General features: G+C 51.4%; 3 protein-coding genes across 5 annotated transcripts; all 3 read left to right on the top strand.

The window, feature by feature from the left end:
- Positions 1–17998: 17998 nt before the first annotated feature.
- Positions 17999–18954, top strand: LOC113428884 (uncharacterized). The gene has a single exon (XM_087948200.1). It carries the CDS (start codon positions 18108–18110, stop codon positions 18804–18806), a length of 699 nt encoding a protein of 232 aa, XP_087804326.1. The 5' UTR covers positions 17999–18107; the 3' UTR covers positions 18807–18954.
- A 1059-nt stretch (positions 18955–20013) lies between these two features.
- On the top strand, positions 20014–25299 carry TMEM102 (transmembrane protein 102). Of its 3 annotated transcripts, none has more exons than XM_087948210.1 (3): positions 20014–20104; positions 21076–21291; positions 23904–25299. In XM_087948210.1, exons 2-3 carry the CDS (start codon positions 21102–21104, stop codon positions 24923–24925), a joined length of 1212 nt encoding a protein of 403 aa, XP_087804336.1. In that variant the 5' UTR covers positions 20014–20104; positions 21076–21101; the 3' UTR covers positions 24926–25299. The 3 variants fall into 3 exon arrangements, with proteins under 3 accessions (XP_087804336.1, XP_087804335.1, XP_087804337.1); XM_087948209.1 differs by having other exon boundaries at positions 20061–20104; positions 21080–21291; positions 23904–25289; XM_087948211.1 differs by lacking the exon at positions 20014–20104 and adding an exon at positions 20214–20377 and having other exon boundaries at positions 21080–21291; positions 23904–25289.
- A 7579-nt stretch (positions 25300–32878) lies between these two features.
- On the top strand, positions 32879–60413 carry FGF11 (fibroblast growth factor 11). Its single transcript, XM_087945176.1, has 5 exons — positions 32879–33174; positions 52848–52958; positions 54254–54357; positions 58728–58926; positions 60061–60413. The coding sequence occupies exons 1-5, from the start codon at positions 32982–32984 to the stop codon at positions 60165–60167; spliced, it is 714 nt and encodes a 237-aa protein (XP_087801302.1). The 5' UTR covers positions 32879–32981; the 3' UTR covers positions 60168–60413.
- The last annotated feature ends 8019 nt before the right edge of the window (positions 60414–68432 follow it).

Raw genomic sequence — 68432 nt, 5'->3', positions numbered from 1 at the left:
TCATCATCTTTGGTGAGATTCACATCATTATTATCATATACACAAAAATGACAGTGTACACAGCAAACAAGATAACTGGTGGGTTTCATATCACAAACCACTAGCCAAACACATTACTATTATTATTATTATTATTATTATTATTATTATTATTATTATTATTATTATTATTATTATTATTATTATTATTATTTTATTATTATTATTATTTTATTATTATTATTACTATTATTATTATTACTATTATTATTATTACTATTATTATTATTATTATTACTATTATTATTACTATTATTACTATTGGTGTAGGGTCCTCTGCTTGGGTGGGGGGGTTGGACTAGATGACCTATAAGGTCCCTTCCGACTCTGATTATCTGTTACCTGGTTCTCTATTATTATTCGCAAGCCTCACTTTTGGAACACGTGCTCCCATTAGACTTTTTGAGGCCTGGAAGAGGAGGAGGGGGAGGGAGGGAAGAAGAGAAGCCGAAGGCGCTGAAGCCCCCTCCCCCAGACAAGGAAGGGGCTCCCATCAGTGGGGTCTTTCAAGAAGAGAGTAGACATCCATTTGTCTGGAGTGCCATATAAAGGTGTCCGGCTTGAGCAGGGGGGTGGGCTAGAAGACCTCTGAGGTTCCTTTTAAACTTTTTTTATTTTATTCTGTAGATCTCCTGGGCAGCTCAGCCCCTCCTCACCAAACCAAGACTGTTGAGTTTGAGATAGAAAGCGGAGGGGAGAGGGGGGTTTTTCCCCCCTCCACATCCCACTTGGGTCTTTCTGCAGCCCTCCATCCTTCCCCACCCCTCCCCAAGCTAGAACCCACCCCCTCCTACAAGTGGGGTTGGACTAGATGACCTATAAGGCCCCTTCCCAACTCTTTTATTTATTTATTTTCTTTTGCCCAGAGGATTTGCACCCAATTCAGTCTAATGAACTGTCCTAGGCCTGGGAAAGAGGGGAGCCCCCTCCCCAGTGGCCTCATCAGGAGGGGAAGGGGGGGCGGAAGAGAGACCCCTTCTCTTCCTCTGACTGCCACCCCCAACTTCCCTCCCCACACCTGCGGCCTCCATCTTTCCAGGAATTAGAGAAGGGAGGGTGGTGGTGTTTCCAGAATTTCTCCCCTTCCTCCCCTCTTGTAGCATCCCCACAAACCCCCACTTGCACTTTTGAGGGTGGGGCTCCAGAAGACCCCAACACACACACACACACACACACACACACAAGCAGGCCTTCCTTCCTGACTGCCCCCCACCCCAAGCCAACCCTTCCCCTCCTCCGGCTCTGCTCGGCCTCCCTTCCCTCGGCCTCCCTGCCCCTCTGATCGCAGCTGCTCTTCCCCTACACCCCCCAGTTAGTCGTGTCTCCCCAACCCCCAGGAGTGAATTGGGGGCAGTTGTGGGGGGCGCTGACTGCCAGGCAGGTTGTTTGTATGTGTCAGCACCTGACTCAAAACCATGTTTCAGCCTCCAGGGAACCCGGGTGTGTGGGGGGAGACGAGGGGGTTGCAATGTGGGTGGGTGTTGGGGAGGGAGCCCCCTCCAAAGATGGGAGAGGGGCCCCTTGTAGCCTCCAGGTGCAGCAAAATGGTCAGGACACACATACACACACACACAGATCCGAAGAGGAGGGAGGAGGGAGCCATCCTTGCAGGAGCGAAAAGAAGTGGGGTGGGCTTCAGAAGACACCCCACGCCCAAGCGGGTGGCGGGCGGGGGGCGCGTAGAGAAGGGAAGCTGACCTTTCTCGGTGGAGAAGGATGAGGGGAGGCAGGAAGGCTACCCTGGGATTTTTGTGTGTGGGGGGGACACGCGTGGAAGGAGCCCTTTTTGGGCCTTGCTGTCCCCCTCCCTCCCCCAAATGGCTCCAGGCCAGGGGGGGGGAGGAGGGAGGGCGCTCCGGCCTACGAGAAGCAGGAGAGATGCAGATTTGCGGGCAGGGGGTGTTTGGGGGGGAGAGATAAGCAGAGAGGGAGGGGACCCAGCGCAGGGAAAGGAAGGCCGGGACTCGGGGTCTCTTGGCCCTCCACCCCTCCCTCATTCCCTCCATCCATCTATCCATGCATCCTTCCCTCCATCCATCCCTCCATCCTTCCTGCCTGCCGTCCCTGTCCTATCGTTTCTTTTTATTTTTATTTTCTTATTTCATGTATTCATAACTACGTTTATACTTTTACCTATTATCTTGCAAGCGATTGACAAATCAAATCGAATCCATAAAATCTTTCCCTCCATCCATCCATGCATCCTTCCCTCCCTCCCTCCATCCTTCCATCCCTCCATCCATTCTTCCATCCGGTCGTTCGGGGCTTACCGGCCTTAGCAGCGAGAGGAGGAGGAGGAAGAAGAAGAAGAGGAGGAGGAGGAGGAGGAGGAGGCGCCGCGCTGCCGCCGCGGCTGCCTCTGGGCTCCGCGCTCGCCGGCCGGGTCTCGGGGTGCAGCAGCCGCCGCTGCCGCCGCCGCGCGGGGCTCTCCGCCTCCGCCGCCCTCGACGCGCGGTGGCCGCATCCTGGGGCGGGGGAGGAGGAGGAGGAGGAGGCTCTTAGTCGAAAGGCCATGGGGGGAGGAAGGGGGTTGGAAGGGGATTGCGGGCCGCGCGCGGAGGATCGGAGCGGGAGGCACCAGCGGGGACCCCCCTCCCTCCCTCCACGACCCCCGCCGAGGCTGCTGCTCCAGCCCGCCCGTCCGCCGAGGCTTCTTACGCTCGCCTGCCTCGCCCACCTCCCGCATCAGCGGCTGCGTCAGGGGCTGTGGGGAGGGGCGGGAGGGGGACCCGGCCCTAGCGCGGAGGGAGGGAGGGCCGCCTCTGGAGACAGGTTGGGTGGGGGCGAAGAAGAGGAAAGAAGAACCCGGACCCCCGCCCCTCCCCTTCAAGGCTGGGGAGACCCCTGTGGAGCGATTGAGGAGTGGGGTGCGAGGCTAAGGGAAGCAGATCAGTCGCACAGGCTGGTGTCCGTCCCCCCCCACGTAGCAGGGTCCCCCTCAAGGCTGAGGGTGGGGGCAAAGGAGCAGCACCACCAACTGGCAGGGCCGGGAGACCCTTCTGGATGCGCCCCCGAAGGAATTAGAATGGAATAGAGTAGAAGAGAGGTGGAAGGGACCTTGGAGGTCATCTAGTCCAACCCCCTGCTTAGACAGGAAAGCCCAGACCATTTCAGATAAGTCTGTCTGTCCGTCCCTCCGTCCTTTTTCTTCTTTTTGTTTCCTTCCTTCCTTTAGGATAGAATAGAATAGAATAGAATAGAATAGAATGAGGAATGAGAATAGAATAGAATAGAATAGAATAGAATAAGGAATAGAATAGAATAGAATAGAATAAGGAATAGAATAGAATAGAATAGAATAGAATAAACAGAGTTGGAAGGGACCTTGGAGGTCATCTAGTCCAACCCCCCTGCCTAGGCAGGAACCCCTACACCACTTGAGGAGGGGGCGCCTCTGGAGAAGGGTGGGTGAGGGCGCGAGGTAGACCAATTGAGCAGTCCTCTGGACCCCCATGTGTTGTGTGGGGGCCCCCTAAAGGTGTGTAACCCTCCTTGACCAGGAGGGAGCCACTGAGGAGGGCCCCGGCTCCCAAAGGGGCATCTAGACCCTTCCCTAGGTTGGCAAACCGGGTTTCGGTATGGGGCAAGGGGGTTGACTGGATGCAGAATGACAGTTGGCTGGCAAGTGGGGCCAGGGAAGTGGGGTACGGCTGCCACTATATCCAGGTCCTAACCTTCTTCCCATCCAACCGGGCAACCTGAGCAGCGGGTTGGACTAGAAGACCTCAAGGGCCCCTTCCAACCCTGTTATTCTGTATTCTATCTATTTCTGATATAAATCCACCCGGCTGGATGAAGGGGCCACTTCTGGTAAGAAATCTGGCATCGCTTCCCCCCCTCCCAGACCTGGTACCCCCGCCGTATGGGGCTTCTGCTTCCAGAACGCAGCAGGGGGGATTCTGGGAGTTGTAGTCTCCAAAGCGTCGGGGTGGGTGGCCCTCCAGTCTTCTGAAAGAACGGAAGCCCACCTGCCTCCCAGGTGAAGATTGGGCTTGTAATCTAAAGTTATACTCCGGTTGGATGAATCGTGGCTTGTTTAATAGGCCGCCATTGTCCACCTGCGATTCTAAACCACCCATCATGGCTTACTACCTGGAACACAGTTAGCTCAACGGGTGAAATTCAAGTAGACATCAGGTGCTGGGGTGTGAGATCTAAGTAGGCCAAGATAGAATGCAGAATAAAAGGGCTGGGAGGGTCCTTTGAGATCTTCTAGTCCAACCCCTTGCTCAAGCAGCAGGTCCTGTGTTCATTCCAGACAAACGGTTGGCCAATCTCTTCTTGAAAACCTCCAAAGACTCTGGTGTTCTGGTTCCTGGCACGCACACAAGCGCCGCCCGGCCAGCTGGTCACGAAGGGCACCGGAGCACCGAAAAAGGCCCGAAAATCGCCCCCAAACAGGCTGTTTTTCAGCCCGTTTTTGGGGCCAGAAAATGGCCTGGAAAACGGCCCAAAAAACAGCCCCCCAAAGGCCTGAAAAATGGCCTGAAAAAAGGCCCGAAAAAAGGCAAGAAAAACGCCCCCAAAAGGTGTGAAAAAACAGTCCAAAAAAGACCGGATAAATTGTCCAAAAAGGCCTGAAAAACAGCCCCAAAAGGCCTGAAAAACAGTCCCAAAAAGGGCTGAAAAATGACCCCAAAATGGCCTGAAAAACGGCCCGAAAAAGGCCTGAAAAACAGCCCGAAAAAGACCTGGAAAATGACCCAAAGGTCCGAAACATGGCCCCAAAAGGCCTGAAAAGGACCCGAAAAAGTACTGAAAAATGGCCCGAAAAGGCCTGAGAAATGGTCCCCAGATGCCCCCAAAACGCCTGAAAATGGCCCTAAAATGGCTTGAAAATGGTCCAAAATGCCTGAGAAATGGCTCAAATGCCCCAAAAACGACCTGAAAAACAGCCCCCAAAGGCCCGAAAATGGCCTGAAAAAGGCACAAAAAATGGCCCCAAAAGGTGTGAAAAAACAGCCCAAAAAAGACCCGGAAATTGCCCAAAAAGGCCTGAAAAAGCGACCTGAAAAAGGCCTGAAAAACAGTCCCAAAAGGCCTGAAAAATGACCCGAAAATGGCCTGAAAAACGCCCAAAAAAGGCCTGAAAAACAGCCCGAAAAGACCTGGAAAATGACCCCAAAGTCGAAAAATGGCCCCAAAGGCCTGAAAAACGACCCGAAAAAGACCTGAAAAGGACCCAAAAATGCCCCTCAAATGACCTGAAAAACAGCCCCCAAAACGCCTGGAAATGGCCCTAAAATGGCCTGAAAAACGGTCCAAAAATGGCCCCGAAAATGGCCCCAAAATGGCCTGAAAAACAGGGCAAAACAAGCATGAAAAACGGTCCAAAAACGGCCTGAGAAATGGCCCCAAAATGGCCCCCAAAGGCCTGGAAAACAGTCTGGAAAACGGTCCCAAAATGGCCTGAATCCAGCCCGAAAACAGCCCAAAACCAGGCACACGCGTGCACAGGCCAGCTGCTTTTCGGTTTTCACGCACATGCACACGCGTTCCGGTTTGGGCCCTTGGTGCCGAAAAGGTTCGCCCTCACAGTCCTAGTGTTTCCAGACCTGGCCTACCTTGCAGGGGGTGGGAAGAGGGGGGAGAGAGAGAGACACTTTGGAAATTGCACACACACACACACTCATACACACAAACACTCACACCCACTGTGCCCACCATGCTTTACAAAGGCCCTCTGGGGCTTGCAATTTATTGCAAAGTTGCAGGCTCCCCTTCATCTGCAATCTTATTTAAATTTATTATTTAAACACACACACACACCTACACACACAAACACCTTTTTAAAAAAAAAAAATCAGCTCAGTTGGTGTCTCTTCTCACACTCCAGGGGTTCCTTCCTGCTCTGTTCTGCTTTGCTTGCTCACACACACACACACACACACACACACACACACACACACTCCATCTCTTGGGACTCTCTCTGTGCCTTCCACAAGACAGCTGGGGGAGGAAATGGGGTGGTGGTGGAAGGGGTGAGCATCTGTGGGTGGTGGCCTTAAAAGATCTTTCTTTCCTTTCCTTCCTTCCTTCCTTCCTTCCTTTCTTTCTTTCTTTCTTTCTTTCTTTCTTTCTTTTCCTTCCTTCCTTCCTTCCTTCCTTTCCTTCCTTTCTTTCTTTCTTTCTTTTCTTTCTTTTTTTCTTTCCTTCCTTCCTTCCTTCCTTCCTTCCTTCCTTCCTTCCTTCCTTCCTTCCTTTCTTTCTTTCCTTCCTTCCTTCCTTCCTTCCTTCCTTCCTTCCTTCCTTCCTTCTTTCCTTCCTTCCTTCCTTCCTTCCTTTCTTTCTTTCCTTTCTTCCTGTTCCTCCTGCTCCTCCCTTCTGACCCTTCCTCCACTCCTCCTTCCTCTCCTCCCTTCTTCCCATCCTTCTACTCCTCTTCCTCTCCTCCTGTTCCTTCCCCTCTTTCTCCTCCTCCTCCTCTTCCTCGCCTCCTGCTCCTCCTCCTGTTCCTTCCCCTCCTTCCTCTTTCTCCTCCCTTCCTTCTCCTCCCTCCTCCCTCCTGGCCCTCCTCTTTTCGTCATCTCCTCCTCCTCCTCCTCCTCCTCCTCCCCCCCTCCTCCTCCTCCACTTCCTCCTCCTCCTCCTCCTCCCCCCTCCCTCCTCCTCCATTTCCTCCTCCTCCTCCTCCTCCTCCCCCCTCCTCCTCCTCCACTTCTTCCTCCTCCTCCTCCTCCTCCTCCCCCCTCCTCCTCCCCCTCCTCCATTTCCTCCTCCTCCTCCCCTCCTCCTCCTCCACTTCCTCCTCCTCCTCCTCCTCCTCCTCCCTCCTCCTCCCCCTCCTCCTCCTCCATTTCCTCCTCCTCCTCCTCCTCCTCCCCCTCCTCCTCCTCCACTTCTTCCTCCTCCTCCTCCTCCTCCTCCTCCTCCTCCCCCTCCTCCTCCTCCATTTCCTCCTCCTCCTCCCCCTCCTCCTCCTCCACTTCTTCCTCCTCCTCCTCCCCCCTCCTCCTCCTCTTCCCAGGAGAGGCCCAGCCTTCGCCTTACAAAGAGTACCAGGGTGGGGCAGGGTCACACCCAAGAGTTACCACCAGCTCCTGTTCTGGGGCTCCTCCCCCCATCTACTGCCCCTCCCACCCCACAGCAAGGACCCCTCCCCACTTCCCTTCCCACCCCAGCGTTGCCTTGCCCTGGATAATCGCCTCCCTGCCCACCTTCCCAAGGCCCGGAGCTGGGCCGATCCCATTAGCAGGTTCTTCTCACCTCTTCAACCCAGCTCCTACCTTCCTCTCTTCCTGCACTGCTGCCTCCCCCCCGCCGTCAAACCAAGACCCCCCTCCTTCAGCTGGCATGGTTCCAACCTAGGCACCTTGCCCGGCGGGCAAGCACGAAGGCTCCTTGCTACCTGGCAGGGCCTGTTTGTGCAGCCCTTACCTGGCCCACAGGTGTGTGAAAACCATGGGGAGAAAGTGGCTTTGTCAGGATTCCAGCGATTGCCCTAGTGAAATCAGGAGCCTCGAGCCAAACTTGAAACCTATAACGAATTTATTAGAAGCGAACATGTCGGCGTGATGTGGATGTAGCCGATTCTGAAACACGTAATTCACTGTCACCCTTGACCCTGGTTTCCCTCCCCCACCCAACTCCTCTGGGTGCATCGTAATTCATATTCTCCAACCGAAACACCTCCGTAGCCAAGTCAACAATCACGTTCTCCAACTAGAGATTTGTGCGGCATAAACTCCAGACGCTTCGTTATAATCTTTGCAAGATATGAATGGAATGCACTTTCGGTTCCAAACTGCTGCGCTACTCTTTCAAACTCCTCCAGCACCCCTTTTCTGTTGGGAACTATAAAAACGGGCATAGAAATATTTTATGAGTTGACATTCGGCTCCCCTCACTCCTTGAAGGTGACCTGTACAACACAAACAACAAATTGACTGCAGGCATAGAACTTAGGGTTGTGAAACCTGCTCCCCAAGGTTTGGTTTGAGTTGATAGACTTTGCCTTCACCCTCACCTTTCCAAAGCCCCCGCCGCGAGCTCACCTGGGTTCAAAAATCCCAGCTACTGCAAACAAGAAACACCTTTTACTTTGCACGCAGGTGTGTATAGAATGTGTGGAAGCAGACAACGGAGCCAAGCGCCTCCAGTGATGGGATTCAGCCGGTTCGCAGCGGTTCAGCGGAACTGGTTGTTAACTTGCTGAGCGGTTTGGCGAACTGGTTGTTGGAAGAAATTATGACAGCGGAGAACCGGTTGATTTGTCTCCGGGGGGCATGAAAGGGCAGAAAAAAACCAAATCGTCATCAAATTATGCCCTTTATCAGGAGTTTCTTCCTTGGAGCTGGTCAGAATTTGGATTTGCCCATCTACACCAAGGAAGCTTTAAAGCGGGAGTGGCCCCTTTAAGAACTCTGGACTTCAACTCCCAGAATTCCACAGGCCTTAAAGGAGCCAACAGCCCTGCTTTAACAGATAGGAGCCCTAAAGATGGGGGGGCGAAAGCTGGGGGGATTATTGCATCATTTTGACATTTGGGGTGGGGCGGAGAGGAATCGGCTCCCTGGGGCTGAAAAGCTTGGTGGGAGGGGCTCCGCACGGGCGGGGGAGGGGGGAGGGAGGTGTCTGGGCAGGATGTGCCAATTCTCCTCCTACTTCTATCTGGCAGCCTGGTGGCGCCATCTGGTGGCCGAGTAGGCAGGGACTCTGGATGGGGGGCCGCTACTTTGTGGTGCCTGCCCTTTGTTGGTGGAAGGAAGGGAGGCGGAAGAAAGAGAAAAGAGAGGAAACAAGGAAGGAAAGGGGTGGAGGAAGAAAGGAAGGAAGGAAGGAAGGAAGGAAGGAAGGAAGGAAGGAAGGAAGGAAGGAAGGAGGGAGGGAGGGAGGGAGAAAGTGGAGAGGGAGGATGGAAGGAAGGAAGGAAGGGAGAAAATGGAGAGAGGGAGAATGGAAGGAAGGGAGAAAATGGAGAGGGAGGATGGAAGGAAGGAAGAAAATGGAGAGGGAGGATGGAAGGAAGGAAGGGAGAAAATGGAGAGGAAGGATGGAAGGAAGGAAGGAAGGAAGAAAGTGGAGAGGGAGGATGGAAGGAAGGAAGGAAGGAAGGGAGAAAATGGAGAGGGAGAATGGAAGGAAGGGAGAAAATGGAGAGGGAGGATGGAAGGAAGGAAGGAGAAAATGGAGAGGAAGGATGGAAGGAAGGAAGGAAGGGAGAAAATGGAGAGGGAGAATGGAAGGAAGGGAGAAAATGGAGAGGGAGAATGGAAGGAAGGAAGGGAGAAAATGGAGAGGGAGAATGGAAGGAAGGAAGGAGAAAATGGAGAGGGAGGATGGAAGGAAGGAAGGAGAAAATGGAGAGGGAGGATGGAAGGAAGGAAGGAAGGGAGAAAGTGGAGAGGGAGGATGGAAGGAAGGAAGGGAGAAAATGGAGAGGGAGAATGGAAGGAAGGAAGGGAGAAAATGGAGAGGGAGGATGGAAGGAAGGAAGGGAGAAAATGGAGAGGGAGGATGGAAGGAAGGAAGGAAGGGAGAAAGTGGAGAGGGAGGATGGAAGGAAGGAAGGAAGGGAGAAAATGGAGAGGGAGAATGGAAGGAAGGAGAAAATGGAGAGGGAGGATGGAAGGAAGGAAGGAAGGGAGAAAATGGAGAGGGAGAAATGAAGGAAGGAAGGGAGAAAATGGAGAGGGAGAATGAAAGGAGGAAGGAAGGGATAAAATGGAGAGGGAGAATAGAAGGAAGGAAGGGAGAAAATGGAGAGGGAGAATGAAAGGAGGAAGGAAGGGAGAAAATGGAGAGGGAGAATGGAAGGAAGGAAGGGAGAAAATGGAGAGGGAGAATGAAAGGAGGAAGGAGAAAATGGTGAAGGAGAATGGATGGAAAGAACGGAGAAAATGGAGAGGGAGAATGGATGGATGGATGGATGGATGGATGGAAGGAAGGAAGGAAGGAAGGAAGGAAGGAAGGAAGGAAGGAAGGAAGGAAGGAAGGAAGGAAGGAAGGAAGGAAGGAAGAAAATGGAAAGGGAGAATGGAAGGAAGGGAGGGATAAAATAGAGAGGGAGAATGAAAGGAGGAAGGAGAAAATGGTGAGGGAGAATGGATGGAAAGAAGGGAGAAAATGGAGAGGGAGAATGAAAGGAGGAAGGGAGAAAATGGAAAGGAGAATGGAAGGAAGGAAGGGAGAAAATGGAGAGGGAGAATGAAAGGAGGAAGGGAGAAAATGGTGAGGGAGAATGGATGGAAAGAAGGGAGAAAATGGAGAGGGAGAATGGATGGATGGATGGATGGAAGGAAGGAAGGAAGGAAGGAAGGAAGAAAATGGAAAGGGAGAATGGAAGGAAGGGAGGGATAAAATAGAGAGGGAGAATAGAAGGAAGGAAGGGATAAAATAGGGAGAATGAAAGGAGGAAGGAAGGGAGAAAATGGAGAGGGAGAATGGAAGGAAGGAAGGAAAGGAGGGAGAATATGGAGAGGGAGAATGGAAGGAAAGAAGGAAAGGAGGGAGAAAATGGAGAGGGAGAATGGAAGGAAGGAAGGGAGAAAATGGGGAGGGAGGGAGGGAGAATGAAAGGAGGAAGGAAGGAAGAAAATGGAGAGGGAGGGAGGGAAGATAGAAGGAAGATATAGAAAAGAGGGAGGGAGTGGGAGGAAGGCAGATATAAACAGGGAAGGCGGAAGACAGAAGGGTGGAAAGGAATATGAGAAAAGGGAGAGAAAAGGAAGGAAGGAAGGTGTAGAAAAAGGAAGAAGAAGGAAGGAGGGAGGGAGGGAGGGAGGGAGGGAAGGAAGGAAGGAAGGAAGGAAGGAAGGAAGGAAGGAAGGAAGGAAGGAAGGAAGGAAGGAGATGAGGGATCCAGGCCAGCCCTCCTAGTAGCCACCTGCAAGAGAGTTCCCTCTGCCCACCTCACAGCCCAGCCTGATGGGTGTGGAGGTTGCCCGAAGGACACAAACCCAGGTGGAAAGAGAGGGGAGGGCAGCCCCAACCTCCCCCTCCCCCAGCCCCCCACCTCACAATCCCTGGTGGGGGAGGGAGGGGGCCTCGGTTGCATCACAAACCCTGCTTGGGCCAGGCCCCTCCACACACACACACCCCACCCCACCCTGCCCGGGATGTGCCAAGCGGAGGGGGCAGAGGGGATGCCTGGCACAGCCGGGCAGCTGCCGGCCCTGGCGCCTCCTCCTCGCCCATGGGGGACACCAGCCTCCTGTGCCACCCGCCCCCGAGGGCTGCTGCCTGGAGCTCCACGAGGCGCTGGCCGTCCTCCTGGCGCTGATCGTGGTGGTGCAACTGGTCCTCAGGCTGGCCACCGTGGTGAGGGCTGGGGGGCCTCTCCCCGGGAGGGAGGGGTACGGGAGCCTCCTATGGGGGGTGCCCACAGAGGACGAATTAAGGGGGTCCACCACGACCAATTTGCGGCCGCGCCTGTTAAAATGGGGGTAGGAGGTTGCACTAGATGACCTACGAGATTATCTGGGCTGGGGAGCCAGGGATTGAGGCGGCTCAAGCAGAACCTTTGTGAGACTGTGACAAGATTAACAAGAGTCGGAGGGTTCCTCGGAGGTCATCTAGCCCAACCCCCTGCTCTGCCAGGAGACCGTGACAGAATTAACAAAAGTCGGAGGGGACCTCGGAGGTCATCTAGCCCAACCCCTGCTCTAGCAGGAGACCGTGAAAGAATTAACCAAGTCAGAGGGGACCTCGGAGGTCATCTAGCCCAACCCCTGCTCTAGCAGGAGACCGTGAAAGAATTAACGGAGTCGGAAGGGACTTCAGAGGTCATCTAGCCCAACCCCTGATCTAGCAGGAGACCGTGACAGAATTAACGAAGTCAGAGGGGACCTCGGAGGTCATCTAGCCCAACCCCTGCTCTAGCAGGAGACCGTGAAAGAATTAACGGAGTCGGAAGGGACTTCAGAGGTCATCTAGCCCAACCCCTGCTCTAGCAGGAGACCGTGACAGAATTAATGAAGTCAGAGGGGATCTCAGAGGTCATCTAGCCCAACCCCCTGCTCAAGCAGGAGACCATGACAGAATTGACAGAGTCGGAGGGTACCTCGGAGGTCATCTAGCCCAGCCCCTGCTCTAGCAGGAAACTGGGACAGAATTAACAGAGTCTGAGGGGACCTCGGAGGTCTTCTAGCCCAACCCCATGCTCTAGCAGGAGAACGGGGCAGAATTAACAAAAATCGGAGGGGACCTCGGAGGTCATCTAGCCCAACCCTCTTCTCTAGCAGGAGATCGTGACAGAATTAACAAAGTCGGAAAGGACCTCGGAGGTCATCTAGCCCAACCCCCTGCTCTAGCAGGTGATCATGACAGAATTAACAGTGTCCGAGGGGACTTTGGAGGTCATCTAGCCCAACCCCCTGCTCTAGCAGGTGATCATGACAGAATTAACAGAGTCAGAGGGGACATCAGCGGTAATCTAGCCCAACCCCCTGCTCAAGCAGGAGACCGTGACAGAATTAACAGAGTCGGAAGGGACCTCAGAGGTCATCTAGCCCAACCCCTGCTCTAGCTAGGGTTAGGATTATTAGGCTTTATGGTTCTGGAGATTTTGCAATGATGTGTGAGGAGCATTTCGGTTTTAAATATAGATGCAGCTGTATTGATTAAACTTCCTCCCTCTTTCCTCCCAGGTCTGCTATTACTTCTGTTGCCTGGTGAGGAACCTGTGTGGAGGTCCGGCCCCCACCAAAGGTGAGGAATGCGTCCGTGTGGATAGGTGGTGATGGCAGAAATTGGGGTGGGGTGGAACAACTTCAGTCGAAACCCTTTTTTGAATATTAGTAAAGTACTGTACGTAAGTAATTCAAGCGAGTGGTGCGGTGGCCCAGAGGTGGTGCCCTCGCTTCACAATCAGGGGGCTTTGAGTTCGATCCTGGGTAGAGGCCGATATTTCTCTCTCTGGGCACAATGAGAATATACCTGCCGAACAGAACTCCGCCCTGGCGACAGGAAAGGCAACCGGCCAGTAAAACATTCGGCTCCCTTCAGGTGCAAGGGATTACAGAGTCATTAAAAGAGGACGAGATGAGTAAGTTCAGCCTGTACTTCCTGATGTCACCCTGAAGCTTGGGAGGGGAGGGGGGGTTTGTTTCGCTCTCAGCTCCTTCCAAAATTAGCCCTTTTAATTTAAAGCTGATTTTAATTCAATTAAAACCAGGAGGGTTTCTTGCCAAACTGGCCCTTCAAGTTCTTCCAATTCCCAGGAGGAAACGCCTCCCTTCCCTTTCCTCTCCCATCATGGCTGCCTCAAAGATGCTTCCCAACCCCCAAGTGGAAACCGGACTTTCTTTGATTTTCTTTGAAGACGTTTCGCTTCTCATCCAGAGCAGAAGAAGCTTCTTGGATGAGAAGCGAAACGTCTTCAAAGAAGAAGAAATAAAAAGAAACCCAGAAAGTCCAGTTGCTTCTTGGGGGAGAAAGAAAGAAAAGAAAAGAAAAGAAAAGAAAAGAAAAGAAAAGAAAAGAAAAGAAAAGAAAGAAAGAAAGAAAGAAAGAAAGAAAGAAAGAAAGAAAGAAAGAAAGGAAAGAAAGAAAGAAAGGAAAGGAAGGAAGGAAGGAAAGAAAGAAAGAAAGAAAGGAAAGGAGGGAGGGAGGGAGGGAGGGAAGGAAGGAAGGAAAGAAAGAAAGAAAGAAAGAAAGAAAGAAAGAAAGAAAGAAAGAAAGAAAGAAAGAAAGAAAGAAAGGAAGAAAGGAAGGAAAGGAAGAAAGAAAGAATGAAAGAAAGGAAAGAAAGAAAGAAAGAAAGGAAAGGAAGGAAGGAAGGAAAGAAAGAAAGAAAGAAAGGAAAGACAGAATGAAAGGAAAGAAAGAAAGAAAGAATGAAAGAAAGAAAGACAGGAAAGAAAGGAAAGAAAGAAAGGAAAGAAAGAAAGAAAGAAAGAAAGAAGGAAAGAAAGAAAGAAAGAAAGAAAGAAAGAAAGAAAGAAAGAAAGAAAGAAAACACCTTTGGGATAAAGGTGGTTGGGTTGAAAGAGAGACCATGGTGCTCTTCTCCGTCCAATCCATCTCTCTGGATTTTAACAAGAGTTGGAAGGGACCTTAGAGGTCATCTAGTCCAACCCCCTGCTCAAGCAAGAGCTATTGCACAATAACAAGAGTTGGAAGGGATCTTGGAGGTCTTCTTAGTCCAGGGGTCGCCAACCTGTGGCTCTGTTGCCGGGTCAGCTCCACAATTGATAGGGCTTTTGGTCAGGACAGGTAGAGGAAAAAGGACGCCGCGCTAGGAGGAGACTCTATGGTTGGAGGGGAACCGCCATAGAGTCTGGTCGGCTCCACAATTGATAGGCTTTTGGTTAGTACAGGTAGAGGAAAAAGGATGCCACGCTAGGAGGAGACTCTATGGTTGGGGAACTGCCATAGAGTCTGGTCAGCTCTAAAATTGAACGGAGGGCTTCCGGTTAGGACTTTTGTGGCTTTTTTGAGTGTTTAAGGTCGCCGACCCCTGTTCTAGTCCAGACCGTGACAGAATTAACAGAGTCGGAAGGGACTTTGGAGGTCATCTAGTCCAACCCCCTGCTCTAGCAGGAGATTGACAGAATTAACGGAGTTGGAGGGGACTTCAGAGGTCATCTAGCCCAACCCCCTGCTCTAGCAGGTGACCCTATATCATTTCAGACAAGTGGCTGTTCTGTCTCCTTAAAAGCCTCCAGGGATGAAGCACCCACACCTTCTGGTGGCAAGCAGTTCCCCTGGCTAATTGTCCTCCCTGTTAGGAAATTTTCTCCTTAATTCCAGGTTGCTTCTCTCCTTGGTTAGTTTCCATCCATTGTTTCTTGTCTTCAGGAGTATAATTTGACCTCCCCCTCTTCTTTGGGGCAGCCCCTCAAATACTGGACGACTACTATTATGTCCCCGCCAGTCCTTCTTTCTATTGAACTAAAACATATCCAATTCCTGCCACGGTTCTTCCTATGTTTTAGACTCCAGGCTTTTAATTCCTGTTATTCTGTTATCCTGAGCTGGTGGTTGGACTAGATGACCTCCAAGATCCCTTCCGACTCTGCTATTCTGTTATCCTCTTAGTTGCTCTTCTCTGCACTCTTTCCAAAAGCCTCAACCTCTTTTTTTGTAAACCCGGTGACCAAAACTGGACGCAGGATTCCAGGTGTGGCCTTACTAAGGCTTTACAAAGCGGTGCTAAATCCTTCTCTGCCTCTTGTTTGATTATTGGTTTGCTCGATGTTTTATTTATTTAGCATTCTCCGCTGACTTCTCTAACAGAAGCCAGGATTATATAACACCCAGTACTGGAAAAACATAGAAACCCCTACAGATGATATAATATAATACAAAATAAAATAAAATTCTGGAATGCGCAGAAATGGCTAGGTTAACCTTAAAAAAAATCAAAGAAAAAGAAGATTCGGAATATTTTGTTATGTGGGAACTTTTCTACAGATGGTTAGCTGACAGATACAGAAGTTAGACGAGTGGATTTATGTGAAATTACAGATTTACAGATAATCAGAGTTTGGAAGGGACCTTGTAGGTCATCTAGTCCAACCCCCCTCCCCGCCTACACCATTTCTGACAAATAGCAGTCCAATCTGAGACCACAGACCACATGAGAAAGAAAAAATGATTAGTAAATATTTTTGATGGTTATATAATTGATATTAATAATGGAAGAAAATTAGTAAATATTTTGATGGTTATATAATTGATATTATAATGGAAGAAAATTAGTGAATATTTTGATGGTTATACAATTGATATAATAATGGAATATAGTACACTTTTCAATAATGATTGATATTATCGCATATATGTCTATGTACATTATTATATTGATGATATTGATGTTTATATTTTAACACGTTGGACACCTGGTAAACAAATACAAAAATGGAATTTATGATATATATATATATACACACACACACACAGTATATTTAAAAAAAGGTTGCAGCAGGAACCAAGATTGTCCAAAGGTACTAATCCACCCTTTAAACCCAACAATAAAACAGGCACTAACATTTATTAATAGCTTCCGAGGGACTCTCAACATTTTAGTTTGAAGGCAGTGTTATCTCTCTTGTAAATAGAGAAGCGAGCGATAAAAGTTTGTTTCTGGAAATGGGGAAATTGCACCGTGGTTTAAGCAGCAAATTTTTTAAAAAACCCATCAGTCATGAAACGTTATGGCACATACGGAAGTGTGCGGTGTAAAACGGACAGCAAAGTTGGGAATTTTTACATGGGTCTATTGGAGTATTTTCACCCTCTTGTTCTCCTAGGTATCTCAGAGCAAGTTGTAACCCATGCAAAGTACATAAAAGGAAGCCGTGCCCAAAAGCCAAGACATACTAGGCAAAAATACATAACTCGGATTAAAAAAAAATAATGATAAAGGAACATATAGATTGAAAACCAGGACTATTTCTGTTGGGTGTCACACCAGAAAAATATAATAAAGGGACTATGTATTTAATATGATTCTTGACGAATGTATCTTTTCTTTTATGTACACTGAGAGCATTTGCACCAAGACAAATTCCTTGTGTGTCCAATCACACTTGGCCAATAAAAGAATTCTATTCTATATTCTATTCTATTCTTATTTCATTCCATATATTCTATTCTATTCCAATTCCCATTCCATTCCCATTCCATTTATTATTCTATTCTGTGTTTATTATATTATTATATGATAAGAATTATAATAGAATAAAATATTGTTATTATATGATAACAAAAATATAGAATAGAATTATAATAAAATATTGCTATTATATGATAACAAAAATATAAAATAGAATTATAATAAAATATTGCTATTACATGATAACAAAATATAGAACAGAATAAAATTATAATAAAATATTATTACATTATAAGAAAAATATAGAATAGAATAGAATGATATTAAAATATTGTTATTCCATGATCACTGTGAATGAATATGATGATGATGATGATGGCTATTGCTCAAATTAACCATAACCAGACAATAAGCCATTTATGTAGATGTTGAAACTGTTTGCTCTTTCTTTATATAATGTATGTATGTATGTATGTATGTATGTATGTATGTATGTATGTATATGTATATATAAAACAAAACAACAACACAAAACAACGAACCTACGTAGAATGAAATGAAAATAAAAGTTGAAAACCCTTTTTAAAATGGCAATATTACGCACCATTTCTTTCTCTGGCAGGTCTGGGCCTGCTTCCATCATTTTAGGGGTTTCAAAAGTGAGGGTGCGGAGGCCACGTTTGGTGGCTTCAGACACGGAACACGAGCAGGATCAAACTTCGCCGTTTGTCCCTTCTGGGGTTTCAGCAGGGAATGTTCGGGGTGTGTGTGTGTGTGTGTGTGTTTGTGTTTGCACTCTGTGTACAGGCAGTCCTCGACTTCCAACTGAACCCAAAATGTCTGTTGTGAAGCCAGACCGTTGCTAAGTGAGTTTTGCCCTCTTTCACGACCTTTCTTGCCCCCATTAAGTAAATCACTGCTGTTGTTAAATTAGTCACAGGGTCATTAAGTGAATCCTGCTCCCCCATTGACTTGGTCGCAAAAAGGGGATGACATGACCCCCAGACATCGCAACCATCATAAATACGAGTCAGTGGCCAAGCCTCTGAATTTTGACCGCAACGGTCATAAGTGTGAAAAACGGTCTTAATTTGCTTTTTTTCAGGGCCGTTGTAACTTCGAGGGGGGTCATTAAACGAACCCTTGTAAGTCAAGGACTACCTGTAAACCCCCCTATCCCTTTTTTGAACCGTCAGATCTTTTTTTCCCTGAAGACGCACCGTAAAAAGGATTCCTGTACGAGAAACCCAAGGTTCGATCTTGCTCGAGAAACCCCCACCGGCTCTGTGTCCACGGAGTTACGGAGGCTGCCACAACGCTTTGACACCGGCGTGGCAGCGCCCAACCCCAGCCTCTTGCATTTCCCACGTGCCCATTTTGCCAACAGTTATTCCTTTCTTTTCCAGAACCCGAAAAACCGCTGGTTCTCGTCCGCCCAGTGAAGAAAGCATCCCCGCGAAAGCCGTCGCTACAATTCTCCAATGACGATCCCCCACCACGGCGGCGGCGACGCAGCCGGTCCCCACCACGGCGCTGCCTCCAGTGTACCCTAGAACCACTCAAGGTCACCATGAACTTGGAAAATGGACACTTCCGATGCCGATGCCGGGAACACCGCCACCACCGCCACTCCTGCCCTGATTATCTGCCATGCTGCTGCTCACCCCGTTATTACAACTGCGAATGCGACAACCGGCCCCGGCCCCGGCCCCGGACCTCCTCAGCCCCCTCGGCCTACCCCAGCCCTCGTTTCCGAGACGTCGCCGTAGGGACGTCCGACCTGCTCACTAATGTCCCCACTGAGGACCGGCGGAACACCCTTGTGTCCACCGAACCATACGGACGGACTATGGTGGCGGAGCCCCAAAGGCGTTCGATAGCCAGCGGCCAGGAGGCGGAATATCTACCCCCTGGACAGCACTCCCAGCGTCCTGCCCGAGTCTACATCTACCCCGTCCACCCTCAGACCCCACCGGGGAGTCGCTCGCCGACGCCTGAAAGGGCCCACCGTCGACGAACTCTCAGCCAGGACGAGCAGGCCGAGTTCATGGCACACGAGCAGCGCCGTGGACGAGAGCCGGAGCCCCCCACACCCGCAACGCAGCAGCTGCAGGTGTCGGCCGGGAGTCCTCCTCGTTTCCACAACATCGTCAACACCCTCATGCAAGCGGGGGCCCCGCCGACTGAAGGCAGGGCGGCCGGCGCAAAGCCCAGGCTGTCCCGAGCTGAGACCCCGCCAGACACCGACTGGGTGTACCGCACGAAATAAACCTTTGAGTGACAAAGCAGGGAGGAGGAGGAGGAAAAGGAGAACAGGGGATGTCCAAAGTGGGCTTATGGTGGTTTGGGTAACGAACATTAAAGGTCAATCCATCCACCCCATAAAAACCCCTCTCCATGGTGTGTTGCTGCTCACGTGGCCTCGGGCCTAGTTGTCTTTGCAAATCCTTTTTTTTTTTTTTTTTGTAAGTGTCTCAACTAAAAATTTTTTGTGGGGTATGTGTCCATCTTTGACAGCTGTCCATCAGCATCTTCCCAAGGACGGAATGTTTTTTGCTGTGCCCCTGATTTGATCTGCCCTTCCAACCCCCGAGCATAATTTTGGCATCCTGCTCCCCCTCTAAGGGCATAATTTTACATTTCGAGGCGCCGTTTGGACTGGAGAACCCCAGAAAGGAACAAGAATAACCGAGGTGGAAGGGACCTCGGAGGTCTTCTAGTCCAACCCCGACAAATGCATGCTAGTTCACGCTGGACACACAGAAAACTCCATCTGAATGTGGCATGTCCTCCAAAAACCCTGGGTTAACTTTTAATCAGGGTCAGTTGCATAAGCCAGCAGATTCAGGCCCCATGGATACTAAACCCTGAATGATGGTTTGTAGGTTGGCCAAGCCTTCCGAGCCATCGCAGACAAACCCGGTGTGGAGAGCTTGTCGGCAAGGAAGCCTCACAAGGGAAGGGCAGCCCTCCACTTAATGACCACAAACTGAAGGCCAGAATTTCCACCACTAAGCAAGACAGTTAGTTGTGTGTGTGTCTGTGTGTATTTCGTCTGGCGTTCACACAACACAGCCTTAACTTTCACAAAAACAGGCCTGTAAAATCCGGGCCTGAATCTTGACCACATGACCCGTAAGGGAATGCTGCCCACGGTCATAAACACGAGGACCGGTGGTAAGTCACTGGTTTTTGTTTTTTCCCCAGGGCTGTTGTAACTTCGGCCACTAAATGAAGTATGCCTAGAGCAGCTGAGTTTCTCCATTTTGGCAGCTTGAGGAAAGTGTGGACTTCAACTCCCAGAATTCCCCAGCTGGGACCTCGGGGGGGCGGGCTTTCCCGACCAAATGAAGAGCGAGCCAGCCGCCCCTCCCGGCGTGCTGGGAGACCCCTCCCCAATTTCTGTGAGGGGGCTTTCCGCCCAAATGAAGAGCGAGCCGGCTGCCCCATCCAGGCATGCTTTAAGGAAAGGGGGGTTTGAGGTTGCTGGAACTACATCTCCCAGGGTTCCTGGCGGCAGCCGCCCTCGGTGGGTGGGGCTTCGGGCTCGGCCAGGTAGATGCACAGGTGAGGGAGTACTGCGCGCAGGGGGAATGGCAAGGAAGGAGCGGAGGGGTCGCTTCTGCCCTTTGAGGACGATGGGCGGGGGGAGGAGATGGGGCGCCCCAGTGGCTCGGGAGGGAAGCGGGACGGGGGCTGCACCTGTCCCAACCCGGATGCACCTGGCCACACCTGTGGGTGCGTCTCCGTCCTTCTCTTGGCCTTCTCAGCTTCCTGGTGAAGCCTAGATACCGGGGTCTCCTCGTGGTCTCCAGCCCAGAGTTTCCTTAGCTTCTAAATGTATTCCGGGTTTTTTTTTTTTGGGGGGGGGGGAGAGGGGAAGTAAACTAGAATAGAGCTAGGAGGGACCTTGGAGGTCATCTAGTCCAGCCCCCATGCTCAAACAGGATGAGATGGGATTAACAGAGTTGGGAGGGACCTTGGTGGTCATCTAGTCCAGCCCCCCTTCTCAAGCAAAGTTAGATGCGATGGGATTTATAGTTGGAAGAGACCTTGGTGGTCATCTAGTCCAGCCCCCGTGCTCAAGCAGGGTGAGATGGGATTAATGGATTTGGAAGAGACCTTGGAGGTCATCTAGTCCAGCCCCCCTTCTCAAGCAAAGTTAGATGAGATGGGATTAACAGAGTTGGGAAGGACCTTGGAGGTCATCTAGTCCAGCCCCCATGCTCAAACAGGATGAGATGGGACTAAAGGAGTTGGAAGGATCCTTGGAGATCATCTAGTCTAGCCCCCATGCTCAAACAGGATGAGATGGGATTAACAAGATTAAGGGAGTTGGAAGGGACCTTGGAGGTCATCTAGTCCACCCCCCATGCTCAAGCAGGATGAGATGAAATTAAGGGAGTTGGAAGGGATCTTGGAGGTCATCTAGTCCAGCCCCCATGCTCAATCAGGATGAGATTAAATTAAGGGAGTTGGAAGAAACCTTGGAGATCATCTAATCCAACCCTCTTTGATTTAACTTTTCCTTCCGCAAGGAAGACGCTTGTGTGACCCGCCGGGGATGGCATCTCCCTCCGAGGACCCCCCACCCAAGCCGGCCCCTGCCAAGCCCCTCACGGACCTGGACTTCCATTCTGGGGTGCAGATTGCGGAGCTGAACCAACTCATCCAGGAACACCAAGCCAGGAGCCCTGACGGCAGGAAGGACCCCGAATTGTTCCAGGCCAAAGATCTTGTTTTCTCGCTGCTGGGTGAGTTAACAGAGAGCAGATCATCTGAGTTGGAAGGGACCTTGTAGGTCATCTAGTCCAACCCCCCGCCCAAGAGGGAGAGTTGGGGGAGTCACAGTGGGAAAGAAAGCACTTCAAGCCCACCCCCAAAAGCCCCTCCTAGCCCAACCTCATCCAAATTCCCAACATAGTTAAAAATACAGGCAAGTCCTCGATTTACGACCACGCAAGGGAGCCCCACATTTCTGGGGCTGCAGGAGACCGTCGTTTGGTATGTTTTGCCCTGTTTTACGACCTGTCTCGCCGCCATTATTAAGCGAATCCCTTCAGTTGTTAAGTGAATCACCCTGTTGTTAAGTGAATCAGAAACCCCGGGACACTGCGAACCATCACTAAATGAACTGCTGTTAAGTCGAGGACTACCCTGTACCCCACCTTCAGTTTCTTGGAAGCCCCTTCCCCAAACTGGACAGCTTAAAACCATCAACCCAGATTCCAATCCTGGTTTGTTTGGGAGCAGCTGTATGAAATACCGTGAAAGGAGGAGTTGGGGGATTTAGATTAGCTAGAAAGCAGGAAACGGTTGGATTTCTTGCTTTCTAGCTAATCTAAAAGCAGAGCTGAGCCTTCCTTAGAACCGAAGCTTCTATTTTTCAGTGCAGACTCAGGTAGCAGATTGCAGAAAGATAGATTTCTGAATGAACCTGTGATTCTGCGAGCAACTCAATCTGCCTGCCTGCTCTGCCTGATCTTGGGTAAAAGTTGCTATTTTTTAAATAAAAAATTCAATACTTACATGCATGGTGTGTTATGAGTTAATTTTGTGAGTTTGCTTGCTAGCAAATTTTATGAGTTTGCTTGCAAGCAAATTTTATGTGACAGACTCAGGCAGCAGATGGCAGAAAGATAGATCTCTGAATGAATCTGTGATTCTGCGAGCAACTCAATCTGCCTGCCTGCTCTGCCTGATCTTGGGTAAAAGTTGCTATTTTTAAATAAAAAATTCAATACTTACATGCATGGTGTGTTATGAGTTAATTTTGTGAGTTTGCTTGCTAGCAAATTTTATGAGTTTGCTTGCAAGCAAATTTTATGTGACAGACTCAGGTAGCAGATTGCAGATAGATAGATCTCTAAGTGACTCTATGATTCTGTGAGCAACTCAATCTGCCTGACTACTCTGCCTGCTTTTGGGTAAAAGTTCTTTTTTTATATAAAAAAATAATATTTAAATAAATATTTATAATATTTACATATAAGCCACGCCCAGCCAGTCAGATGACCACCAAGCCATGCCCACAAACTAGGCCACACCCACAGAACCGGTTGTTAAGAAATTTGGATCCCGCCCCTGAGAAGTCTGCATGGACCTCTGAGGTGAGGTCCCTCTAGGCCAGGGTGGACTTCAATTCCCAGAATTCCCCAGCCCGGGTTAGCTACTTGGATCGGGATCCTATAGGTAGTTCTCAATTTATGGCCACAATCAAGTCCAACTTTTCTCTGAGCTAAGTGAGACAAGTTCTGAAGCGAATGCTGCCCCATTTGAAGACCTTTCTTGCCCCCCGTCGTTAAGCCGATGCTAACGGAGTCGCCTGGTTGTTAAGCAACCCCCCCCCCGCTGTAAAAAAAAAAAGGATTGGCAGAAGCTGGGGGAGGAGTCAAAAAAGGAATCAGCCTAGCATCCGTATGTAGCCACAGGTGAACTAAGTCCAAACCTTGAATTCTGTGGACCCCTTAAATCTAGGTCCTAGCAGGTGGCAACCATTAGCTGAGAATATTCCTGTGCAGGCTTTCAGCAATAAAGCAGCTTAGTTAGAAGATTCCTGCACAGAGGCTTTCAGCAATAAAGCAGCTTAGTTAGAAGATTCCTGCACAGAGGCTTTCAGCAATAAAGCAGCTTAGTTAGAAGATTCCTGCACAGAGGCTTTCAGCAATAAAGCAGCTTAGTTAGAAGATTCCTGCACAGAGGCTTTCAGCAATAAAGCAGCTTAGTTAGAAGATTCCTGCACAGAGGCTTTCAGCAATAAAGCAGCTTAGTTAGAAGATTCCTGCACAGAGGCTTTCAGCAATAAAGCAGCTTAGTTAGAAGATTCCCGCACAGAGGCTTTCAGCAATAAAGCATTTTAGTTAGAAGATTCCCGCACAGAGGCTTTCAGCAATAAAACAGTTTAGTTAGAAGATTCCTGCACAGAGGCTTTCAGCAATAAAACAGTTTAGTTAGAAGATTCCTGCACAGAGGCTTTCAGCAATAAAGCACCTTAGTTAGAAGATTCCCGCACAGATGCTTTCAGCAATAAAGCAGCTTAGTTAGAAGATTCCTGCACAGAGGCTTTCAGCAATAAAGCATTTTAGTTAGAAGATTCCCGCACAGAGGCTTTCAGCAATAAAGCAGTTTAGTTAGAAGATTCCTGCACAGAGGCTTTCAGTAATAAAGCATTTTAGTTAGAAGATTCCCGCACAGAGGCTTTCAGCAATAAAGCAGTTTAGTTAGAAGATTCCTGTACACAGGCTTTCCTCAATAAAGCAGATTGATTGGATTTTCACGTGTGGTCTCTTGCCCCTGATACCGCCAAAGGAGTGCCTTAGCTCGGCCGTGGTTCCTTGCCCACCCCCTGCCTTGTTCTTCCCAACAGGTCAGGTCCAACGAACGGATGGAAAATTGCCCCCGGTCAACCGCTACCTTCTCCTCTCTGGTGGGACGCACCAGGGCACAGTCCACATCAATGGCACCACCCTGTGCCCGCTTTCTCCCGGCAGTGACTACGATACCTGTTTCACGCTCCTGGTGCCAGTTCTGAATGTGGCCGGCGTGCCCGTCACATTGGATATGACGCAGAGCCCCCCCGGGCATGCCCGGATCAGCCTCCAGCCTTTCGACACCCCCACCCAGCAATGCTGGTCTGAGTGCAGCTACGGGGACGAGACCTTCCTGTCCGCAGAACTGGTGTCCGAGTGGTTCTTCCGGGTGTTTTCCGCGGCGGCCAAAGATGTCCGGGTCGAGCTCCGTGGACGCGTCACCTCTGTGATCGTCTGCATTGGATCCTACCGTGTTCTCTACGACATCGTCCCTGTGGTGGCCTTTCAGGGGTGGCCCGAGGTGGCCCAGCCGTGGCTGAGCCAGGGACACTTCTGGGATGGCAAACTGCGGGATGAAGATGTGACCGTTGGCTTCTACCTCTTCCCGTCTTCTTCTGGCTCGGATTGGTACCTCGCCTTCTCGGCGAGCGAGCTGCCCTTGCGGCGCATCCTTCCTCCGCCGCTGTTGTGGTCCCTGCGAGCCACCACGGCTGCCCTCCCCTGGGCTGACCTGCAGGGCTTGGGGCCATACCACCTCTTCACCCTGGCCTTGTGGTCCTGTGAACGGCTGCCGAGCCGCTACCTAGCCGAGGAGGAGAACGCTGCGCATGCCCTCCTGGGTGTCCTGGATGATCTGTCAGCCAGCCTGGCCGAGGGACACCTGCCCAATTATTTCCTGCCTCAGTGGAACCTCCTGCAAGGTGTATCCCCTCGGGCCATGAAGATCCTGGTGCGGGCCGTGGCCCAGGTGAGGGCCAACCCCTCCAAGTACCTCCGCCAGGCTGTGGAAGAGGCCAAGGAAGCTAAACGGCGGGCAAAGGCGTATCGGCGTCAGCTGCCAACCCCCGGGGACCCTTAGGCATGGGGCTGCTTCAGTGGGGATGGATCATGAAGCAGCTCACCCTGTGTTCTTCAGGTAGAAGGTGAGCGGTTCAGGAGGGTTGGGGGAATGCGTGCCAGGGCCGTGGTGCCAAACTCCACAGGAGGAGATCTAATGGGCCACTCCAGCCCCTGCCAACCTCTGCAAATATCCCAGAATGTAACCCCAGTGTTCTGACCCGGCTCCCCAAACATTATAAAATCTCTGATGTGAACTCAAAAGATTCCTGTATTAGGAGCCCCGGCAACTCCGGTGAAAACAGTTTCTCCCTTACTGCCGGCCAGCCGGAAGATAAATAGTTGTCTGCCACACCTTCTCATCTCCGCCCCCTGCCTTTTATCCCCATAGCAGCAGTGGCTCTTCCGTCCCGTCTCCTCTCCTCTGCTTTCTGTGCACCAGGCACTGGACCAGCTGTTCCTCCTCTTCCTCATCAGCCTCCTCCAGACCTGGGGGCTGCTGACTCTCCATCAGAGGGCTGACCGAAGGCCCAGGCTCCTCCCCCTCTGCCAGCTCCATTCCCTCTCCCCCTCGGAACTCCCATCCCGAGCACCAGCCCATAGATTTCCACTGCTCTCCTCTCCTCTTCCTTCTGCACGTCAGATACTGAACCCGGCTGTTCCTCCTCTTCCTCATCAGCCCCCTCCAGACCTGGGGGCTGTTGACTCTCCATCGGAGGGCTGACCGACGGCCTGGGCTCTGCCCCTCTGTCTCTCTCTACGGCTCCGTTCCCTCTCCCCACAACGAAGCTCTCAGGTTGCCCTGACTCTGACCTTGACTCCCACTCCGCCTCCTCTGCCTCCTCGGATTCAGCTACCGAAGGAACCAGAGGCTGACAAGCCACAACAACCAGCTGGCTGGTGGCTGGTGGGCATTGTGCAGGTAGTCCTTGACTTATGACCCCCAACACTTCCGTCGTTAAGCGAGACAGTTGAGCGGGTTTTTTGCAATCTTTCTTGCCAAAGTTGTGAAGTCAATCACCGCGGTGGTTAACTCGGTAATGCCATTGTTAAGCGAACCCATTTTCCCCATTGAAAGTTGCTCATCAGGTGCCGAGCAGCTGAATTTTGATCATGCGACCAAAGGGGATGGTCATAAGTGTGAAAAATGGTCCTTAGTTCCTTTTTTCGGCGCCTTTGAATGGACACCAATGGAACAGGTGTAAATCCAGGACTAAAGGCGAGAGGGTTATGTAGTCTATTCCCAATGCAAATCATATTTTTCCAAGGAGCCCTTGCCGATCCAGCCATTGATTATTGTAAATATTTTCAAAACAGAACGCTAACAAAACAATATTTTATTTCTTAGTAAAAAAGAAATTGAACAAGAGAGACACTTGTGGCTCGGAAAAGAGCCCTTGGCGAACCTTGATCAATTCTATTTTGCATTAATCTTTTGTCGAAATCCAGAATAAAGATTTATTGGCCACAAACGGTGGTTTGGTGCGGGTCATTTCGTGGGAAAGCTATGAGAAAGTGGTTGTGGTTCACCGGCAGTCAGTGCAGATGGCAGCGGAGTTGGACAAGGGGGAAGAACGGGACCAGTCCGGGAGTCTGGGGAGGACCTGGACGAGGGTCCTGCGTCCGATGCAGAGACGGGACCAGGACCACCTGGGAGTTGTGTGCTGACTCCAGAGCCTCCAATATCTGGCATCAACGAGGCAGAGGAACAAGGGGAGCCTGTTCCCGGTGGGCGTGTGCACAGAGCTGCCAGAAGGCAAGACCAGCTGAGACAAAAGAGGCGACTCAGGAATAAGGCTGGGAGGTGATTTCCCCTCGCATAAGGGATAAAAGTCAGGCCAAGATGATGAACTCTTTGCAGGAAGCAAGGTAGTTCTATAGATTCTGAGTCCTCCTTGAAGCTTTGTGTACTCTGGTCGGCTTTTTCTGGTACTTCGGTTGGTTTCTGTTATAGTTCATTGGATACTTCTGTTTTTGGTAGCATTGCACACCACTGAAAGGTGGGTGCTTATCCCGGGGAACCGTTTTTGGCTGGGAATGAAAGTAATTCCCAGCGTTGCAATAAAATAGGTTTTGCTTTGAAAACAAGTTTGTGTTTCTTTATGTTTGACGAAGTCTGGGTCAGAACAGATCCCAGGAAGGGGACAGGAGAGGTGAAAAAAAGGGGGGGCAGGGCGCTATTAACTAAAGGCATGGCTCAAGTTTGGCCCCTTGTAAGATGTGGACTTCAACTCCCAGAATTCCTTTGCACGAAGGCATTCCTTTTGATGTATATACAGCAGGGGTGGGCGTCAAAGGATTTAACAACCGGTCCTCTGCCCGGGTGCTGGGTGGGCGTGGCCTAGTCGGCCTCCTGCACCATTCCTGGGCTCCCGAGGCTCTCTGGAGGCTGAAAATGGGCCCGAAAAAAATGGCCTCCTGGAAGTTCTGGAACTTCCAAGAGGCCTGTCTTTCACCGTACCCGAGCCTCTGCAACTTACCTGCAATGGGGACACCTGGGAGGGGAGCATTGGGCGGGGCCAGCCAGGGGTGCGATTTGCCGGTTCGTTGAACCGGCTGTAAAATTAATAACCTGTTCTCCCAAACCAGTGCGAACCGGTTAGCAGCCACACCCCCTGTATATAACCAGTAAAAAAGCCTCTGCAGGCCGAATAGGCCCGTTTCACTAGTAACAGGAAGTAACAAAACAGGCCTATTTGGCCTGCAGAGGCTTTCCTCAAGCCTCCAGGAGGCCGAAAAGAGCCTCAAACTAAGCCTCACAGCTGATTTTCGGCTGGTTTGAGGCCTTTTTCGGCCACCCAGAGGTGTGAAAAAAAACCTGTGCAGGCTGAATAGGCCCATTTTGTCACTTCCTGTTAATACTGGAAGTGACGAAACGGACCTATTCGGCCTTCAGAGGTATTTTTCATGCCTCTGGGAGGCCGAAAAAGTCCTCAAACCAGGCCCTCAAAGCTGATTTTCGGCTGGCTTGAGGCCTTTTGCGGCCTCCGAGAAGTTTGAAAAAAGCCTCTGCAGGCCAAATAGGCCCGTTCCATCACTTCCTGTTAATCCCGGAATAACGCAACGGTCGTTAAGTGTGGAAAAAAGGCCCTGATTCGCTTGTTTCAGCGCAGTCGCTGGTCCCTCAACGAACCGTCGTAAGTCAAGGAGGGCCTGTAATGTCGCCTTTTCCTCTGCTGTCCACCAGGGAGCGCCAAACACTCATTTAAACTAATCCCATCCCTTTTTTTTTGGTGCAAAAACAGAATCACGAAGTTGAAAGGGGCTTTTGAGGTCTTCTAGACCAACCCCCTGCTCAGACAGACCCTATATTGTTTCAGGAAAAAACTGCCTACCAATCCCTTCTTATAAAACAGAATAACGGAGCTGAAAGGGACTTTTGAGGTCCTCTAGACCAGCCCCCTGCTCAGGCAGGAGAACCGTATATTGTTTCGGGAATAAAAACAGCTTCCAATTTCTTCTTACAAAACAGAATAGCAGAGTGGGAAGGGGCTTGGAGGCCCCCGCCTTTGCAAAACCAAGGCCCCGCCCTCACGCCTTGGCTTATGCAGCAACCACACACCCCGTTGTGCCGTTGTGGGTCTTCTTGACACAGCAGAAGAGGAAGGGGCCTGGCACGCAACCATGCCAACCTCCGCACGGTGAAATTTGGTTGCTGGATGCGCTGGAAGGAGAGACCAAGAGAATGGCTGGGGGGGGAGGACGGAGGAGCCCCTCACCGGCCCTTGAATCTCCCCTGGGTGACCCAGTGTCCGGGCGGCCTCCCTCGCAGGGTTGTTGTTGGGTGGGGGAAGAAGGGAGCAAGGAGCCTTGAGTTCTTGGAGGAAAGATGGAAGGGAGGAAAGAAGGAAGAAGAGAGAAGGGAGGGAGAGAGGAGGAAGGAAGGAAAGAAAGAAGGAAGGAGAGAGAAGAAGGAGAGGAGGGAGGGAGGGAGAAAAGAAAAGAAAGGAAAGAAGGAAAAGAAAAGGAAGGATAGAAGGGAGGGAGGGAGAAAAATGAAGGAAGGAAGGAAGGAAGGAAGGAGAGAGAAAAATAAGTATAGAAAGGGAAGGAGGAGGAAGGAAGGAAAGAAGGAAGAGAAAAGGAGGGATAGAAGTGAGGGAGGGAGAAAAGGAAGGAAGGAAGAGAAGTGAGAGGGAGGAAAGGAAGGAAAGAAGGGAAGGACAGAGAGGAAGGCAGGCAGGCAGGCAGGAAGGAAGGAAGGAAGGAAGGAAAGAAAGAAAGGAAAGAAAAGGAAAGATAGAAGGGAGGGAGAGAGGAGGAAGGAAGGAAAGAAAGGGAAAGAGAAAAGGAAGGAGAGAAGGGAGGCAGGGAGAAGAAGGAAGGAAGGAAAGAAGGAAGAGAGAGAAAGGATAGAAGGGAGGGAGGGAGAAAAGGGAAGAAAGGAAAGGAGAGAGAAAAGGAGCGATAAAGTGAGGCGAAAAAGGAAGGAAAGGGAGGAAGAGAAGGAAGGAAAGAAGGGAAGGTCAGAGGGAGGGAAGGCAGGTAGGAAGGAAGGAAGGAAAGAAAGAACGAAAGGAAGAAGAGAGAAAAGAAAAGATAGAAGGGGCGGAGAAGAAAGGAAGGAGAGAGAAAAATAAGGATAAAGGAGGAAGGGAGAAAAAGGAAGGAAGGAAAGAAGAGGAGTGAGAGAGGGAGGAAAGGAAGAGAAGAAGGGAAGGACAGAGGCAGTCCTGGCAGGAAGGAAGGAAGGAAGGAAAAGGAGGGAGGGAGATCAGTTGTGGTCGCAACTCAAGGACTACCAGTGTTCATCTCTCTCACACACACTCATTAGCAACAAGAAGACACCTGCTCCTCAGCCCGCACACCCAGACCCATCCTCCACAGCCTGGAGGTGGCCTGGCAGCCACGCTGGGCTACAAAGCCATTAGCAAATGGGCTTGGCAAGGCGCCTCCCTCAGTTTTATTTGGGTGCCAAACACGGAACGGCTTTCTCGCTAATGGGCTGCGGGCTGCAGCCCTGGCCAAGTCTTTTGGCCAGAGTTCAAGCGCACACGCGTGTGGAAAGACTCTGCGGTGGCCAGCTGGGAGTCCCCAGCCAGAGGCTGGAAATCACTCTGCATATGCTCAGGAGAGGGCTTAGCTCCTAGGAGCCAGCGGTGCCCTGCGTTTCAAATTTGGCCCCTTGGAAGGCGTGTGGACTTCAATTCCCAGAATTCCCCAGCTGGCAAAAGAATTCTGGGAGTTGAAGTCCCTCCGTCTTAAAGCCGGTTGAGGAATTCTGGGAGTTGAAGTCTCCTTGCTTGGGGCGGGGGAGGGTTGGACTAGACAACCTCCAAAGGTCCCTTCTGACTCTCTGTGAAATCATGCGGCCAGATGGAAGTGACAGTTGGAGGGCGCTTCCTCGGACCCTGGGAAAGAGAGGGACGCGCCCTGAGCTGGGAACGGAAGCGGGTCAAAAAAGTCAAGATGGCGGCTGCAACGGTGCTGTCGAAAATCCACCCTGGTTTTAATGGGGGGAGTTTTTATTTTTATTTTTACATATGTTTTGACGTGAGCAACGTGATTCCAGATTACAACATTTATCCCTAGTCATAATTACATTTTCAACTTTCTTATTTAATATCACATCATTATCCATTCCACTGATCTTTAAATAAATGTCTGTTTCATATTTAAATTCATTAATTCAATATCCAGATCCTTTCATCCTCACATATATTTTCAATTCTTTGGCCCCTGTTATTTCCATTTTCAGCTTACCACCTATTTTATTTTACATTATACCTTATTACTTTCATTAACTTTCTCAAGACTGATATATAATAAACAGTGGAAAAAAGAGTAAATATAAAGTAAAACTAATATATTGAGGATCCACATGGTATATCACCCAATCTACAATGTATTTTATATTTATTCCAGGGATGTTCATATAACCATTTCATATTTTTTTCTTTATTTTTACTTAGCCAAAATTTACCTATATATATCATTTTAATAAATTTCCATTTATTAAAGGAAACTTAATTTTCACTTTTTCTTTCTTTTCTTGGTGTATACATGAAGTAGAAAATGTAATGGATGATTTAAAAAAGCTATGAGAAAGTAGAAAATATGATATATTAGAAGGGATTATATTGGAATGTAAAGTATCTATAAGGAGAGTCTCTTGTGATTAAAAGGAGGGGAGTTGCTGCCTTGACCATGGTTTTCTTCCTACTTTCTGGGATCTCCTGGTGGCCTCCCATCCACACAGATTAATTCCTTTCTGAGCTTCTGGGAAACAACCCCCCCCCCTTTCCTTTTTCAATTGGGCCCTGAAGGCTGTCTCCTCCAGGGGGCGCCCTTTGCCCCTTGTACTGGCCAATAAGAGGCGGGAGAGGGGGGAGGGGAGGGCTTCCCTATGCCTTTCTCCATCCTTTCCCACAACCGACCCTCCCCCGGGCTAGAAAATCCCCTCGCCCCCCTTAAGAATAGTTTTCCAATATATCCAATATAATTATATCTTGGCCACCCTCTCAGTTCCACCGTGACTCATTGCTTTCTCTGCAATCTTACCCCAGATAACAAATAACAGAGAATCAGAGTTGGAAGGGACCTTGTAGGTCATCTAGTCCAATCCCCCCCCCATCCAAGCGGGAGACCCTACCCCATTTCTGACAGATGTCAGCCCAGCCTCTTCTTGAAAGCCTCCAGGGATGATGAAGCTCCCACCATTTCTGAATAACAGAATCGTAACAGGGTTGGAAGGGACCCTTGGAGGTCATCTAGTCTAACCCCGCTCTGCCCAAGCAGGAGACCGTACCCCATTTCTGACAAATGGCAGCCCAGCTTCTTCTCGAAAGTCTCAAGTGACAGCGCTGCCACCACTCCTGAGGGCAAGCTGTTCCACCCCACTTGCCAACGTCCTGCAACCCCTCCCCTTTGATCTCGACTTTCGGGGCGGGGTCTCTCCTCGGTGGGGTCATCGACTCGGGCCCCCTCCCCTGCCGTTTGCGCGTGGCCAAATCCATCGCGATTTTTTGCACTATTCTCCGGAGTGATTGGGGGGTCTCTCTGCTGTTTGAATCCCCCTCCCCAAAATATTTTGCTTTTCTCCTTGGGAGGGGAGGCTGTGTGTGCCCCTGCCCCATATGTTTGCCCCCCTCCCCACAAAAAGAGGAGCCCTGGCCCATCGCAGAACTCTCACCCCATCCCCAACGGATTGCCCATCGGCGGCTGCAATCCTTGGCTTGCGAGCCCGCGGCGGGGCGTGGGGGCAGCACGACCCCTCCCCAAAAGCCGGGTGGCGTGTGACGGGAGTCCTTCTTCCTTTCCGGCCACCCTCCTCCCTTCCCTTCCCTTCCCTTCCCTCCCTCCCTCGCAGCTTCTCCTTGGCTCGCAGGCTGGCAGCGCCACCGGAGTGCCAGCGCCTTCCTGGCACACCCAGCTTGGCGAGGGTCCCTCGCTCGCCTGCCTTCCCTCCCACCCCGCGGCTCAGCCCCTCTCTTGAAGGACGCGCCAGGGTCTCCTCCGGCTTTGGCCTCGCCAGCCCCTGCGCAGCGCAGCGGACGCCGCATGGATGGAGGGCAGGCGGGGCGCCTTCCCCTGCTGCTCCTCCGCCCGGTTTGAACCGAGAGGCGGCAGCCGCCGGCTTGGAAGGACCGAGGAAGGGCTTCCCGGCGTGGCCCGGATCGCGGGGGGGAGGAAGACGAAGGCCACGGGGAGCCGCGGGCCCCCGGCGCCCCTCTAAAGCCGGCTTTTGGGGAGGTGACGGGGGGCCCATCTGCGCTCGCCTGCCCGACTTTAACCCCCCACACCCGCAGGCGGGAAGGAAAAGAGCGGGGGTGGGGGCATCGTTCCGACAAGCTGATGGGGCTCGGTAGCTGAAGAGAGGAGAGGAAGAGGAGGAAGAAGAAGAGGTAGACAAAGAGGAAGGAGGGAGAGGAGGAGGGAGAGGAGGAGGGAGAAGAGGAGGAGGAAGAGAAGAAAAGATAGTGAAAGAGGAAGAAGAGGGAGAGGAGGAGGGAGAGGAAAAGGAGGAAGAAGAGGAGGAGGGAGAGGAAAAGGAGGAGGAAGAGGAGGGAGAGAAGGAGGGAGGAAAGGAGGCCCCCAGAGCGTGCCAGCGTCCGCCAGCCCCTCCGGATGGGGCAGGCATGGCCGCCTTAGCCAGCTCCCTGATCCGGCAGAAACGGGAGATCCGCGATCCGGTCGCCAGCCGGCCGGTTTCCACCCAGCGGAAAGTCTGCCCGCGAGGGACCAAATCCTTATGCCAGAAACAGCTTTTAATCCTCATTTCCAAAGTCCGGCTCTGCGGGGGTAGGAAAGGCCGGCTGGAGAAACCCCCAGGTGAGTGAACTGGGGAGGGGAGGGGAGGGGAGGAGGCGGGAGGGCCATAAAGGGAGGGGTGGCCACGGTGGGTGGTGAGGATGCGGCCAGGATGCTTGGATGCTTAAAGGTGGTGGGTTCTGCTTTTCCCCAGCGGGCACCAGCAGGTGGCACTGTCCAAAGCTCGGAGGCCCTTTCCAAGGGTTACCTGCAGGGGGCGCTCGATCAAGTTGGGTTTCAATGGATTAAGGGGGGGCGGGTTTCCAACCTTGGCCCCTTTTAAGGCTGGCGGACTCCAACTCCCAGAATTCCCCCATTCAGCTTCGCTAAGACTTCAACTCTCTCTTCCTGCTTTACTCTCTTGTCATCCCTTCCTCTGCAATCTCTCCCACTCTAGGGAGTAGGAAGGAAAAATAACCACAGGCATAGTTGAATGGGGAATTCTGGGAGTTGAAGTCCACCAGTCTTAAAGTGCCCAAGGTTGGAGACCCTGATTTAAGACTTGTGGACTTCAACTCCCAGAATTCCCCAGCCAGCTTCACTAAGACTTCAACTGCCTGCTTTACTCTCTTGTCATCTCTTCCTCTGCGGTCTCTCCCCTTTAGGGCAGGGGTCTCCAACCTCAGCCCCTTTAAGCCTGGCGGACTCCAACTCCCAGAATTCCCCAAGCCAGCTTCGCTAAGACTTTAACTCTCTATGCCTGCTTCCTCTCTTGTCATCCCTTCCTCTGCAATCGCTCCACTCTTCTTATCGAGTGCCACAAAAGTTTTTGATTTGGGGGGCTGCATGAGGTGTGTGTGTGTGTGTGTCTGCGGTGGCCCCTGTTGGCCAAGTGTCTTTTTGCAAGAGAGCTCTCTCTCTCTCTGTGTGTGTGTGTGTGTGTGTGTGTGTGTGTGTAAAGACAACCTCAAATAAGGATCCAAGATTGGATTCACCGTTTTTTGTGCCATTTGGGGGGGCAGGTCATTGAGCGGGCCTTGGGTTTTTGGCATTTGGGACGCTTACTGGGAGGTGGATTATTTTCCAACTGGGGGTTGTTCTTGTCGAGGGTCGGTGGGCAGGTGGGGCCTCTGGGAGGGGCGGGTGCCTTCACACCTGTTGTGGGCATTCGCACTCCCATGGAAAACTCTGGAAGCCCCTTCCTGCCACAGTTAGGGGGGGGTGTCTCTTTACTCATTTCCCCTTCCAGGAAATGGAGAAAAGGTTTGGATGGTCTCTAGTTTGCCCGGCCGGTCACGGTTGGGCCCTTTCTCTGAATTTTCTTCCTTCCTTCCATCCTTCTCTCCGTCCTTCCTTGCTCTCCCTCCTTCTTTCCTTCCTCCCTTCTTCCTTCCTTCTCTCCCTCCTTCCCGTCTCTCCTTTCCTTTCTTCTCCGCCCCTTCTATCTTTTCTTTTCTCTCTTCTTCCGTTGTTTCTTTCCTTCCTTCCTGCCTACCTGCCTTCCCTCCCTCTGTCCTTCCCTTCTTTCCTTCCTCTCTCACTTCTCTTCCTCCCTTTCCTTCCTTTTTGCCCTCACTTTATCATTCCTTTTCTCTCTCCTTTCCTTCCCTCCCTCCCTCCTGCACTTCTTTCCTTCTTTCCATCCCTTTCTCACTCCCTTTTCTTTCTTTCTTCCTTCTTTCCTTACATCCCTCCCTTTCTTTCCTCCTTTCCCTCCTTTTCTCACTCCCTTCTTCCTTCTCTCACTCCTTCTTCCTTCCTTCCTTCCCCCTCTTTTCCTCCCTTTCCTTCCTTCTTTCCTCCCTTCTCTCCTTTTCTCATCCTCCTTCCTTCCTTACCTCTCTCACTCCCTTCGTCCCTCCCTTCCTTACTTTCCCCCTCCTGCCCTTCCTTCCTCCCTCCCTTACGTCCCTCCATTCCTCCCTTCTTTCCTCCCTTCCCTCCTTCTCTCACTTCCTTCTTCCTTCCTTCCTATTCTCTTCCTTCCTTCCTTCCTCTCCCTCCTTCTTTCCTTCCCTCCCTTCTTCCTTCCTTCTCTCCCTCCTTCCCGTCTCTCCTTTCCTTTCTTCTCCGCCCCTTCTATCTTTTCTTTTCTCTCTTCTTCCGTTGTTTCTTTCCTTCCTTCCTGCCTACCTGCCTTCCCTCCCTCTGTCCTTCCCTTCTTTCCTTCCTCTCTCACTTCTCTTCCTCCCTTTCCTTCCTTTTTGCCCTCACTTTATCATTCCTTTTCTCTCTCCTTTCCTTCCCTCCCTCCCTCCTGCACTTCTTTCCTTCTTTCCATCCCTTTCTCACTCCCTTTTCTTTCTTTCTTCCTTCTTTCCTTACATCCCTCCCTTTCTTTCCTCCTTTCCCTCCTTTTCTCACTCCCTTCTTCCTTCTCTCACTCCCTTCTTCCTTCCTTCCTTCCCCCTTTCCCCCTTTCCTTCCTTCTTTCCTCCCTTCTCTCCTTTTCTCATCCTCCTTCCTTCCTTACCTCTCTCACTCCCTTCTTCCCTCCCTTCCTTACTTTCCCCCCTCCTGCCCTTCCTTCCTCCCTCCCTTACGTCCCTCCATTCCTCCCTTCTTTCCTCCCTTCCCTCCTTCTCTCACTTCCTTCTTCCTTCCTTCCTATTCTCTTCCTTCCTTCCTTCCATCCATCCTTCCTTCCTTCCTTCCATCCTTCCTTCCTTTCTCTCCTCCCTCCCTCCTTCCTGTTTCCTTCCTTCCCATTTCCTTCTTTTTCTACCCTTTCTCTGTCTCTTTTCTTCCTCCCTCTCTCCTTCCCTCCCTCCAGCTTCTGGAATCCCCTTCAGTCCTCCTCCTCCTTCTCCTCCCCCTCCCCCTCCTCCTTTCCCCAAACCCTCCTCCTTTCTAGCACTGATGATGTTCCCTAGTTGGGTCATGAAACGTCTGCAAGCAAAGCACCAAGCTCAGAAAGCATCTTCCTTCCTTCCTTCCTTCCTTCCTTCCTTCCTTCCTTCCTTCCTTCCTTCCTTCCTTCCTTCCTTCCTCCTCCCTCCCTCCCTCCCTCCCTCCCTCCCTCCCTCCTCCTCTCCTCCTCTCCACAAACCCCTCTCCCTTCTAGCACTGATGATGTTCCCTAGTTGGGTCATGAAACGTCTGCAAGCAAAGCACCAAGCTCAACAGGATCTTCCTTCCTTCCTTCCTTCCTTCCTTCCTTCCTTCCTTCCTTCCTTCCTTCCTTCCTTCCTTCCTTCCTTCCTTCTTTCTTTCCTTCCTTCCTTCTTTCCTTCCTTCCTTCCTTCCTTCCTTCCTTCCTTCCTTCCTTCCTTCCTTCCTTCCTTCCTTCCTTCCTTCTTTCCTTCCTTCCTTCCTTCTTTCCTTCCTTCCTTCCTTCCTTCCTTTCCCCCTCCTCCCTCTCCCCCTCCCCTCCTCCTCCTCCTCCCCTCCTCCTCCCCTCCTCCCTTCTTGCTGTCTGCTTGAGGGTCTAGCCAGCTGGCTCAGCAGAAAAAGTCCAGATAAATAACCCTTAAGTGATGGGGGGGACGAGGGGGCAGCTGGAGCCCTTTCAGGTGTTGGAAGCGAGAGGAGCCAGAATGGCTATTAATTTTAAAGGCCTCTAAGGGGAAATCTGGCTCAGCCTCTGGGGGGAGGGGCGATTGTGGCACTGCCATGACCCCCGTCTGCTTCTCCTCCTCCGGAGGGGGAGGGACCACCAGGAAGGCTGATTAGCCCCCTCCTCTGGGGACCTGGCCCGTTTGGCAAGGGGGGCGGGGGTGTGGGTGGGGAGGAGGATGGGTGGGGAGGAGGATGGGTGGGGGGGTCTCCCCTAGGCCCCCAAGGCTGCATTTCCTCTTGGGAGCTCAAGGTCCCTGGGTGGGCAGCCATGGCCCCAAGTGGGGGGATTCTGATGGGAATCAGGCGTTGGGGTGGGTGGGAAAGGAAGGTCTGTTGGACCTCTGGAAGGCCCATGGGATTCGGCCGGGTTGGAAACTACCAAATTGAAGGAGTTGTACAGTTGTAGCTCAGGGTTGAAAGAAGAAGGGCTCCCTTGCTGTTTTCTTGCAGACGTTTCGTGAACCAACTAGAGAACATCATCAGTGCTAGGAGGGAAGGAGGGGGTTGCAGAGAGGAGGAGAAGGAGGAGGGGAAGGAAGGAAGGAAGGAAGGAAGGAAGGAAGGAAAGAAGGAAGGAAGGAAGGAAGGAAGGAAGGAAGGAAGGAAGGAAGGAAGGAAAGAAGGAAGGAAAGAAGGAAGGAAAGAAAGAAAGAAAGAAAGAAAGAAAGAAAGAAAGAAAGAAAGAAAGAAAGAAAGAAAGGAAGGAGGAAGGAAGGAAGGAAGAAAGAAAGAAAGAAAGAAAGAAGGAAGGAAGGAAGGAAGGAAGGAAAGAAAGAAAGAAAGAAAGAAAGAAAGAAAGAAGGAAGGAAGGAAGGAAGGAAGGAAGGAAGGAAGAAAGAAAGAAAGAAAGAAAGAAAGAAAGAAAGAAAGAAAGAAAGAAAGAAAGAAAGAAAGAAAGAAAGAAAGAGAAGGGAAGGGAAGGGAAGGGAAGGAAAGGAAAGGAAAGGAAAGGAAAGGAAAGGAAAGGAAAGGAAAGGAAAGGAAAGGAAAGGAAAGTGAAGGAAAGTGAAGGAAGGAAGGAAGGAAGGAAGGAAGGAAGGAAGGAAGGAAGGAAGGAAGGAAGATGCTTTCTGAGCTTGGTGGTTTTCTTGCAGACGTTTCACCACCCAACTAGGTAACACCATCAGTCTGGCAAGGGGGAGAGACCCAGCTGGACTCTGAAGGAAAACAGGAAGAGGAAACCCTTTCCCCTAAATATTAGAATCCAGGCACAGGGGGGTTGACATCCCCCCACGTTCGAAAAAGGGAATGGGTTTGAGTGGTAGGGGAGGGGCACACCGGCCCCCACCCACCCACAGGGGGCACCACCCCGAGGGACGTCTCCCTTGAAGGGCCTGTGGTGAAGACCCTCCCCACCCCCACCCCCGCTGAGGCTTCAACCCTCCTCCCATCACCACCCCAGGCAAGATTGATCTCTGAGTGGTCCCCTTTCCTCCACCCCCACCCACCCCCGTCTCTCCACGGTGACGTTGCGTTCCGATCTGCAGAAAGAGCATTTCGTCATCCAAAGACACCCCCTTCCCAACCCAGGAGGGGGCAGCCCTCATTTTGCATGAGGGCAGCCTGGAGACGAGCACAAGCTTGGCATCAGAAATGGGGTAGGGTCTCCTGCTTGGGCGGGAGGGTTGGACTAGATGACCTGTAAGGTCCCTTCCCAACTCTGGTATTCTGTTCTTTCTTTCTTTCTTTCTTTCTTTCTTTCTTTCTTTCTTTCTTTCTTTCTTTCTTTCTTTCTTTCTTCTTTCTTCCTTCCTTCCTTCCTTCCTTCCTTCCTTCCTTCCTCCATTCCTTCCCTTTCTCTCCTTTCTTTCATGAATGGGGTAGGGTCTCCTGCTTGGGCAGGAGGGTTGACTAGATGACCTGTAAGGTCCCTTCCCAACTCTGGTATTCTGTTCTTTCTTTCTTTCTTTCTTTCTTTCTTCTTTCTTTCTTTCTTTCTTTCTTTCTTTCTTTCTTTCTTTCTTTCTTTCTTTCTTTCTTTCTTTCTTTCTTTCTTTCTTTCTTTCTTCTTTCCTTCCTTCCTTCCTTCCTTCCTTCCTTCCTTCCTTCCTTCCTCCATTCCTTCCCTTTCTCTCCTTTCTTTCATGAATGGGGTAGGGTCTCCTGCTTGGGCAGGAGGGTATTCTGTTCTTTCTTTCTTTCTTTCTTTCTTTCTTTCTTTCTTTCTTTCTTTCTTTCTTTCTTTCTTTCTTTCTTCCTTCCTTCCTTCCTTCCTTCCTTCCTTCCTTCCTTCCTTCCTTCCTTCCTTCCTTCCTTTCTCCATCCCTTCCCTTTCTCTCCTTTCTTTCAGAAATGGGGTAGGATCTCCTGTCTGGGCAGGGGGTTGGACTAGATGACCTATAAGGTCCCTTCCGACTCTTGTGTTCTGTTTTTCTTCCTTCCTTCCTTCCTTCCTTTTTTCTTTCTTTCCTTCCTTTCTCCACCCCTTCCTTTTCTCTCCTTTCTTTCAGAAATGGTCTAGGGTCTCCCGTCTGGGCAGGGGGTTGGACTAGATAACCTCTAAGGTCCCTTCCGACTCTGATTATCTGTTGAACTCCAAAGGTGGCCTGGAGACGGGCACTAGCTTGGCAGGCGTTCCGAGCTTCGGGCGCCCTCAGTTGGGAAGGGCAGGGCGAGAGACGCTTAGAAAGAAGCGTCTGTAAGAAGAAAAAAACTTCTCGGCTCGGCTTTTCTGAACCTCCCTCCCCCAAATGCAATTTTAACAGATTATAACAGGTTTAACAGAGTCGGAAGGGACCTTGGAGGTCATCTAGTCCAACCCCCCTCCTTCCCAAGCGGGAGACCCTACACCATTTCTGACCAATGGCAGCCCAGCCTCTTCTTGAAAGCCTCCAGAGATGAAGCTGCCACAACTTCCAAAGGCCACTTCTGTTCCCTTGAATATAGAACACCAGAATTGGAAGGGACCCTGGAGGTCATCCAGTCCAATCCCCTTCTGCCGAAGCAGGAGACACTGCAACATTTCTGACAGAAGACAGTCCAGTCTCTTCTTGAAAGCCTCCAGGGATGAAACTCCCACAATTTCTGAATAACAGAATAATAGCAGAGCTGGAAGGGACCCTGGAGGTCATCCAGTCCAACCCCTCCACCCAAGAGGAGACCATTTCTGACAGATAGGAGTCCAGTCTCTTCTTGAAGAGCCTCCAAGGATGAAGATCCCACAACTTCCGAAGGCAACTTCCATTGAAGATAAAACACCAGAGTTGGAAGGGACCTTGTAGGTCATCTAGTCCAACCCCAACCCCCGCCCAATCGGGAGACCCTACATCGTTTCTGACAAATGGCAGTCCAATCTCTTCTTGAAAAGCCTGCAGGGATGAAGCTCCCACAATTCCTGAATAACAGAATAATGAGTTGGGAAGGGTCCCGTGGAGGTCATTTAGTCCAACCCACCCAGCCACCCAAGCGGAAGACTCTACACCATTTCTGACTGAGGGCAGTCCAGTCTCTTCTTTGAAAGCCTCAATTTATTTCTCTTTGGGAGGAAATAGGGGGAGGGGGCCAAAAAAATGTTTGGGGGAGGGGAGCCCTTGTTGCCAATGGATGTCCCCCTTCCCCAATCCACCACTGCCCCCCCCCAAAAAACCCTGCCCTTCTGGGTGGGGAGGGGGTGGATCAGGGAAAACAGGAGGAGGAGGAGGAAGCGGGTGGGAGCTTGACATCCATTCCTGCCTTGGTGGGCTTTCCCTGCGAGCCAAAAAAGACATTAAGAGTAGTTAACCTCCTAATCCTGCGTAGTTTTTTCTCTGGTAATATCACACTACTAACTAGAGCATAGGAAACATTGCAATGTCCTTCCTGTCAATGAATACTTCAGCTTCAACCACAACAACACAAGAGCACACAATAGATACAAACTCAAAGTTAACCGCACCAAACTCGATGGCAGGAAATACGACTTCAGCCACAGAGGGGTCAATGTCTGGAATACTCTACCTGACTCTGTGGTTTCTTCCCCAAACCCCAAAAACTTTAACCTTAGACTGTCTACTATGGACCTCACCCTTTCCCAAGAGGCCTGTAGGGGCCGTGCATAAGCGCACCAACGTGCCTACCGTCCCTGTCCTATTTCTTTTTATTTTTCTTATATGTATCCATGTATTCATAACCATGTTTATACTTATACCGTCCCTGTCCTATTTCTTTTTATTTTTCTTATATGTATCCATGTATTCATAACCATGTTTATACTTATACCGTCCCTGTCCTATTTCTTTTTATTTTTCTTATATGTATCCATGTATTCATAACCATGTTTATACTTATACCGTCCCTGTCCTATTGTTTCTTTTATTTTTCTTATATGTATCCATGTATTCATAACCATGTTTATACTTATACCGTCCCTGTCCTATTTCTTTTTATTTTTCTTATATGTATCCATGTATTCATAACCATGTTTATACTTATACCTTCCCTGTCCTATTGTTTATTTTTTATTTTTCTTATATGTACCCATATATTCATAACTATGTTTATACTTCTACCTATTATCTTATAATCGCTTGACAAAATAAACTAAATAAATAAAATAAATTGGGTAGTGGGGGAGGGGGAGGGGCCGGTGCTGCTTTTTAACAGCCCCCACACACCCCAATTTTCCTAATTTCAGCCGAGTTATTGGAAAGGAATTATGTAAGGAAGGGCACTTTGGGTTTAGCCAGCCTGTCAGCAGCTAATCCACACACACACACACACACACACACACACAGAGGATGCTGAACAGACCGGGATCAAACTAGGATGGGGAAGAGGGGGGAAAATCTGGGCCACATCTGGCCAGGGAGTGGCAAGGGCAAAAAATAAATAAATGCCCCAGCCCCCTGGAAGGACACAGCTCGGGTTAGAATGGAGGAAAGCCCAAACGGAGGGAAACACACACACACACACACACACACACACACACACACACGGGGTGCCCGGTCCCCTTAGACATCAAGGCATTCCTCGGTGGCACAAAATCTCTGTGGTCCCTGCCACGGCCAGGAGGAAATGCCTTCCTCCTGTCCTGCTCAGCCAAAAGTGGGGCAACCCCTTTGGGGCCAGCCGTGGGAAGCCAAGGGAGAGGGCGGGGTGGCACAACGCTCGGTGCCAGCCGGGCCCTGCTGGGTGTGCAATCCTTGGCTGGTGTGTTTCCGTCGGGCGGTGGCACAAGGGAGGGGTGGGCCTCGGAGGGAGGCCTTTGTCACCAAGCACAGGTGGAGGGGAGCGGTGTGGGGGGAGAGGCAGGCAGAGACTGATCCGGGCACACAGCCACGGCAACAGCCAGTCAACCGTGGAGTTCCGGGCGACTGAGACGGGATGCCAGGTGCCGGGCTGGGATGGCAGCAGGCCTTCGCCCGTCCCGTGGCCTGCGCAAGGGGGAGAAGGAGGCAGGGTGGTAGAATGGGATTTCGTTGGGAGCCAGGAATGAATGGGGGCGGCAAGGTTTGGGGCGGAGCCAGCTTGGCCTGGCGAGGAGACGGGAGTTCTAGTCCCGCCTTAGGCACGAAAGCCAGCTGGGTGATTTGGGCCAATCACCAGGAGATGGGGAGTTCTAGTCCCGCCTTAGGCACGAAGCCAGCTGGGTGATTTGGGCCAATCACTAGGAGACGGGGAGTTCTAGTCCCGCCTTATGCATGAAAGCCAGCTGGGTGACTTTGGGCCAATCAGGAGAATGGGAGTTCTAGTCCCGCTTTAGGCAGGAAAGCTTATTGGGTGACTTTGGTCCCATCACCAGGAGTCGGGAGTTCTAGTCCCGCCTTAGGCACGAAAGCCAGCTGGGTGATTTAGGCCAATCACCAGGAGACGGGGAGTTCTAGTCCCGCCTTAGGCACGAAAGCCAGCTGGGTGATTTGGGCCAATCACCAGGAGACGGGGAGTTCTAGTCCCGCCTTAGGCATGAAAGCCGGCTGGGTGACTTTGGGCCAATCACCAGGAGAATGGGAGTTCTAGTCCCGCCTTAGGCACGAAAGCCAGCTGGGTGATTTGGGCCAATCACCAGGAGACGGGGAGTTCTAGTCCCGCCTTATGCACGAAAGCCAGCTGGATGACTTTGGGCCAATCAGGAGAATGGGAGTTCTAGTCCCGCTTTAGGCAGGAAAGCTTATTGGGTGACTTTGGTCCCATCACCAGGAGTCGGGGAGTTCTAGTCCCATTTTCAACCATTTTGGGGGGGAAACCAGGTTCGTGAACCACAGAGGTTGCTCTTCCTTTGTGTGGCTGGCAAGGTTGTAAGTTTGCAAAGTTCCAAGTTACAACGGGTGCGCAACAAAAACAGGAGTGGGGAGCAGTCCTCTCCCTTACGACCGTCACCGGGCAAGTGATTTGGAGGCCCCTGGCAACCCGGCCCGTACTTATGAGGCTGGCAGAGTCCTCACGTTACGTGATCCCTGTTTGCGACCTTCCCCGCAAGGAAAGCAGGACTGCCGCCTGTCAGAAAAGGGATAAGGAGGGTCTGGGGTGGGTTGGGGGTGTGTGGGTTGGACTAGATGACTGCCCAAGGCCCTTCCCGACTCTGCTAATGTAAATCTGACAAATCCGAAGTTCTGGATTGATATTCAGGATGATTTGTGTGATTTTTTTGTGACCCAGGCCGGGGTGGGGGTGGGGGCGGGGGCGGTTTGCAAAATTTGGGCACGATTCGCTTAGCGACCGCACCGGTTTAGAGTTTGACAGTTTCAACTCCCAGAATCCCCTGAGGCCTCTTGAAGATGGGAGGACTTCAACTCCCAGAATCCCCTGCGGCCCCTTGAAGATGGGAGGACTTCAACTCCCAGAATCCCTGAGGCCTCTTGAAGATGGGAGGAGTTCAACTCCCAGAATCCCCTAAGGCCTCTTGAAGATGGGAGGACTTCAACTCCCAGAATCCCCTGGGGCCCCTTGAAGATGGGAGGACTTCATCTCCCAGAATCCCCTGGGGCCCCTTGAAGATGGGAGGACTTCATCTCCCAGAATCCCCTGGGGCCCCTTGAAGATGGGAGGACTTCATCTCCCAGAATCCTGGGGCCCCTTGAAGATGGGAGGACTTCATCTCCCAGAATCCCCTGGGGCCCCTTGAAGATGGAAGGACTTCGTCTCCCATAATTCCCTGCGGCCCCTTGAAGATGGGAGGACTTCAACTCCCAGAATCCCTGAGGCCCCTTGAAGATGGGAGGACTTCAACTCCCAGAATCCCCTGAGGCCCCTTGAAGATGGGAGGACTTCGCTCTCCCATAATTCCCTCGGCCCCTTGAAGATGGGAGGACTTCGTCTCCCAGAATCCCCTGCGGCCTCTTGAAGATGGGAGGACTTCATCTCCCAGAATCCCCTGCGGCCCCTTGAAGATGGGAGGACTTCGCCTCCCAGAATCCCCTGCGGCCCCTTGAAGATGGGAGGACTTCAACTCCCAGAATCCCCTGCGGCCCCTTGAAGATGGGAGGACTTCAACTCCCAGAATCCCCTGCGGCCCCTTGAAGATGGGAGGACTTCAACTCCCAGAATCCTGCGTGCCCCTTGAAGATGGGAGGACTTCAACTCCCAGAATCCCCTGCGGCCCCTTGAAGATGGGAGGACTTCGTCTCCCAGAATCCCCTCCGGCCCCTTGAAGATGGGAGGACTTCGTCTCCCATAATTCCCTGCGGCCCCTTGAAGATGGGAGGACTTCAACTCCCATAATCCCCTGGGGCCCCTTGAAGGTGGGAGGACTCCAACTCCCATAATTCCCTGCGGCCCCTTGAAGATGGGAGGACTTCAACTCCCAGAATCCCCTGCGGCCTCTTGAAGGTGGGAGGACTTCAACTCCCATAATCCCCTGCGGCCCCTTGAAGATGGGAGGACTTCAACTCCCAGAATCCCCTGCGGCCTCTTGAAGGTGGGAGGACTTCATCTCCCATAATTCCCTGCGGCCTCTTGAAGATGGGAGGACTTCAACTCCCAGAATCCCCTGCGGCCTCTTGAAGGTGGGAGGACTTCAACTCCCATAATCCCCTGCGGCCCCTTGAAGATGGGAGGACTTCATCTCCCGGAATTGATTGTGCTGACTGGGGAATTCTGGGAGTTGAAGTCCACCCATCTTCCAGTGTTCCAAGTGGAACAAATGCTTTTCCAAATAGCGACCACTGCCGTTGTTAAGTCAATTACAGAGAAATTAAATCTGCTGGAATTCAGGTAGTCCTTGACTTATGATGCCCCATTTCTGTGGCTAAGCAAAGTGAAGCCAGCTTTGCCCCGTTGTGCGGCTTTCCTGGTGCCCATCGTTAAGTGAATCCCTGCCCTTGTTAAGTCAGCCACACGGCCGTTAAGCGAATCCAGCTTTCCCCATTGACTTTTGCTCGTCTGAAGGTCGCACAAGGGGATCCCCGGAGTGGGGGAAAGGGAGAGCGACGCTGCCACTGTCATAAATACGAGGCCAAGTTGCCAAGCGTCCGAATCTTGATCCCGTAACCGTGTGGGGAAAGACCGCCATGGTCGTTAAGTGTGACAATCCCCCCCAAAATACATCCTAAGTCATGATTTTTTTGGGGGGGGGGAGGGGATCAAAATTGCCAGCCGGGCCAGGCGTCGCACGTCGGTGGTTGCGACCCCCTATTTTGAGCGACGGAACCCTAGCAGAGGCTCCGGAGCTGCATGTGGCTCCGGAGCTTCCAGTTGCCGACTGCTGCCTTACCTGGAAGGGATTAAAACAAACCGTACGAGAGCGTCTGTTATGCTCCGCCCCCCCCTTTCCCAGTGGGGTCCGATTCATGAGGACACCCCTCCCTCCCCACCGTTGCATCCCATAATGACCACGAGAATTAGCCAGCTGGCCTAGAGAGGGTTTCAAATGCTGCGGCTAACCAGAGGCCAGGATGTTTGCCGAGACCCTAAAAATCCTGTGGGGTTGGACTGGATGACCTCTTGGGTCCCGTGCCGACTCTGATTCTTTTTAAAAAAAAAATAATGGACAGGTCAATAAAGAGATTGTGTTTAATCTGGACCCTCCCAATCCTGTCCCCCTCCTATAAATGGTTAGAGACCCACGGCTGCACCCTTGGTGATAACGTGGGAGAGGGGAAGAGGTGGTATGAAGGCTGTGAGAACGGGAGAAGGGCTTGCGGGAGAGGAATGGTATCTGCAAGAGGCAGCAATGGAGAAAGCTGGGTGAACTGGAGGAGTACAGGGGAGGAGGAGGAAGGAGAGGGAGGAAGAGGAGGTGAGGAAGAGGATGGAAGAGAAGGACAAGGAGGAGGAGGAGGAGGGAAGGAGCAGAAGAAGGAAAGGAAGGAGGAAGAGGAGGAGGGGAGAGGAGAAGGAGGAAGAGGAAGAAAAGAGGAAGAGGGGAGAGGAGAAGGAGGAAGAGAAGAAGGAAGAGGAAGAGGAGGAGGGGAGGGGCAGAAGGAAAGGAAGGAGGAAGAGGAAGAAAAGAGGAAGAGGGGAGAGAGAAGGAGGAAGAGAAGGAGGAAGAGGAAGAGGAGGAGGGGAGGAGCAGAAGGAGAAGGAAAGGAAGGAGGAAGAGGAAGAAAAGAGGAAGAGGGGAGAGAGAGAAGGAGGAAGAGAAGAAGGGAGAGGAAGAGGAGGAGGGGAGGAGCAGAAGAAGGAAAGGAAGGAGGAAGAGGAAGAAAAAGGAAGAGGGGAGAGGAGAAGGAGGAAGAGAAGAAGGAAGAAGAGGAGGGGAGGAGCAGAAGGAGAAGGAAAGGAAGGAGGAAGAGGAACAAAAAAGGAAGAGGGGAGGAAGAGCATCAAAGAGAAGGAGGAGGGTGAGATGGAGGAAGGAGAGGATGAGCAGAAGAAGGAAAGGAAGCAGGAGAAGAGGAAGAAAAGAGGAAGAGGAGGAGGAGAAAGTGGGAGGAGGGGACAAGGAGCAAGAGGGGGAGAAGAGGAGGAGCAGAAGGAAAGGAAGGAAAGGAAGGAGAAGGAAGAGGAAGAGGAGGCAGAGAGGGGAAGAGAAGGAGGAAGAGGAAAGGGGTGGAAGAGGAAGAGGGGAGGAAAAGGAGGGGGAAGAAGAGAGGAGGAACAGAAAGAGAAGGAAGGAAGAGGATGAGAAGGAAGAAGAGGAGGGAAGGAGAGGAAGGAAGGGGAAAAGGAGGAGGAGGAACGGGGAGGAAGGAGCAAGAAGAAGAGAAGGAGAAAGAAGAAGAGGAAGAGGAGGGAGAGAGGGTGGGGAGGAGGGGAGAAGGAGGAAGAATCTGAGTCTGAAGTGGGACCTCCATAGCCCAGCGCAGTCTATTTTGCGAAAAGCGGACGCGGGCGGTGTGCGGACAGCGAGGGAAAGGGGCGCAATGCCTCTCCCCCGTCCTGGCACCGGAGACCCAACTCTCCGTTCCCTCCCCACCCCGGTTCCCCCTCCTCCTCCCCTCCTCCCCGCGCGGCGCAATTACGCACTTGGAGAAGCCCCGGTGCCTCGTCTTCCCCCGGAGAGAGGGGGAGGGTTAAGGGGACCCTTTGGGGAAGTCCTAGTTCCTGCCCCCCCTCTCCCGATCTACCGGCTCGGGGTCCCGCCCAGGTCGCCCCCGCCCCCTTTAATTTCACCCCAGTGAGGGCACCTTGAGCCGGTGGGGCGCGCTTCACCGAATTTTCACCGCCTCCATCCAACCGGCTCTCTCTCCTTGCCGTTACCTCCCCATTGATTGCTCTCCCCTCCCCACGTACCAACCCCCGGGGACTCTTCTACCCTTGCTCCCCCCCAGGGAAAACCCCCTCCCGTCCCACAAACCGGCCCCACCTATTCTGGGGCAGCCCCCAAAAAAGCGAAGCGCCTTTCAATTGAATTACGCACAGCTTCCCAGAAGTGAGATTTGGGGAAAGGGGGGAGGCTGAGAGGGAGGGAAAGGAGGAGGGGGAGTTCAGCCTGGAGAAGCAACCCGCTCCGCCAAACTCCGTCTTGCTCCCCCGGGGGAAACCCCCGCTCCCGTCCCACAAACCGGCCCCACCTAATCCGGGGCAGCCGAAAAATAAAAAGCGAAGCGCCTTTCAATTGAATTACGCAGAAATGCTCCACTTGGGGAGATTTGGAGAGGGGGAAGGCTGAGAGTGGGCAGGGGCTCTGCGGAGACCCCCTCCGCCAAACCCCGCCTTGCTCCCCCTGGGGAAATCCCTCCTCCTGTCCCACAAACCGGCCCCACCTAATCCGGGGTTAGCTAAAAATAAAAAGCGGAAGCGCTTTTCCGTTTGATTACGCACAGCTTCCTAGAAATGCTAGAAACTTGGGGGATTTGGGGAAGGAGGGGAGGGGATGTCAGGGGCTCCGCAGAGACCCCCTGCGTCAAACCCCGCCGTGGGAACCTCCGAGGGGGCTTCCCTGGAGAGCCGGCGGCTCCCGCCCTTCCGCCTGAGCGGCAATTGGAAATTGCGAGTTGCGATCTGGAGAAGGAGAGAGAGAGAGAGAAACGAGGCGTTTTTATTGCCAGGAATAAATTTATGAGGCCAAGCGAGGCTCTCTTGCCGCCTGTCGGAAAAGAGCCTCGTTTAATTTGCCGTTTGACGGGGGAGGGATTTCGGAGGTGGAAACCCGAGGACGCCTGGGACGGGGGCCAAGCGCTTTTTGCCGAGCGCGGCCGCCCCTCCTTCCCAGCGTGACGCAGGAGGGACTGTGGGGAGGGGAGGCATCCCCTCCCTGGTTCCCCACCCCACCCCACCCCCGAACCCTGCCCTCCAAGTCAGCTGCCGGGATAAAACGCGACTTCGCCCTTCCTACAGATTTACTCAAAAAGGCTGGGGAACCTCGGTTGCTGTGGCTTAACGCCCCCTCCTCCCCAACGCCGTTGTTCTGGCTTAAAGCGCACCTTACCCTACGGTTATCTCCCCTCCCTCCCCACCGCAAACACGCGTCCCTCCTACTAAATCCGAGCCGTAGAAATAATTTGTGGGGAAGGAAGCCAAATCGTTCCGTGTATATTTAAAGGATAAACGGGCGCCGTTAGATGCGGGAGGGGAAGAGATAAAAAAGAGAGAGAATATATATGTTGCGAAAGGAAGGATGCTCTTCCCGCCCTCGCTCGGCCATGCCCTTCCCCTTCTCCCCCCCCCCCGCAATCCCCACCGCAGCGTGCAACTCCCCACTGAGTTCCCTGCCCTTCATTCTCCATTGCAGCTGCGCTCTTGGCGTGCGCCTTTTTACCTTCTCCAAGGTTTTAAAATTATACAGAAGGGCAGTTTCTTTCCCTACCCTCCCCCTACCCCGCCATAGGCCACCGGGCCCATGGGCGGGGTGGGTGGGTGGAGGTCCCCAAACCTGCATTCCCCCTCCCAGCCCCCTTCTCCTAGATTGCCCTTCTGCGCTCAATGTCCCCAATGGTCTTTGCAAGCGCCTTCACCCTTGCATTCTGAGGGGGTTCCCCTCCCCTCTTGCTTATAAGTGGGGCGGGGAGGTGGAAGCTTGAGACCCCTGCCCCACAAATCCTGGTTGACTTTGCCTCCCCCCACGCCCCGCGGGGAGGGGTTGTCTCTGAGAGCTAGCGGGTCCAGAAAGAAACCCAACACCTGAGCGCGCGCGCTCCCACGTTCTGGGTCGGCCTCCTGCCTCGCTCCCTCTGTCCATCCATCAAGGCTGGGTGGGTTGGGGCGGAGGTGGGAGGGGGCTTCCTTCAAGTCCAGATTCCAACTCCCCCCCACCCGTTCCCAGCAGCGCACCCCCTGTCGCAAGTGGGTAACCTTGTAGCGTGCGAGAAAGCTCTCCCGGCCACTGCAGCTGCCGCGTGCAAGGCAGGGAGTGTGCCAGGCGGAGGGGAGGAGAGGGAGGGGCACAGGCAGGCCGGGAGTGGGGGGGACATTCCAAGCAGGTAGGCCTGCTGGTGTGTGTGTGTGTGTGTGGGTGTTTGCACCCCTGGGTTGCACCACCTCCTTCGAGCTTCTCCGAAACGCCAAATCGCACTAACTTTTGACCTCTCCTCGTATTGCTGGGCTGGAGATCGAAGGGGTGCCTTCAAAAGTGCTCGGGTTTTGGGGTCCGGCGGCATGGGGGGGAAGAGAGGGGAGGAGGAGGAAGGGTTCTTCCCCCCCCCAATCCACCCCTCTCCCCCATTTTTTTTAATCTGGGGAAGAAGAAGGGAGGCCCAAGAAAAGGCGGAAGAGATCCCGAGAAAAAGCGAGTGCAGATATGGTGCTTTATCCCTCCTCCCCTCCCTCCCCCCAGCCTGCCTGTGGCTGAGGATTTACTGCAGTGCAACCCCACCCCCCTTCCTGCCTCCCCAGCGCCATCCAGGTTTCAATGAGCCCGAAAGAAAGGAAAGGAAGGGGAAAAAAGAAAAATCGATGAAAAAATCGTGTCAGGGGATACACAGGAGAAAATTGTGTGTGTGTGTGTGTGTGTGTGTTTCTTTTCCACCTGACTTTCCAGATGCGGAGGACGGGGGGTTGCAACACCCAGACAGAAGGGAATGCCCCAGGGTTTCTTGAGGGGTGGGTAGGCGGAGGAGAACGGCAGTCCCACCAAGCCTTGGACGCTGCAGCTCTGAGAAGGCTGCATCCCCGCCCCCCGCCCGTCCGTCCCACCCTCGGGGTCACCCCCTCCCCCCCAAGAATAGAAACGAGGCCGCCTTCCAAGCGGGAGCCCCCCTACGCGCGCGCACGCATACACACATCCTACTCCACTATTTTAAGGGAGGGGTTTTGCAAACGCCCCCGGTTATGTCACTGCCCTTGCGGATGGATGGCGCAGGCCGGGAGGGCTTGCTCCCATCCTGAAACGGGGTGCAATTAGGATAAGGACAGGTGGCGGGGGAGTGGGAACCCTTCGGAGGGGGGGAGTGGAAGTGGGTAGGCTTAAATCTACGGAGCCTGGACGTTGGTGTCCCCTCCGTGGAAGAACCAGCTGGCGTGAAAAGGGGTGTAAAGTTGAGAATAGCACTCTGGACAGGCTTTGTGTGTGTGTGTGGGGGGGAATCTGGGTCCAGTGGCCCCAGGCTAGAAATCAGGAGGGCTGGGAGTTCTAGTCCCACATTAAGACTTGAAAGGTGGCTGAGGGATTTGGGCCGATCACCGGGAGATTGGGAGTTCTAGTCCTGCCTTAGGCATGAAAGCTGGCTCCTCCTCCTTCTTTTCCTCCTCCTCATCCCCTCTCTCCTCTTCCTCCAACTCTTCTTCCTTCTACTCTTTTTCCTCCACCTCTTCCTCCTCCTCCCTCTCCTCTTCTCATCCTCCTCCCCTTCCTCTTCCTCCTCCACTCCTCCTCACCTTCATTCCTCCTCCCCTCCTTCCTCCTCTCTTCCTCCTCCTCCTCCTCCCCTCCCCCCTCTTCCTTCTTCACATCTTCCTCCTCTTCTCCCTCCCTCCTCCTCCCCCTCATCTTCCTCCTCCTTCCCTTCCTCCTCCTCCCCTCCCCTTCCTCCTCTTGATCCCCTTCCTCCTCCTCTCCTCCTCTTCTCATCCTCCCTTCCTCTTCCTTCTCTCCTTCCTCCCCTTCCTCTTCCTCCTCCCCTCCTCCTCCTCTTCCTCCTTCACCTCTTCCTCCTCTTCTCCCCTCCTCCTCCCCTCCCCTTCCTCCTCTTGCTCCCCTTCCTCCTCCTCTCCCTCCTCTTCTCATCCTCCCCTTTCTCTTCCTCCTCCCCTCCTCTCCCCTTCCTCCTCCTCATCTCCTTCATCCCTCCTCCTCCCCTCCTCTCCCTCCTCCTCCTCCCCTTCCTCCTCCTCCTCCTCTCCCTCCCCTTCCTCCTCCTCCCCTTCCTCCTCTTCCTCCTTCCCCTCCTCTTCCTCCCCCTCCTCCCCTTTCTTCACCCCATTAGCCGATTGAAAGAACCTCTGGTTTAAAGAGCCCCCCTTCCCCCCCTTTTCTTAGCTTGAGGTAATTTGCCGAAAAGCCTTCCGATGCCAGGGCCAGAAGGCGAGTGAAAAATAAAATAACATCAAATTAAAACCCACGTTTTTGGTCACCATCCTAGCTTTGCTTCCAAGACCTGTCAAAAAAAGGAGAACGAGAGAAGGACGTTGGAGGGGAGCGAAAAAGAGAAAAAAGAAGAGCTTGCCAAGAAAGAAAAAAAGCAACTTTCCAGATAGTGATGTCCTTAAAAGGGTTTTTTTTTTCCTGGCGGCTACGAGAAAAATCCAAATATATATATTTTTCTCCTCTCCTACTCCCCAGAGGAGAGAAAGGGACAACAAGAGAGTAAGCAGGCAGAGAGAGTTGAAGTCTTAGCGAAGCTGAATGGGGAATTCTGGGCGTTGGAGTCCATCAGTTCATTCTTTCCTTCCTTCCTTTCTTTTTTCCTTCCTTCCTTCTTTACTTACTAATCTTCCTTCTCATCACTTTTCCACCTCCCCTTTTTTTTCCTTCCCTCCTCCCCCTTTTTTCCTTCCTTCCTTCCTCTTTTTCCTCCCTGCCTCCCTTCTTTCCTTTTTAATCTTCCTTCCTTCTCCTTCTCCTCACTTTTCTTCCTCCCTCCTCCTTTCCTTCCTCCCTTCCCTCCTCCTTCCCTCCCTCCCTCCTTCTTTCCTTCCTTCCTTCCTTCCCTCCCTCCTCCTTTCCTCCCTCCCTCCTCTCCTTCCTTCTTTCCCTTTTTCTTCCCCTCCCTCCCTCTTTTTCCCTTCCTTCCTCTCTTTTTCCTCCCTCCCTCCTTCTTTCCTTCCTTCCTTCCTTCCCTCCCTCCTCCTTTCTTCCCTCCTTTTCTCCTTCCTTCCTTCCTTCCTTCCTTTTTTCTTCCCCCTCCCTCTTTTTTCCCTTCCTTCCTCTCTTTTTCCTCCCTTCCTTTCTTCTTTTTAATCCTTTTTAATCTTCCTTCTCCTTCTCATCACTTTTCTTCCTCCTTCCTCCCTCCCCTCCCTCCTCTTTTCCTCCCTCCCTCCTTCTCTCCTTCCTTCCTTTTCCTCCCTTCCCTTTTTCCTCCCTCCTCTTTTTTTTCATTCCTTCCTTCCTCTCTCTTTCCTCCCTCCCTCTCTTCTTTTTAACCCTTTTTAATCTTCCTTCCTTCCTCCTTCTCCTCACTTTCCTTCCTTCCCTCCTTCCCCTCGCCTTTATTTTTTTTTTGGGAGGTCAAGTTTGAAGAGGCTCAGCTGCCCACCTGCCCTCTTCCTGCATCCCTGTCCAAGCGGCTCTTCCCGGATGTGTTGGCACTACAACCTCCATGTTGCTCATCCCGCCTGTCCTCCAGGCTGGCCAGGACTTCGGGGGAAGGTTGCCGCGCGACCCTGAAAGGCCTCTGAGGGCGCCGCGTTGGGGGGGAGAAGCGCCTCGCAAGAGTTCCGGGCTTTCATTCACCGCCCCCTCCCTTTCTCTTCTTCTCTCGCCCCCTCCCAATTCCACGCTTCCCTTCCCCCCGCCCCCGCAGATCCGCAGCTGAAGGGCATAATCACCAAACTCTTCTGCCGGCACAGCTTCTACCTGCAGGCGCACCCGGACGGCAGCATCGAGGGCACACGGGAGGACGGCAGCGGGTTCAGTAGCGCGGCCTCTCCCTCACCCCACCCGAGGGTCTCTCCCTCCCAGCTTTCTCTCGCGGGGTCCCTGCTTCCCACCCCCCCCACGACTTCTTTCCTCCGAGCCCCCTTGGAAGGGGTTGGACTAGATGACCTGTAAGGTCCCTTTTAGCTTTGTTGCTCTGCTCCCACGGTCCTCTGGCCAGTGGAAGGATGGGGAGACCCCCAGCCTTACTCCGAAGACCCTGCCCCTTCCTAGTCTGCAGGCTTTTGGGTCGCTTTCTGTGTCCCCCCTCTCTCTCCCTCCCCAGAGGGAGGAAAGGAAGAGGATGCGCGGCCGTGATGGATGATCTCTGCCAGTCCCGTCTAGCAGGCCGGTGTCTGTTTAAGCACGTGGCCCGTCCCGGACAGCCTGATCCTGTCCCGCTTTTGCAGCTGCCTCGCCACCCACAAAGCGGTTCTCTTCCCGCCGCCCCCCAATAAGGGCCATAGGGCACACCTGGGAGATGCCTCCCTCCCCCCTCCCCCTCCTCAGGATGGGTCTCCTCACCTGCCCCTCCCTCCCTCCCCATCTCCAGGAGGTCAAAAAAGTCAAGATGGCAGCCCCTCCTGCCCTCCCCGGACGGTTGCAAACCTGGGATGCCCATCAAAACGATTTCTCCCTCCGGCTTCCTGGCTGCCATCTTGACTTTTTTTTGACCGCCGCTGGAATACATGAGACCAGAAAGAAGGGTAGACGAAATGACACGGCAAGGCAGTCCTTCACTTAACAACCATTCGTTTAGCAACCGTTCTAAGTTCAATGGCACTGGCACTGTCCCCGCAGTCACAGGTTCAAAAATCGGAAGCTCCGGCCAGTGACTCGGATTGATGACAGTCGCGGCCTCCCTGGGGGCAGGGTGGTGTGTGTGTGTGTGTGTGTCTGTGTGAAAATCATGCGACCCCCTTTTTTTACGACTGTCCAACGAGGCCCCCGGGTCCATGGGGAAGCCTCAGTTCACTTATAAACGACCGGCAAACTCTCCCTGAACGACTTGCGGCAGATCGCTTAGCCACGGGGTAGACAAAAGACTGAGTCAAAACGTCTACCTTGCTTAGACACGATTGAGCTAGGTGGCGGTCGTAAGTTGAGGACAACCCCTATTGGGAATTGTTACCTTTGAAATGTTGTGTCCTCCCTCCCTCCCCGCCCCCACCCCCGAGTCACTTGATGAGATGGGGGCCATTCGCCTGAATTAAATTAAATTCACTTGCACCCGGTTATGGGTTCGAATTTCACCCACCGACCCCTTCCCCTCCTTCTCTCCCCGCCCTACAGCCTTCTTCAACCTGATTCCTGTGGGGCTCCGAGTAGTCGCCATACAGAGTACCACGTCCGGACAATATGTCGCCATGAACGCCGAGGGCTACCTCTACAGCTCCGTGAGTATGCCGACCCCACTTGGTCACTTTTAGAGAGGTATTATGGCTTTGTTATCCTCAACATAAGGCCCTGCCCACCTTCCTTCCTTCTCTCCCTCCTTCTCTCATCTTTCTATATATATATATATATAAAAAGGGAAATACCCCTCACGCATCATCACAAAATCTCCAGAACCGTAAAGCTTACAAACTTGAAATTTGGCACGTTTGTTCCTCTTGGCTTCTAGGGTCTCCCTCTCTCTCTAACTATCATCTATATCTATCTATCATCGATCTATATCTATCAATCATCGATATCTATCTATAACCTATATCTATCATCTATATCTCTATCATCTATCTCTATCTCTATATCTATCTATCTATACCTATCTATCTATCTATCATCTTTATCTATCTATCATCTATATCTATCATCGATCTTTATCTATCTCTATATCTAGCTATATCTATCATTTATGTCTTTCTATCTCTATCTATCTATCTATCTATCTTTTAGATTATTTTATATTATAACATTCATTTCCTCATCATAAATCCATCCAATAATAATACATCCTTATGTTATATTCTCTATAATTCTACTATCCTTATCTTGTAAAATTCTCTAAAATATTTCATTTTATTCATATTTTTTTATCTAACCATTGGTGAAATAAACCCCACATCTTGTAATATTGTTTGTCTTCTCGTTCTCTAATTTCAAAGATCAATTTACTCATTTCAGCGCAGTCCATTCTTTTTCTTCATAACTTCTTCGGGCCTTTGGTTATTTTCTCATTTTCCCCGATGTTTTAGCAAATACAATTCTAGGTGCCGTTAATACGTTTTACAATCAAGTATTTCCATTCTCTACTGTATATTTCCGGTAAAATACCCAAAGCAAACTTTTCCCAGCTTTGTGAACCCACCCTAAACCCTAAACAACCCTAAACCCTAAACAACCCTAAACCCTAAACAACCCTAAACCCTAAACAACCCTAAACCCTAAACAACCCTAAACCCTAAACAACCCTAAACCCTAAACAACCCTAAACCCTAAACAACCCTAAACCCTAAGCAACCCTAAACCCTAAACAACCCTAAACCCTAAACAACCCTAAACCCTAAACAACCCTAAACCCTAAACAACCCTAAACCCTAAACAACCCTAAACCCTAAACAACCCTAAACCCTAAACCCTAAACAACGAGAAGGGCTCGTTGCTTCGACAGCCCGGTTCCGAATGGATCGGGGCCCGATCCGGGGCAGCGGTCTGGGGGGAGGTTATGGACCCCTGACCCGTGGTGGTTTATTACCAGTTTGAACCATTGTAAAAAAAGAAAGAAAGAAAGCCTCCGATCAGCTGATAAAAGGCCTTCCTTTCTTCGTCCCTCTCAGCGGATCAGCTTGTTAAAGTGTACATGCGCTAGGGCCGTGCGCACCCTAAGATAGGATCCTCCATGGTCCGTGACCTAAGAGTTCTCAGCATTCGCAGCAGGGAAGCGAAGCAGACGGTGCAAAAAATTCTGGGTTTTGCATTTTGAGAGGGGTGTGTATGTGTGTGTGTGTGTGTGTGTAATTAGCAAGCCCCCCTTTGTAAGGAAGCTCCCACCCCGGGGTGAGGGGTGGGTGGGAGATTCCCCTGTCCAGGGTGCCAAACCCACCCAATTCTCTCGTGTAAAAACAGTCATGAACAGGAACCCTACTTGTCCCTGCCACCCCCTCTCCCTCCCTTAGCCAAGTTTTTGGTGATATCTGGGTTTCTCCTCCCCCACACACACACTTTATTCTCCAATAAAGTTTAGGGTGATTTTGGGGGTGTGACACCCTCGGGAGGGACTCCGGATCTAAAGCCCGCCCGGTGGAATTAATTCCACTTTATGTGACGTTCAAAGTCAAAGAAACTTCCAACATTTCTCCCCTCACCTATGAAGCCCAGGAAACATGGGTGGTGGACCCCAGCAGCATCATGCTCCATCATTATGGGATGGCGATAACTGCATTTTCACTGTTCTGTCTTTAAATTGCTGGGTGAATATAAAGACAGGCAAACTCTACCGAGGCTTCCATACAAAGTTTCTTTATTGGATCACAAGGCATCCTCAAGGTATAACTCAGAGTTATGTCGAGATTCATCCAATGTCCAATTCTCTGTGGGGGTGGGGGGTGGGGGTCACGTGATCCCCTTTGGCTATTTTTCTGGCAGATTCGCTTAACGATGGTGTGACTCGCTGAAGAACAGCAGCAGTTCACTTAACAACCGTGGCGAGAGCAGTTGTAAAATCGAGCCAAGCTCCCTTAGCTGTTGCCTTGCTTAGCAACGGAAATTATGGGCTCAGTTGAGGTCATAAGCTGAGGATTATCTGAATGTAGAATCATAGGGCATTCCAGAGATCCTCTAGTCGAACCCAGTGCTCAAGGCAGGGAGACAAGTGGAAATGCCCGGCTCAATTACGGCCATAAACCAAGGACTCCCTTTATTTCTTGTCCTTCTTTTACCCCTCTGTGAATTTCCAGGACCTTTTAATGTAGAATTAAAAGAACTTGGGAGAAATTTGATTCTGGGGTGGGGGGAGTTCCTGCATTCTCCCCACCCACCCACCCCGTACCCCAAAAGCAGCAAAGAAGTGGGGATGGGGGAAAAAAAGGGATGTTTTGTGCTGGGACATTTTGCTCTGATTAATATTAATGGATCTTTGGCTTCTTTCCATCCCTCCTTTCTGGGAAGGCCAAAAATAAATAAAAATAAAGTAAAACAATAAATCCAGCTGGATTACCAAGGGGGTGTGTGTGAATTCTTGGGAGGAACAGCTGGGTTAGGCAGACACCAACATCGCCACCCTGCAATGGCGGGCTCCCCTCCCTCCCTCCCTTTGGCCTAAATCCGGGCGAGAGAGGAAGGCACTACGGAAAAGGGTTGTTTTTAAGATGAACGAAAATGGAGGAATTTACAGAGGGATTAGCAGAGCAGGAACACAGCTTTGCCTTTAATCCTCTTGTAAAAAATAAATAAATAATTCTGCCTTCCAGTCTCTTCCACCGTGATGAAAATGAGAGACTTTTTAAGACGACGTTGCCCCAGCGGTTGGGATTCCAGCCGGTTCGCACCGGTTTGGGAGAACTGGTTGTTAAGTTTCCAAGCAGTTTGGGGAACTGGTTGTTGGAAGAAAATCATGAAGGGGTTGTTCAATGATTGAACAACAATGATTGAACAGGTTTTTCAATGATTGGAATCCCACCATGGGCGTGCCCGTTTTAAAAATTCCCGGCCTTTAAAAAAAAAGGAATTTTTATAGATGTTTTTTGGGGTCGACCTCGAACCAAAACTGGGGGTTAGCAAGACAGGCTGCGTATACCTTTAATACAGGTAGTCCTCGAATTACGACCCTAAGGGAGCCCCCCAATTGACGTTGCCGAGCAAGAGATTTGTTCTGATGGATTTTGGTCCTGTCGTATGACCTTTCTCTCCGCCGTTGTTTAAAGGGAATCACGGCGGCTGTTAAGCCAGTCCCACGGTTGTTCAGGGACTCCGGATTTCCCCGTGGACTTTGCTGGTTGGCAGGTCGCAAAAGGGAGTCGCGCGACCCTCCAGGATGCTGCGACTGTCATAAACACGAGTCGGTGCAGCTTCTTGGGGCAGGAGGCCGTGCAGGGTCCCAAAGACTCATTTCTTGGGGGAGTTTGGGGGAGAGAAGAAAGACTTTTGCTGCTTCCCTTGTGCAGCCAAAAGCAGAAGAAGAAAGAAGCGGAAAGAAGCAGCCCAGTGGCCATGCCAGGCGCGTGGGGCATGTGGGGCAAGTTCCTCTCCTTCCACCCTTCCCCCCTCCCCTCATTTTGCGCGCAATGCAAGTGACGCAAGCCTTGTGTTCGTGTGGGCAGCGCGGCCTTGTGTTCCCGCACAGCCTGCATTAGTTAGTTAGCTTCCTCTATTGTCCTTGCACCTCACACAACGAAATCAAACACCATCTTCAGTGCACGTCAGGACCATGAAAATAAACAGAAACGAACATCCTTCCTGCTCCACATTAATTGCTTTGGAGGGAGTGCTCTGGGGGGGGTGTGACATTTCTTGGCGGACCACCAAAATTTTCTCGTGGGCCACCAGTGGTCACCCGGCCCACCAGTTGGCGACCACTGGCTTAGAGGATAAAAGACCGAAAAGTGCACGGGAGGGAGGGAGGGAGGGTGGCCACGCCTAGCTTTTCATTTCTTCATCCTCTCAGCCGATTGGCTTGCTAGGGGCGCGCACGCACGCGCATGGGCGACCACCGACCGAACTGGTAGTGGCTAAGGTAGGTTCCCGCTCCTGGGATCCTATGAAAGGGAGGGGATCAAGGGGGTTATTGTTATCTTCCTGCAGGGCATCATCTTTCCTCCCCGCTCCGCAGGCTCACTTCACCGCCGAGTGCCGTTTCAAGGAGTGCGTCTTCGAGAACTACTACGTCACCTACTCCTCCACCTTGTACCGGCAGAGGGAATCCGGGCGCTCCTGGTACCTGGGCATCAACCGAGACGGACAGGTGATGAAAGGCAACCGAGTCAAGAAGACCAAGGCCTCCGCCCACTTCCTGCCCAAACTGCTGGAAGGTAGGCAGGCGAGGAGGGGCTCCGGGACCATCCTCCCGAGCCCTCAAGCAAGTGGGGGTAGGTGGGTGGGTGGGTGGGTGGGGGAGACGGGGAGAAGGGGAGGGGCTCCGGAGACGGAGTTGAAGAAATGAAACAAAGTCCGCCTGTCTTGAATAACTGCTAGTTGTTGCCTGGAGCTTCAATTTAATCTTCCTTCCCTTTCTTTCTTTCCTTCCTTCCTTTCCTTTCTTTCTCCCTTCCTCTCTCTCTCTCTCTCTCCCCTTCCTGCTTGTTTCCTTCCTTCCTTCCTCATCCCCTTCCTCCCTGCCTTTCCTTCCTTCCTTTTCCTTTTCTTTCTCCTTCTTTCCTTTCTCTCTCCCATCCTCCTTCCTTCCTTCTCTTTCTTTTTCATTCCTTCTTCCTTCCTTTATTTCCTCCCTGCCTCTTTCCTTCCTTCTTCCTTCCTTTCTCTCTCTCTCCTCTCTCTCCCTTCCTGTTTATTTCCTTCCTTCCATCCTCATCCTCTCCCTCCCTGCCTTTTCTTCCTTCCTTTTCCTTTCCTTTCTCTCTTTCTTTCTCCTTCTTTCACTTCTCTTTCCCTTCCTCCTTCCTTATTTCCTCCCTGCCTCTTTCCTTTCCTTTTTCTTTCTCCTTCTTTCCTTTCCCTCTCCTGTCCTCCTTCCTTCCTTCTCTTTGTTTTTCTTTCCTTCTTCCTTCCTTCCTTTCTCCCACCTTCCTTTCTCTCTCTCTCTCTCTCCCTTCCTGCTTGTTTCTTCCTTCCATCCTCATTCCCTCCCTCCCTGCCTTTCCTTCCTTCCATTTCCTTTCCTTCCTTTCTCTTCCTTTCTCCTTCTTTTCCTTCTCTCTCCCTTCCTCCTTCCTTCCTTATTTCCTCCCTGCCCCTTTCCTTTCCTTTTTCTTTCTCCTTCTTTCCTTTCTCTCTCCTGTCCTCTTTCCTTCCTTCTCTTTCTTTTTCTTTCCTTCTTTCTTCCTTTCTTATTTTCTCTTTGCTTCTCTCCTCCCTTCTTCCTTCCTTCCTCTCTCTCTCTCCCTTCCTGTTTCCTTCCTTCCTTCCTTCCTTCCTTCCTCCCTCCCTCCCTCCCTCCCTCCCCTCCCTCCCTCCCTTCTTCCCTTCTTTCTCTCCTCTCTCCCCAGTGGCCTTGTATCGCGAGCCTTCCCTACACAACATCTTTGAGCAGGCCCTGGCCAAGAAAGCCGAGGAGGGCGATGGTGGCCCCCGGAAGGAAGCCGCAGCCACGTAGTCCTGAGGATCGGGTGGAGGGGGCGGGCGAGGCCGCCTCTTCTCCTCCACCCCCCACTTCTCCCCTTTGCCAGCCCCTCTCCGCCAAAACATGCCTCCTCCACGCGTCCGTCTTCCACTCCGTTCTCAGGGTGGCTTCCCTCACCTGATCAGCCCCTCCAGAGAGATCCACTGCCCGGGAGAAGAGGGAGAAAGAGAGAGAGAGGCAGAGAGAGAGAAAGAGAGAGAGACGGTGCCCACCTGCAGGTGCAGAAGGCCGAACTGCCAGCATCTCCTGTCCCAAGTTATGGGGCCAAGATGGCTGGCTGGGGGCTGACACCCCTCTTCCCCGACTCCGACAGACCCGCGGTGGCTCGTTCTCCAGTGGCTGGGATGCCCGGCGCCGGGCAGGGGGCACCCAGAGACAATCCTCGTCTTCCATGCAAAAAAAATGAGAGCAGGGTCTTTTTGTTTTTTGTTTTTTTAATGGTGCTTCCCTCCCTCGGGCCGCCAAATGCAGCTTCCGGAACTATCTCAAGAAGCCTAGAAAAGTATGTATATATATATATATATTTTCTCTCTTCTTCTTCTATTTTATTTTTTTTTAAATGCCAGGAGGGCAAAGGAAGACTTCCTGCCTACGGACTGAGCCATCTTCCAGTGTCTTGAAGGATGTCTTTTTTTTTTTCTTCTTCTTTCCCCCTTGTTTTTTTTTTTGTTTTTAAACTTGACCTTGTCCTCTCCGGAGGTTGCCAAAATGATCTACGGTTTCATGGCTGACCTCGTTTTTTTTGGGGACGACACCAGATTTGACAGCAGAAAGGGAGAGAGAGCGGGGGTGGGTGGGGGGATTTGGGTTGTGGGTTTTTCTTCTTTTCTTCTCTGCATCCACTCAGGAAGTGTTGGGGATTCCCCTCCCCTCACCGCCAGGGAACCCCCCATCACCAGGACGTGAGGTCACCTTGCAGTTTAAAACAAGGGGATTTGCCCCCCGGCCCTTCCTCCCGAAGAAACCCTGGGCTTCAGCTGCCAATCCGACAACCTGCCAATCAAAGGACTCAAATTGGGCTCCGTCAATCCAAAGGGTGACTTTTTTGGGGGGGGAGGAGGTGGGAATCAAAATGAGAGGGGGGTGGATTTTTTGGGGGGACACCCTTTCTTACAGCCAGAAAGAGGCCCAGCTGGGGATGGAAGGCTCCTTCCTTCCCCCCGCCACACAGCTGCTGGAGGGGGCCAGGAACCCCCTCCCCAAATTGGACGACCACCAGGGTGGAGGGGAAATGAGGGCAGGTACGTTTCCCCCTCCTGTCCTTTGAAGCAAAACCCTGGAGAAATTATTATTTTTGGCCACTGAGTGGCAGCACTCTCGTCCCGGCGCCATCTCGCGGGCAGCGGGAGTGAGGGAGGGAGAATGGGGGGTGCTTGGGGAGAGGGAATGGGGGATCTCTCCTTTAGGGTCTCCACCCACCTCCCTGCTTGCCCCCCCTCTCCATCTCTCAGGAGCCTGAAGTTACTTATTCCTTTCTTTGCAATAAACAAAGGGGGTGGATGGGAGACGGCAGGGGGCGTGCGGATCGCTGCTTGTGGGGTGGGCCCTCCTCGAGCCTGTGGATCAGCATGGGGGACGGGGGGGACAGCTGACGGGGTGGGACACATGCCTCAGAAGGCTTGCGGACCTCTCGCCAGTGGTGAAATGCAAGCGGTTTGGCGCAGTTTCCCTAACCGGTTGTTTAAAAAGAAAAGTTCTCCGACGATCAGCGGAGAGGAGAGAGGAGGGAAATGTGCAGGATCGGCCCTCCCTCCCATCCTTTTCTTTCTCCTCTCAGCCGATTGGCTGGCGTTTGCAAAGCTGTGCAGGCGCAAAAGTGCGCGATCACCGAACTGGTGGGGAAACGGGTAGAATCCCACCCGTGCCTCTTTCATCTCGTGGGATCGAATGCTGTCGATCTACTTGCCTCCGGACACGACCCCTTTCCGGTTCTCCGAAGCGAACCCGTCTTCCAACTTCCCCACGACACTCCGCTACCCATTCTCCCCCGGGCCCTTCTACCGGGCTGTTTGAAGGGCTCTGCCTCCCTCCGGGCCCCTGTAAGGGAGAAGGAATCCGCTCTGGATTGCCCACCTGGCCTCTTTGACCTTCTGCGGGATCCAGGGATCCTGACAGATCCTCAGCTCCACTTCGGAAAGGGTCAAAAGTGCGCAGGGGTGTGTGTCCTCAACCTAACAACCACAGAGTTCCAGATTCTTCCAGGAAGAGGAAGAGGAGGAGAAGGAAGGAGGAGGAGGTGGAAGAAGAAAAAGAGGAAGAGGAAGGAGGAGAAGGAAGAAGAGGAAGAGGGGAAGGAGGAAGGAGGAGGAGGAAATGAAAAAGAGGAGGAAGAAGAAGAGGAGAAGGAAGGAGGAGGAGGTGGAAGAAGAAAAGAGAGGAGGAAGAAGAAGAGGAGGAGAAGGAAGGAGGAGGAGGAGGTGGAAGAAGAAAAGGAGGAGGAGGAGGAGGAGAAGGAAGAAGAGGAAGAGGGAGAGAAGGAAGGAGGAAGGAGGAGGAGGAAATGAAAAGGAGGAGGAGGAAGAAGAAGAGGAAGAAGAAGAGAAGGGAGGAGGAGGTGGAAGAAGAAAAAGAGGAGGAGGAAGGAAGAGAAGGAAGAAGAGGAAGAGGGAGAGGAGGAAGGAGGAGGAGGAAATGAAAAGAGGAGGAAGAAGAGGAAGAAGAAGGAAGGAGGAGGAGGTGGAAGAAGAAAAAGAGGAGGAGGAAGGAGGAGAAGGAAGAAGAGGAAGAGGGGAGAGAAGGAAGGAGGAGGAGGAAATGAAAAAGAGGAGGAGGAAGAAGAAGAGGAGGAAGAAGAAGGAAGGAGGAGGAGGTGGAAGAAGAAAAAGAGGAGGAGGAAGGAGGAGAAGGAAGAAGAGGAGGAAGAGGGAGAGAAGGAAGGAGGAAGGAGGAGGAGGAAATGAAAAAGAGGAGGAGGAGGAGGAGGAAGAGAAGGAAGGAGGAGGAGGTGGAAGAAGAAAAAGGAGGAGGGGAGGAAGAAGAGGAAGAGGAAGAGGGAGGAGGAGGAGGAAGGAGAAGTAAAAAGAAGAGGAGGAGGAGGAGGAAGACTGTGAGGTCCTTGATGCTCTCTGAGCTTGGTGTTTTTCTTGCAGACGTTTTATGACCCAACTAGGGAACATCATCAGTGCTAGGACAGAAGGGGGTTGCAGAGAGGAGGGGAGAGTCCTTGGGGGTACCTGAGCTCGGTCGCCTGCTGCCAGATGTTGCATGGACTCAACTGGGTGACATCATCAGTGCTAGATGATGTCCATGTGTGACCAGAACATGCATGGAGTTTTCGAGAGAGGTCACGAGACGTCCGAAACCGACAGCCAAGCTCAGCGGGCACCAAGGACCCCATAGAGGGACCTCCTAAGAGCCGACCGGTGTTGCGTGGACGATGGACCTCAACCCCCCCCCCCACCCAGAAACAAGTGGAGAGGAGCAGATGTAACATGGGGAGGACCGAGTTCTATTCGCCACTCAACCTCGGAGGCTCCCAAAGTGGGGTCCTCTACACTCAACCCACTCCCAACCCAAGCTACCTCACAGAGCTGTGCTGAAAATTTTCCAGAAATGGGGTAGGTTATCTTGCTTGGGCAGGGCGGGGGTGTGGACTAGATGACCTCCAAGGTCCCTTCCGACTCTGTTAATCTGACTTTCATCTGATATTAATGAACAAAAGGACCAGGGGAGACAGAAGAGCATCTTCCAATATTTGAGGAGGGTGGGTTGGACTAGATGACCCACAAGGTCCCTTCCAATTCTACTAATCTGACTTTAATCTGATTTTAATGAACAAAAGGACCAGAGGAGACAGGAGAGCAGCCTTCCAATATTTGAGGGTGTGGGGGGGTTGGACTAGATGACCTCCAAGGTCCCTGCCAACTCTGTTAATCTGTCTTTCATCTGATTTTAATGAACAAAAGGACCAGGGGAGACAGGAGAGCAGCCTTCCAATATTTGAGGGCAGATGGGGTTGGACTAGATGACCTCCAAGGTCCCTTCCATCTCTATTAATCTGACTTTCATCTGATTTTAATGAACAAAAGGACCAGGGGAGACAGGAGAGCAGCCTTCCAATATTTGAGGGCAAAGGGGTTGGACTAGATGACCTACAAGGTCCCTTCCATCTCTATTAATCTGACTTTCATCTGATTTTTATGAACAAAAGGACCAGGGGAGACAGGAGAGCAGCCTTCCAATATTTGAGGGCAAAGGGGGGTTGGACTAGATGACCTACAAGGTCCCTTCCATCTCTATTAATCTGACTTTCATCTGATTTTTATGAACAAAAGGACCAGGAGACAGGAGAGCAGCCTTCCAATATTTGAGGGCAAAGGGGGTTGGACTAGATGACCTCCAAGGTCCCTTCCAAGGTCTGTTTTAATCCAAACGAAAAGCCAGAAAAAAGGACATTTTCAACCTCTTGAAATCCAGGAAGAACTTGGAGGATAAAAATTAAAAAAACACAAATATATGCAAATCCCTCTAAAGCAAACTTAACCCATCTTGGGGCCCTGGTTAGGGAAAGATAGGCCTTGTAGTCCAAGGGGGTTGAGAACCGAGACCAGGACCCCAAGGGGGAGAAGTCAGGTTAACAGAAGGGACTTTGTAGGTCATCTAGTCCAACCCCCCACCCTCAAATAGCTGCCCTCGCCTTAAAACAGCTTTCAGGTGTCCAAAAACTTATGAGTAGAATCGAAATGGGGGGAAACCCACACAGTCTGGATTTTCCCCCTCCCTCTTGGCTGGGGGGGGAGAGGTTGGGGGGGAACCCCCAATTGGTGCATTTTGAAGAGTTATGCCACCAGATCCTGTGTGTGTGTGTGTGTGTGTCCAGGGGAGGTGGAAAAAGGCTATATGGAATGTTGGGGTTGGACTACAAGACCTCTGGGGGTCCCTCGGGTATTCTGCTGTTCTCCATGGGGGCGGGGGGAGATTCGGAGCGTCCCCAGTCTGGGGTGGGGATCCATTGGAGCGACAGATCCCCCCAAAGTGGAAACCACGGGGCTGATAAGTGACTATTTGGATGGTTTCCAAGTGATTTGTTTGCAGGAGACTCTGAAATTAGGAATTTTTGTGGGGTTAAAACACCTTGAAACACCCTTTAAAGACCTAGGGACCTCAACTCCCAGAATTCTCCAGGCCTGGGGGATTCTGGGAGTTGAAGTCCCCAGGTCTTTAAAGGTGCCAAAGTTGGATCATGCCCCCTGCTTTGAAATTTAAATGAATATTTAAAGCACTTTTTGTAATAAGTGTAATGCAAAACCCTACGGATGGGAATTGGGGATGCTGCTGCACCCCAGAAGGCATCAGGTGCAATTCAGGGAAAGGAAGGAAAGAAAGAAAGAAAAGAAAGAAAGAAAGAAAGAAAGAAAGAAAGAAAGAAAGAAAGAAAGAAAGAAAGAAAGAAAGAAAGGAAGGAAGGAAGGTATAAAAGAAAGAAGGAAAGAAAGAAAAAGAAAAATGGAAAGAAGGGGAAAGGAGAAGGAAAGGAAGACAAGAAAGAAAAGGAAGGTAGAAAAGAAGGAAAGAAAAGATGGAAAGGAGGGGAAAGGAGAAAGAAAGAAAGAAAAGAAAAAAAAAGAAAAGGAAGGTATAAAAGAAGGAAGGAAAGAAAGAAGAAAATGGAAAGAAGGGGAAAGGAGAAAGAAAGGAAAAGGAAGGAAGGAAGAAAAGAAGGAAGGAAAGAAAGATGGAAAGAAGGGCAAAGAAGGAGAAAGAAAGAAAGAGGAAAGAAAAGGAAGGTAAAAAAGAAGGATGGAAGGAAAGAAAAAGAAAGATGGAAAGAAGGGGCAAGGAGAAAGGAAGGAAGGAAAGAAGGAAGGAAGGAAGAAAGGAAAGACAGAAAGAAGGGGAAAGAAGGCGAAAGAAAAAAGGAAGGTAGAAAAGAAGAAAAGGAAAGAGAAAGATGGAAAGAAGGGGAAAGGAGAAAGGAAGAAAAGGAAGGAAGGAGGGAAAGAAGGAAGGGAAGAAAGATGGAAAGAATGGGAAAGAAGGAGAAAGAAAGAAAGACAGAAGAGGAAAGATGAAAAAGGAAGGAAGGACAGGAAAGAAGGAGGAAAGGAAGGAGAGGAGGAAGAGAGGAAGGGAGAAAAGGAAGGAAGGAGAAGGAAAGAAAAAGGGAAGGAGGGAGGGAGAGGAAAAATGAAAAAGGCAGGCAGGAAGGAAGGATGGGAAACGGTCCAAAACAGCCTTCCTCTTTTGGACGCGCAAGGACCAAGGTCCGGTGACAAAGCCCGGCTGGGGAGGCGGGGCTTGGGGCTTCCTTGGCCCCGCCCCCTGGCCCTGCCTCTTTCTTCCCTCCCCCCCTGCCTTGCCTCGACCTCTCCCTCCCTGCCCTACTGAAAAGCAATAATAATAATTAATAATAAAGAAAAACTTCCACCCTACGCGCAATAATTGCGGGCGATCCTCTAGCGCCCTGCATGAGAAGTTGGCTTCCGTCCGAATCCCGGGGGCGAAGGATCAGCCTCCCCCCCACACACAACCCCACAACCTCACCCCACCCCTTCAGCACCCTAAAATAAAGGATACTTTCTACAGTTCTTTCGCATCTTTTTTTTATTTTTTTTGAGGAGGGGGCTTAACCAGCGGAACGACTTGCCACCAGAAGTAGTCGGGGTGCTCCAACACGGGAGGTTTTGTCACAAGAGACTGGGGGACCGGGGGTGGGGGTGGGGGGTGGGAGCAGCCCTCTGCTGGCGGAGCGGTATATATAAGGGGTTGGGCTAGATGACCTCGAAGGTGCCTTCCAATCTCCGTTATTTCTACGCGAGTCGTCCCGTTTCTTGTTGATAGGATTTCGGGAGTTGGAATTAAGGACCCATGGCGGGTGGGCTAAGAAAACGGGGAGGGGGGAGAGGGAGTTTGGGGGTACTCCACCCCCACCCCACCCGGCTGGGATGATGGGAACTGGAAACCGAGACAAGAAGCAACGGGGGGAGGGGGGAACCAACCGAGGAGAAGAAGCGACTTTAGAAGGAAGGAGGAGAAACTTCCTGACGGGGAGGACAATGGACCTGCGGAACGGCTTGCCACCAGAAGTTATGGGGGCTCCAACCCTGGAGGTTTTGGACTGGACAGTCCTGTGTTTGAAATGGTGTTGGGTCTCCTGCCCAAGGAAGGGGTTGGACTAGAAGACCTCCGAGGTCCCTTCCAACTCCGTTCTATCCTCCTCCTCCTCCTCCTCTCCTCAATCTCCTTCTTATCTAATCTATCTATCTAATCTATCTATATCATCTTTCTCTATCATTTCTCTATCATCTATCATCTATTTATCATCTCTGTCAAGCATCTCTCTCTCTCCCTACTTACCATCTGTCTCTGTCTATCTACCTCCCTACTTATCTATCTATCTATCTATCTATCTATCTATCTATCTATCTATCCATCCATCCATCCATCCATCCATCCATCTATCTATCTATTCTTTCTCTCTTCTATTATCTATTTATCATATCCATCTATTTATCATCTATTTATCATATCTATCTATCATCTATCATATCTATCAATCTATCATATTTATTTATATATCATATCTATTTATCCATCATATATTTATCTATCTATCTATCTATCTATCTATCTATCTATCTATCTATCTATCTATATATCTATCTATCTATCATCTATCATATCTATCTATCATCTATTTATCTATCATATCTATCTATATATATAAAAAGGGAAATACCCCTCACGCATCATCACAAAATCTCCAGATCCATAAAGCCTACAAACATGAAATTTGGCCCATATGTTCCTCTCGGCTTCTAGGGGCTCACTAAGAAAGGATTTTTCAAAATGACCATCAAAGCATTTACAGTATTTCCATTACTATTATTATTATTATTATTATTATTATTATTATTATTATTATTATTATTATTATTATTATTAACATGCGCTGATGCTAAGGGGTTCTACTCCCACTCCCCACCTGAAAATAAATCTCTTCCAAACGCAAAACACAAGCAGAGGAGTTTCAGTTTCACTTTCACAGCAGCTCCAACCAGTACAGAACAGTTGAGCTAAGCCACGCCCAGGCTCCTTGCTGTCTCCTCCTCGCTCACGCAGCAAATGCGGTTTCAGTTTCCAAACAGCTCTCCCCTCTCTTCACACACTGACAGGACCCTAGCCAGATGAATCCCGATGGATGCTGGGAGGCAGAGGCAGAATTTTTCCTCCTTATTTTCCTCCCCAAAAACTAAGCCCCACCACCTAGTTTCGTAGGGACCCGGCTAGCGGCATATA

Source organism: Notechis scutatus, chromosome Z, assembly GCF_049901735.1.
Source record: "Notechis scutatus isolate UNSWTSFEM ecotype Mainland chromosome Z, rNotScu1.2, whole genome shotgun sequence".
Lineage (NCBI taxonomy): Eukaryota > Metazoa > Chordata > Lepidosauria > Squamata > Elapidae > Notechis > Notechis scutatus.
Note: the sequence above shows the minus strand (reverse complement) of the source record. Positions and strands in the feature narration are given on the sequence as shown.

Excerpts from the sequence above, each read along its gene's own strand:
- LOC113428884 (XM_087948200.1), top strand. The coding sequence starts at position 18,108 with ATGAACTTGGAAAATGGACACTTCCGATGCCGATGCCGGGAACACCGC.
- TMEM102 (XM_087948209.1), top strand. Across the intron at positions 21,292-23,903 it reads TCTTGTTTTCTCGCTGCTGG|GTCAGGTCCAACGAACGGAT; the intron begins GTGAGTTAACAG and ends TCTTCCCAACAG.
- FGF11 (XM_087945176.1), top strand. The coding sequence starts at position 32,982 with ATGGCCGCCTTAGCCAGCTCCCTGATCCGGCAGAAACGGGAGATCCGC. Across the intron at positions 33,175-52,847 it reads CCGGCTGGAGAAACCCCCAG|ATCCGCAGCTGAAGGGCATA; the intron begins GTGAGTGAACTG and ends CCGCCCCCGCAG. Across the intron at positions 52,959-54,253 it reads GGAGGACGGCAGCGGGTTCA|CCTTCTTCAACCTGATTCCT; the intron begins GTAGCGCGGCCT and ends CCCGCCCTACAG.